Source organism: Pavona decussata, unplaced genomic scaffold (genome assembly GCF_977016875.1).
Source record: "Pavona decussata unplaced genomic scaffold, jaPavDecu1.1 SCAFFOLD_128, whole genome shotgun sequence".
Lineage (NCBI taxonomy): Eukaryota > Metazoa > Cnidaria > Anthozoa > Scleractinia > Agariciidae > Pavona > Pavona decussata.
In genome coordinates this window covers 2,453,026-2,519,864 of record NW_028145542.1, presented here as the reverse complement: position 1 = coordinate 2,519,864, position 66,839 = coordinate 2,453,026, and the positions used below count along the sequence as shown (strand labels likewise).

At 38.9% G+C, this 66,839-nt stretch overlaps 8 protein-coding genes across 8 annotated transcripts; 5 read left to right on the top strand and 3 right to left on the bottom strand.

The window, feature by feature from the left end:
* Nucleotides 1–501: 501 nt before the first annotated feature.
* On the top strand, nt 502–19,059 carry LOC146468954 (telomerase-binding protein EST1A-like). The gene is made up of 18 exons (XM_085124006.1): nt 502–1,920; nt 2,737–3,033; nt 3,825–3,988; nt 4,858–5,026; nt 5,337–5,398; nt 6,920–7,068; nt 7,716–7,953; nt 8,600–8,685; nt 10,883–10,986; nt 11,604–11,810; nt 13,155–13,216; nt 13,506–13,539; nt 13,624–13,686; nt 14,341–14,494; nt 15,445–15,535; nt 16,345–16,468; nt 16,721–16,802; nt 17,837–19,059. Exons 1-18 carry the CDS (start codon nt 514–516, stop codon nt 17,965–17,967), a joined length of 3,624 nt encoding a protein of 1,207 aa, XP_084980132.1. The 5' UTR covers nt 502–513; the 3' UTR covers nt 17,968–19,059.
* Nucleotides 19,060–20,361: 1,302 nt separating this feature from the next.
* On the top strand, nt 20,362–27,946 carry LOC146468953 (uncharacterized). Its single transcript, XM_085124080.1, has 7 exons — nt 20,362–21,547; nt 23,104–23,164; nt 23,660–25,788; nt 26,278–26,467; nt 26,641–26,737; nt 27,148–27,247; nt 27,792–27,946. Exons 1-7 carry the CDS (start codon nt 21,453–21,455, stop codon nt 27,793–27,795), a joined length of 2,676 nt encoding a protein of 891 aa, XP_084980206.1. The 5' UTR covers nt 20,362–21,452; the 3' UTR covers nt 27,796–27,946.
* Nucleotides 27,947–29,653: 1,707 nt separating this feature from the next.
* Nucleotides 29,654–32,127, top strand: LOC146468952 (zinc finger HIT domain-containing protein 2-like). Its single transcript, XM_085124021.1, has 2 exons — nt 29,654–30,178; nt 31,282–32,127. Exons 1-2 carry the CDS (start codon nt 29,691–29,693, stop codon nt 32,051–32,053), a joined length of 1,260 nt encoding a protein of 419 aa, XP_084980147.1. The 5' UTR covers nt 29,654–29,690; the 3' UTR covers nt 32,054–32,127.
* Nucleotides 32,128–32,278: 151 nt separating this feature from the next.
* LOC146468951 (alpha-ketoglutarate-dependent dioxygenase alkB homolog 4-like) lies at nt 32,279–34,373 on the bottom strand. The gene is made up of 2 exons (XM_085124031.1): nt 34,022–34,373; nt 32,279–32,904 (listed from the first exon to the last, which is right to left on the bottom strand). The coding sequence occupies exons 1-2, from the start codon at nt 34,340–34,342 to the stop codon at nt 32,377–32,379; spliced, it is 849 nt and encodes a 282-aa protein (XP_084980157.1). The 5' UTR covers nt 34,343–34,373; the 3' UTR covers nt 32,279–32,376.
* An 87-nt stretch (nt 34,374–34,460) lies between these two features.
* On the top strand, nt 34,461–50,345 carry LOC146468950 (leucine-rich repeat and WD repeat-containing protein 1-like). Its single transcript, XM_085124013.1, has 16 exons — nt 34,461–34,669; nt 35,844–36,072; nt 36,724–36,783; nt 37,872–37,928; nt 40,202–40,306; nt 40,810–40,860; nt 41,460–41,559; nt 42,796–42,920; nt 43,072–43,207; nt 43,834–44,218; nt 44,591–44,743; nt 45,700–45,782; nt 47,427–47,488; nt 47,918–47,993; nt 48,513–48,625; nt 49,007–50,345. Exons 1-16 carry the CDS (start codon nt 34,509–34,511, stop codon nt 49,151–49,153), a joined length of 2,043 nt encoding a protein of 680 aa, XP_084980139.1. The 5' UTR covers nt 34,461–34,508; the 3' UTR covers nt 49,154–50,345.
* A 2,429-nt stretch (nt 50,346–52,774) lies between these two features.
* LOC146468949 (uncharacterized) lies at nt 52,775–56,369 on the bottom strand. The gene is made up of 5 exons (XM_085124063.1): nt 56,145–56,369; nt 55,431–55,641; nt 54,627–54,723; nt 53,490–53,586; nt 52,775–52,930 (listed from the first exon to the last, which is right to left on the bottom strand). The coding sequence occupies exons 1-5, from the start codon at nt 56,225–56,227 to the stop codon at nt 52,927–52,929; spliced, it is 492 nt and encodes a 163-aa protein (XP_084980189.1). The 5' UTR covers nt 56,228–56,369; the 3' UTR covers nt 52,775–52,926.
* LOC146468948 (uncharacterized) lies at nt 56,367–61,870 on the bottom strand. Its single transcript, XM_085124079.1, has 3 exons — nt 61,738–61,870; nt 59,427–59,487; nt 56,367–58,922 (listed from the first exon to the last, which is right to left on the bottom strand). Exons 1-3 carry the CDS (start codon nt 61,830–61,832, stop codon nt 56,367–56,369), a joined length of 2,712 nt encoding a protein of 903 aa, XP_084980205.1. The 5' UTR covers nt 61,833–61,870.
* A 2,850-nt stretch (nt 61,871–64,720) lies between these two features.
* LOC146468947 (DNA oxidative demethylase ALKBH2-like) lies at nt 64,721–65,894 on the top strand. The gene has a single exon (XM_085124032.1). It carries the CDS (start codon nt 64,800–64,802, stop codon nt 65,601–65,603), a length of 804 nt encoding a protein of 267 aa, XP_084980158.1. The 5' UTR covers nt 64,721–64,799; the 3' UTR covers nt 65,604–65,894.
* The last annotated feature ends 945 nt before the right edge of the window (nt 65,895–66,839 follow it).

Sequence of the window (66,839 nt, the reverse complement as noted above, 5' to 3'; positions counted from 1 at the left end):
AAAGAGTGGTAGTAACGATCCGTCAAAGTATAAGTGATATCCAGAACGGTGTTGGAAACCGGTGCTAGCCGCCTTTCGAGCCAACCAGAACGTGTGAAAATGCTATCCACTGGTAAGGTTTGGTATAAACTAAAATAGCCAATGGAACGTTGGTTGCGATAGAGTAATGGGAACATGGCTTCTTACCAATAGTCATACCATGTTCACAATTACCTCGTGTTCACAACGACGCACTGTTCACAGAAAATTGTCTTGTCTTGTCTTCCTCTTCACCCCATCTTTATCAAGGGTTTCAGTCCACGATTTCGCATATCGCAAAATGAGTTAGCGAGGTGAACTGGGGAATTGAGGGGAAATTTTTAGCTATCTATACCAGCCCTTACCAGCCCCATTCTTGGTTCCCGCGCGACACCCACGCACAAATTTTCAACCTCGTTCCCAGGGTCTCTCCTGAAGAAGTTGACAAATTTTGGGCATCAGAACGAGGAAGCCTGGCTACTAGTATGTTTCAATATGGCGGCCTGTTCAAGCGGTAAAAGTTCACCATTGGTGTTACGAATTACACACGACGAACTGGTCGCTTATGCCGATGAGCTAGACAAAAAGAAAGAAAAGAAACATTCAAAGAAGAAAATTCAAGAAAAAGCGAAAGAAAAGGACACTAAATCTGCGAAGCAAGTTGACAAGAAAGAGTCATCTGACGTCAGCGTTTCAAACAGTTTGCAAAATCATAATGAACAGAAAGAAGATAGTGAGTTCAAAGGAAGCAAGCCGGCTGAACATCAGAAAAGAAAAGGTACAGCGGAAAAAGATCATGCAAAGAAACGGAATTTGTCAGGGTCGAAACCGAAGCGAAAATCATCAACCAGTAAGGAGGACAATAAGGTTAATATAAACGACAACGAGGTAGTTGCTGTTGACAACAAAGGAAGTAAGGTTAAAGCTAAACAAAGGAATGGAAGCAGTTCTGTGCAGCAGAGTGAGCACAATAATGATGAAGCAGTTTGTGAGGATTATGAATTGGAACTGAGAGCTCGAACTGGGGGAGTTTTGAAACTTTCTAAGGTTGCAGAAGGACACAGTGAGAGCTGTAGTCAACCAAGAGGCATAATTAAATTACCTCAGGGCTATGATTTTAATGATAAACTTGAAGAAAAAGACTTTTTTCATCATAGTGAATCTGCAAAAAAGAGAACACTGAGTGAAGGTTCCAGAGGGAGGCTATTCGATGCTGATGATTATCACAGTCCTATTGTGCAGAGACAGGATGTTCAAAGTAGCAGCAGAAATAAACAGTCTGCTTTGTACACAAGTGAAACAACCACTGTTAATGAAAACTTGACTGGAGAAGAGAAACTTAAGACACCTGATTCCCATAGTGAAAACTATTCTGAATATCAAAATGCTGAGAACACCTCCAAAGAAAGTGAGACAAGTTCTGTCAGCCACACTAAAGTTGAGAAGAAGATCAAGTCTTTGCATCTTCAAAAAGCTCAAAGACTTCTGAAAATGGTGTCCCAGAAAGAATCATCACTTAACAATTTGCTATCTCGAGACATACTCGACAAGGCAGCTTTTGAGAAAGTTAATTCTCTCAGCAGAGAAATTCAGGATGCATACAAGGGAATTATGATGCTTGATCTGTCTTTTGCTGTTCAACAAGAGGTTGATCAAAACCTCTGGAGAAATGGATTTTATAAAATTATTGAAACATTGAGGAAGTATGGAAAGCTATTTTTGGGTTACGCAGAGAAAACAGAGGTTCTCTCCTCTGAAGAAATAAACAATTGTCTGAAGGAGTTCCTTGCAAATGCTGAAACATTTTACAAAAATCTTCTAGATTTGTTGCAGAAGAATCATGAATTCTCAGTTCAAGATGTGGTCAGTCAACCAAGAAAAGCTGAAAAGCTTGGGAAAAAAGTAAGTGTTTTCCTAGCAGGTTTTTTTTTTTTTTAAGTGAATGGATGCATTACATCCCTCTCTCATTGAGAGAAATATTGTTGTGGAGGACAAGTTTTGACTTTCAACAGGAATCAATATGTGATAAAAGTTTGACTGGACAAGTTTGTCTCATGAGCAAGTGGTCTCTAACGACAAGTGTAATAGTGTAAATGATGAAATGTTTTGTCACTCACCACTGGTACAGTAAACACCCACATTTAAGAACCTCCTTTTTTTCAAGGTCAGCCTGAATAAGTCTCCATATTTATTGTACTAAAGGTTCTTATATAACAGTTGTCTAAAATGACAAATTTCAGCTTGGAGGTTCTTAATCCACTTGTTCTTAATATGCGGGTGTTTACTGTATTTCAACTGAGAAATCAGAGAATTAACTCTGCAATGAAAATTTAAGTGCTTTTAAAACGAATCCACTTTTTCTCCTCCTAAGGACTACCCTTATAAGGAACTGTAGTCCACATAAGGTAAAATAAAAAATCTTTGACCTCAGTGAAATTTGAACCTTAACAGAAATGGTTCTTTAAACCTTTTTTCTTTAACTTGTAAAGCACAGGCTAAGGTAAGGAGTAAGCTCTGGCGTAGAAGATGGTTTCTGTATGATAAAAAAAAAACGTAAATACCAGTAAAATGTGATAAATTATCCTTGTCCTATCTGCCTTTTAAATAAAAATATAGATAACTTGGATTCAAGAATGCTACATGTAGTTTGGCAATATAATGAGCATCTTAATTTAGTTTTTAATTGAATTAATGTAAAAAATTTAATGTCTCCTCTAGGCTAAACTTGCACTGTTAAGCTGTCACCATATCTTAATCTGTCTTGGAGATATTGAGAGGTATCAAGGGCAGTTTCACACAAACCAGAACTGGGCGTCGATGAGATCATGGTATCTCAAGGCTAACAAACTGGCTCCTAAAAATGCAAGACCTTACAACCAGCTAGGACTGGTTGCTGTGCAAGCCAACCGTAAGCTGGACTCTGTGTACTACTACGTAAGAAGTCTGACAGCAAGCAATCCAATCTTGACTGCAAGAGAGACACTCATTACTATCTTCCATGAGATACAGGAGAAGGTGATTTTAAGAAGTTAATTAATGACAGAGAAGGCAGGGTAGTAGAGCAGTTAGTTAGGGCACTGGACTGGATATCTGGAGCCCTGGCTCCAGTTATTCAAAGGCCGGATAACTTTATCCTGCGGATAAGTCACTGTCCGACAGTTTCAATCTGTGCAAAGATTTCAGTATTTCCTTTTCTACAAGCAAATATGCACACTCTAACCACATTTGAGTTTGAGAGTGTACAAAAACCTTGGACAACGTTTAACATGAAGTATATTTTAGTCCCTGAATAGTGCCTTATCCAGCGGACAAAGTTATCCGGCCTTTGAACAACTGGGGCCTGGATTCTAGTCCTGCTCTAGCCACTTGCTGGAGTTGTTTCTTGGTAGACCGGAGTTCAACTCCTTGGTCACACTTGTAAATAGCTAGCTGGTCCTACTCCTGCCATTTGGGATTTTAATCTTGTTATGTTCTATTTTACTTATTTATTTGTGAAGTTAAAATGCTTGGCCTTGTGTAGTAGTTAGTAGAATCTTGATGATTTGAAACATGGACTTGTTGTTAACTTGAACTGAAAGCAACTTTCCCAGCTTTGTTACCATGATAGCTTGAAGTACCATTTACTTGAGCAGTGTTTGGTTTCCCCCAAGGTACCATAACAAATGTGTAAAGTGAATCCCTGGTAAAATGAAACTACCCAAAAATTTCTTTTTTTTTTAAGGACAATTAATGACCTTTGAAGGAGATGAGCATTTGCAATAGGTATTTACAAGATTTATTTTTGATTTTTCTCATTACTTGAACAGGCTGATAACGTTCAGAGAGCTAAGGATAAAAAGGCTTTGTCTGAGCAGAAAAGCCATCAGGTGAAAGACAGGAATCATGCTGGACGGGGAAAGGGTCGGTCTTTGTTTAGTGAGGCGGCTAAAGGCATTGGACTCATATCTGAACACAAAGATAACCACGGCAGGTTAGTAGGCTGCAAACTTAAAGAATTATACAGAAAGCATCTCCTTAAGTTTACCATCAGTGAACTTGGTCTAGTTTTCCTTTGGTTTATTTGCTTTTGTCTCTCTAATTCATGGCAGATTTAATAGTCATGAGCGAAAGAACTAGAAGTAAGTCATTTTCTGCCCCCTTGAATTTTGTAGCGGGAAAGTGAGGCTTCCACTTCTGCTTCTGCCATGTCAATTTACACAAGAGAAGAAGTTGCTGAGTCCACTTCTGGTTCCGATTTTTATCCGTATCATTGCTAGTGTGAATGAGCCCTTTAGAAGTAAATTGTGAGGAGCATTGTGAAGAGCATAGGATCTGATGACCTGAGTCCCCTATAGAAGTGAAAACCAGAACCTTAGAATGGACAAGTTGGATGCACTCGATAACCACTAAACTGCAGTTAGACGAAAGCTAAATAAATGTAAATATATGAAACATATATTTTGAACTGCGGATGAAAGATCAAACAAGAAGAAAGATCCTTGCAGTTGGTACGCAACTTAAGCAGTTGCAAAAAGTAAAGCCTCAAAAAATTCAGGCTTGAACGGGATTTGAACCAATGACCTCTACGATGCCAGTGCAGTGCTCTACCAACTGTGGTATCAAGCCAACTGGGAGCTGGTCATATTGTGTGTTCTTAATATTCCCCGTGAAGGGTGAATAAATAAATTTAAATATATGAAACATATATTTTGAACTGTGGATGAAAGATCAAATTGAAGAAAGATCCTTGCAGACTCAAACTAGTTGATCATTTTAATACTGGTATCTCACAGATATCATGCATGTCTGTCAGTGGCCACTTTTTGATAAATCACTGACTAGTGTGTACGCTTTTTGTAGGCATGAGGTATGGATCTTTGTCCAACATGGAGCCTATCGAAGGGTTATGTTGACAGACCTTGGCAAAGTACAAGAAGTTAATGCTGCAGGTGATCCTGTCTCTGAGTCTAAGGATAAAGAGCATCCCTCAGATCCTGTGAAGGAGACACCAAAGATATCCCTACAAGAGGTATGCCTGTCTCTACAGATCTGCCTGTGTTGTAAGAACTAATTTGAAAGCTTCTGCTATAATATTGCAAGGCCTTTATGGAGGAGTTTCAAGATTTGTCGTGTTTTCAGGTTTTTATTAGAAACTGCATTGTTTTCTGGTGTGATTTAATTTTGCAATGTAACAGCTGAGTGTTTGTGAAATTTAAAACTGTTTTTGTGTTACAAAAGCAAAAAATATTATCATGTGCAATTACAGCGTAGTTTTTAAGTGGATAACTTGTACAAAAAGAGAGCTAAATTTTGTATATTTCTTTGTTAACCTATCTAAGGTCAACAAGAAGTTTGTGCTTCATTTTCTTTGTGCCCATGGCCTGCTGTATTCAAGAACTGGGTAAGACATGTTCTTTAATTGTTATTTTTATTAATGGTACAACCACAAGCACATACTACAAGCTATTTAGTTTTGTTGGTCTACTTCTCATATATTTTCTTTTCAGTTCATTTATTATCGTCATGTGGTAATCAGTTATATTTTTACTTTTCTTGTAACATTGTAATTATTAGTCATGTGCCCTATATTTGTTGTCACGTTGTAATTAGCAATATTGTATACTCCTTTGTTTATTTCACACCCACTGGCGGGTGCTGTACTGAAGATGGACGAAGTTTCATCAGAAACATGTTTACCATAAAAAAGTTGCAACCTTCATAAAAATTATACAAACAAATGTTGCAAAAAATGTGAGAAGACTGGGGGTAAGTGCCAAATGTTATGTTTTGTTTGTTTAAGGACGGTGCCTATTTTTGTTACTGCGCATACGTTCTGTGTATCTCGAGATGCTTGGGTTTCCTATGGGTGGTGCCTACTAATACAGGGATATTTTTGCGTGGTGTAAAGCTATGCAGAGAAAGCAGAACTTAGCAAGTGCTCTTGGTATCCAAAAAGAAAATTAGGGGTAACCGTGCATTTTTCAGAGATAATAAAGCTTTAATTTGGAAAACAAAAAAAACGCCATACTGCCACACATTGCTTCTTATTTTACTGTTATTTAGAATAATTGTTGTCTCTGAAAAATGTGTGGTTACTGCCAATTTTTGTTTTGGATTTCAATAGCCCTTGCTAAGATCTGCTTTCCCCACATAGTCACAAACCACACAAAAATACTTCCTTATTAGTAGGCATCGTCCTTAAAAGATGCATTCAAATGGAACATTCCCTGTTACATGTAGTAGCATTGCCAAGTTTCAAAGCAAATGAGAGTATAATGACCAAATGACAGCATTTGAAATATCAACAAGTATAATGGTAAAAGGGTTTGTGTGGATTAGAATGTTAAAAAAAAACAATAGTATTATAATAACTAAAGGTTTTGTATAAAATATTGTTACTGATCCCTTCTAGCTTAAGGCTCAAAAACTTGGTTGGGTTGCTAATAGTAAGTTTAGCCTTCTGACCTCAGTTGTTCAAAGGCTGGATAACTTTATCCGCTGGATAAGGCACTATTCAGGGTCTAAAATATACTTCACGTAAAACGTTGTCCAAGGTTTTCGTACACTCCCAAACTCAACTGTGGTTAGAGTGTGCATATTTGCTTGTACAAGAGGAAATACTGAAATCTTTGCACAGATTGAGACTGACGGATAGCGACTTATCCACTGGATAGAGTTATCCGGCCTTTGAACAACTGGACCCTGGAGTTAAGTCAAGTGCTCTCACATTTTTGCAAATTATAAACAAAATAGATACTTTTTGTAAGTACTCCTGGTACCCATATTACAAACCAGTTGGAAAGCGAAACAGTCTGATATAGCATAAACTTTCTATTTGATTTATTGAAATATTATCTATTTACCACTAGTAATTATTATAGTAGACAAGACAAATGAAGGATATTGTTCTATATTTTTTTAGGTTGGAAAGATTGCCTACATTGCAGTACCAACTGCTTGGCGAGTTCCACACCCTGTTAGACTACCCAGGGAGTTCAGCAATTGGCAGATCCAACTTGCTGCAAATGATGGCCATCAACATCTTTGCTATTGGCAACACGGCAGCACAAGGTAGTGTCAAACTCTCTTAAATTTCATTGTGTAAAAAGAATAGCAAATTTTGAACAATTACTGCCTTGTGTAATGTAATGAAGGGTGGGTAACTGGGAAAACCCACAAATTGGCCATTCTATTGGGGGTGATTGTTGGCAAATTCTTGCAAGCCAGCCGTGCATCTGCATGCCAAATGGGACGTAGCCAGACAACTACTTTCGAATGGTGGCTGCCACAGTAGTTTGCTTGTAAATTGATCAATCTGACTGATTAATTATTAATCAGTCAGCCAGTCAGTCAGTCAGTCAGTCAGTCAGTCAGTCAGTCAGTCAGTCAGTAAATTAATAAAAAAACAAATAAATAAATCAGTAAATGGAGTGCTAGAGTATACCTTGCATGTGTAGCACACAGAAATTGCGTTTGTTTTATGAGAGTATAAAGTGCGGAAACTGACACCACTTTTGAGCACATGTAATTTTTAAAAATAATATGGACTTAAATCCTGAATTCTTCTGGAACCTGTGATGTTCATTTGAAAACTTACAACTGCAAAAGGATTGAGTAGACTGATGTCTGAATCTGATGCATTAAGTTAAACCCTGGTCAAACATTGTTTTAATAATTTATTAATAGATATTTATATTCCATCCTTTTCTTGTTCATAGACTCCAATGAGGATTATGTGAGAGTGGGCACCCCTCAGGACCAAGCCCTGAACCTGGCCATTGAAATGTTCATCTTATTACTGAAGAGCTGCTGCAGTCTGCTGCAGAGTATAGACTTTGAGGCAAGAAACACCCAAGATGGCCTGAGTGCACCATTGAGACAGTTCCTACCAGCTGTTAAGGTGTTTGCAGACTGGATAATTTGCCATGTAGATCTTTGGCAAGCTTCATCAATTAGGTATTCCTAAGTGCTCATCATCTGTTCTAGAACATATCTTGGAATGCGTGTCATTCTACAAGTATTTCTTAAAAGACGTTAATGTAGTATGATTGCATAGTCCAAGAGTACATTTATTTAAGAAAAAGAAAACATTTTTCATTTGTCTACAAACATATTATTATGACAACAACAACTTTTGTTGGATAGATAATAAAATTATATACAAAGACTTGAGAACCCACAGCTGTTTGAGGCGGGCTCAAGGAAAGGGAGAAAAAAAGAAGAAGTACAAAAATATTGATCCTAAGACTCCTACATGCACAGTAGTGTTTAGCATAGTCACATGGTATCTACATGTATAAGAGACTTATTAACATACAAATGTGGAACTCATGATGTAGGCAAATGTTTCTATTGCTTTTTCAAGTTGACATAGCTCAAATTCGTTTTCACCCCAAAGAGAAACTAAATTAGTTGACTTAAAAATAGTTGTTTTAATCATTTTAGATTTTAGCATCCTAAGCAGTACCAATCCACAGATTTTTCCCCATTAAAAGGTACAATGATAACGTCTGTCTCCTGGGCTAAAAAGCTGAGTTTCTATTCATTTGTTTACAGCACTTGCAAGAAAAATGCTTATGCTATTGTAATTATTTCTTTTTAGCACCCACAGAATTCTTTGGGAATCAGTCAGCCAGTTTACAAATGCTATATCTTATGTGGATATTGACAATCTTCATAAAGAGGATGGTAAGAAACAACTAGTCTAGATCCTTTTCAATATCGAACTTTATTCTGCCTTACTGGCATGACATGCCAAAAAAAGGTTTAGTTAATACAAGGTCTACCTAGTTTTGTTAATTACTAATTTTTGCATGTTCTTTAATCTTAATTTTGCAAAAATTCAGGAGCTGAATTTCACGAGTATTAACTATCATGATTGCAAGCAAAATTAGAGCAAAAGTGTACTAAATTTCGCAATTTTGTCAGTGTTTTATTTTCTTAAACCCTGACCTGAGGGCAGTTGTCACAAAGAATGAGAAAATACTGGAAAGATACAAAGGTCTGGTTCAATCTAAATGCAAGGAGCCTACAAATGGAAACTTTGATGACTGTATACTAAAAAGGTTTTGGCTAAATTACAAGTTGAAGAAAATAGTGTATAGGAGGAAGAGTGCTAGGCAAAAACAAGACCGGAAAGATTTTTTCAAGGACGGATAGTTGCAGTTTTAATTCAGAACTATTCACCACAAGGTCCAGTTAACTTAGCACATTTAAAATTCTTATTGTTTTGTTATACAGTCGGACCTCTATTAAGCGGCCACCCTGGGGACTTTGAAAACTGGCTGCTTAATAGAGGTTGGCCATTGAATAGAGGTATCGAATACAGCACTTTACTGACAAAATAATAATTCGGGACTTTGGAAAGTGGCCGCTTAATGGAGGGTGGCTGCTTAATAGGTGGCCGCTTAATAGAGGTCCGACTGTATAACATGGTATTAAGTTCCGTACAATCTTATTTTTGCTAGTATCAAAATTTTGCGGTTTTTGAAAATCATGAATATTAGTAAGAATAAGGTAGACCAGAGTGAGTATTTTTTGTGGACCATCTTAAGGACGTTCGCGCTAATTGTTTATGCGCATCTTTAGTGCGCAGGTAACGCACACGCCACTTGAGCAATGTCACGCGCAATTCATGGTTGACGATACACGGAGGAAGACGGAGGTAAACACACATGTCGGCCGACGTGACAGCATTAAAAAGGGGGAAATTCATCTCCGTTGCACAGTTTTGAAACGAAAAATCGACGTGAAACGATTAGACGGGTTAAGGTTGCAACAAAAAGTCCAAGAAAAGGCGTCGATACCTGCGGGTATTTCGCGCCAAGAGATAAATATATTTACTTGACTCTCGATATAATAAAATAATTGAAATGCGATACTTTATTTAGTCTATTCGTCAAACGAAGTCACCTTCAAGCTTTTTTAAGTTTTGACAGTAAACGAGAAAGTCTTACCCTTTATTGATCACCAATCCCGTGTACAATCAATCTTCACATACCTATTCTAGGTAAATAAATAAGCTTACTTCTCACATTTTCGCCTCGCTCACGGCAATAGATGCATTTTCCTGGCATTGGCTAAACAGCTGTATAAGTTTTGAAGGTAGAATAACCATAAACAACTTTAAACGATCAGAGGTTTTACAGCATACTCGAACGAAAACAATTGACTCGATCGATCGAGCAACCATTGTGAGCTGTGAATTATGGGATAGGTAGCCCTGTTTAGGTTCCAGTGCTTCTCCGACCTGTCACGCAAAAACGTGACTTCCGTAAGTTTCTCACATCTTCGACAACTTCAACTGGATTTTGCGGTTTTAAAAGGTCGGTGACCCCCAATTATTTTTAGACGGTTAACCTTCTTTGACAGATATCTGCTTACTGTCATCAAACGAAAGAAAAATCAACGTGGGAAGTTATTTTTTTTTTAATTTATCTACCCACGTGCGATCGAACTCCGTACATTTTGTGCCACTTCTGGGGTGGAAATACAATTATTGAAGATTAGTTGTAGCTTTAGGGATAATAAAAGTGGGATTTATTTGTTTAATAGATCCTCTGAAATAAACTTCGGCAATGGAAGTTTGTCTCCAGCGATTGGTTTATAAAAATTTTGCATCAACAACCGGCGAGGTCATATCGAGTGACGAGGACCGATTTCTCAAAATAAGCGCAAACTTGCAGATGTCATATCTCCGAAACGAAGTAGGTGACCCCCATTTTTTTTTGCATATCAGATGTAATTAATTGATAGACTGACTGCAGCAGAAGTTTGAAAAAAAAAAATCAATGTTAAAACATTTTCGCGCGAACGTCCTTAAATGAAATGAACGGTATATACATGTAGTCCAATTACCATTATAGCTTTTCTCTTCATTTCCTAGGTGCTGAGGTGGTCACCTTGCATGAAGATGAATTCCTTGCTGGCTTCAAGCCACTGAGCATGGCTAACAAACCGCTGAGTAAAATCTCTGATGTAGAATTTAAGGTATGGTGTTCAAAGATTGTAAAGATTGTGTTCAGGAAGGACATCACCTCTTACAGTTAACTTTATTTAACTTGTTTTGCCTATTTACAACAGGATAATGTAATATTACTTACAGTACAGGCTACTTACACCACTAACAATACAATTAATATTCTACTTACAAGTATAATTTACTTACATTACTTTCAATACAGGTTACTTACACTACTAACAATACAATACTCTTCTTACAATTCAATACATATCGCTTCAAACATACAATTATTTGGATTACTTACAATATGGGTTACCTAGTACACTACTAACTTTATTTACATTACCATTTGCAACGTAACCAAAATACTATAAAACTTATGACTTACAGTAAAAGTCACAAAACATTTGATTACAAATTAGACGGTAAGTTTTACTGAAGGGTAAATGTAAATTAAAGAAAATCTGAACTTAAGAATTTGGCAAGAAGTTTGGACAATCCATATAGCTGTAAGGTTAACCAAGTGGATGGGCCATTACTATTAACAAGGTCCAGAAAACAATATTGAAAAGATATAATTCATTTAATCGTGATAAAAGTAAGACTTTCTACAGATTACAGTAGGGTTGTGTGTTTCTTGTAGGCCTTGGTCGAGGATTACCTCCGCTGTCAATGTCTGAAGGAGTTTGCTGCATTTCTTGTTTCTCTGGAGTGTCCCCCATTAGAGTTTGACACTGAAACAGGAGAATTCTCTGCCATGATTAAAAGCACTCAAGTGTCGCCAGTTAAGGAGTCTTCAAGCCAGACGGCAGTGGTACAGTTGGACACATCAGAACAACAAGAACTGGAGGTCTGTGAACAATTTACAGAATAATAATTTTATAAAAAATCTCCCATCCCAATATTGTGTAGTTCCAGAAGAAATCCATACCCACCCTATGGAAGGTCATGGAAATTCCTAAGGGGAGGGGGGTTTTAAAAGCCAAATTTTAGAAGCAAAGTATAAAGCTAAACTGGAATTCCCTAGGAGGAGGGGGGTGCAAAACAAAAAACCTTCTGTCGTGGGAGTAATGGATATTTTCTGGAACTGCACATTATTGTTAGTGTACCACCTTCTCATGGCCTTTTTTCTGACAAAGGTGTGTGATATAGCCCTTGAAATGACACTAAGGAGAAGGGAATTAATATAAAACTGGTGACATTGTTTTGAGTCTCAATGAGCACTGCAATTGCACTGGATCAATTCACGTACTATGTACAAGTCAAAATGCCCTTCCATGCCAGTTACAAAAGGTGTCATTCTTTTGGTGACAAATACTTACTGAAGTATATAGTTTTTGTAAGGGAGTACCTCTGCCTGACTAGATTGGAGGAGGGGTTAAAAAGTTTACTTTTATTTGTAATTTTAGCTTTTTTTGTTTTTTTAAATCATTGTAAGTTTACTGTTGATTGTAATTTTAGCTTTTTAGCCTTTTTATTCCGTTTTTAATATTGTCATGCGCATTTGAACCTTTCATGAAATTTGCGCTTTAGAAATGTTATTATTATTATTATTATTATTATCATTTTTATTATTATTATTATTATTATTATTATTATTATTATTATTATTATTATTATTATTATTATTATTATTATTATTAACTTTTGCATACCGAATGCCATCCAAAGCATGAGTGGAACACCCCTAAATATTTTGGTGAAAGGAAAGCATATTTATCTGGCATCAACAATCAAATACTTCGGTTCTGAGCAGAGGTATCTTAAGGGGGCAATTCACCTAAACGCCATTTTTCTGCCACTTGACATGGCTTTAATGGCAATTTCTCATTCACGTTTCAAGCAATCCAAAAACCCTATCATTATCCCGTGAATCTGTGTGGTGGGGTATTTCGTGAATTTTTGGGTGATTTTTGGATATATTTGGGAGGAGTAGTTTTTTTAGAAGGATTGGTTAAATTAAGAGAAATAAGAAATATTGAAGATTTAGTGAAGTTTTAAAATTAGAATTTGTATTTAATAATTAATAGACGGATACCAAGTTAGTCCACTAACAACCCGGGGTGCTCTTGCGTGGGTATCAACTGTCTGTTGGTGTTCCAAAAATCATTTTCTTTCTTCTATCCCTTCTTAAAACCTCTTTAAATTTGATTCAAATTTAGGTAAATTGCCCCCTTAATCTGTTTCAATTTAGGAATCTGATGATGATGGTGATGATGTAATTATTGAGAGTGAAGAGGAACAGCTGGACTCAGGGTATGATGTGGTACTTAGATTTGATTAGTTACTTACTAAATGCTTTCTAAAATTATAAAAGGCACTTTGTATCATGTGCTCATCATTTCAAATGTTAAACCCATTTTCCGTTGAGGGCTGTCACTAAGGGCTGTAACTCATAACACTCGAATGACTTAATATGCTTGATTGCCCCGTTATGTTGCAGATCCGAACTGTAGTAGTACTGGCTTCTTTGCACAGTTGAGAACCTGTGTTTCCTTTTACTGTCTGCATACATTGATCTTCTGTTTGTAATTCTTAAATACAGGGATGAGATGGAAAAAGACTTGAAGCAACTGAAGGTAAGGCCTTACGCCAGGCTTTGCTTACTTGATAGCAAAGAAGAAGAGCAGTAGTAATGTTTAATGTCATATTTCTTTTCGTAGGCCAAAAAGGATGCACTCAAGAAACAAGTGGAAGTTCACAGGAAGAGAGAAGATAAAGTGAAGGTGATACTCTCTTCTCCATCACTTCAGTGTGTGTTATCGCTCTCTCTGCTTAAAGGAGCTTTGTTTTCTGGGCTCTTATTGCTGCAAGAAGTGTTCACAAGTTTCAGAGAAGGTTACTTTTACTATGTCCGTGTCTATACTTTCTTGTCATAAAATGGGCTTAGCATACTCCGGGGGCATGGAGGCTCCCATATAAAAGTGACGGGGGTGATCGTTGGAAATTTTGAAAAAAGCCCCTAAAAGAATTCTGTTTTGTGGACGTGGTCGGAACAATATTTTTACCTCAAAGAGGTACCAAATTAGTTCACTGACATCTACTTCCTCTCATATGTTTTGGCTGAATACCCTACAAGGTACCACCATACCTCTGACAGAAGTCATTTTAGATTTTAGGTACCAAACTACGAATTTTAACCCCTAAAAGGTACGACGATCACCCCTGTCACTTATATGTGGGAGTCCCCCCCCCCCCCAGGGGTTGTTATGGTGGGACACTTTACTCGATATTTTTTGGTGTTGGTTCAAACTTATTGCCAATTCATGAATGGATCGCCGCGGCACTCTTTCATGAATTTCCCTGCCACAAAACGTATCTACGTTGATGTGAAATGTCCTCTGTCGCTATGTTGTACTTAATATTTGGATTAAATACAGGCTGTGATCGAGGAGCACATCTCCAAGCCACGTTTGATGTTTGAGAACTACCCAACATACCTTGTGGCTGATACCAACTGTTTTGTGGATCATTTGGATGGACTCAAGGCCATTGTAGGCTGCCAGGCATTCATTCTTGTAGTACCACTCATTGGTAAGAATTTTGTTACGACCAAGAACGTGCTGCTCTCATAAAATAGGCGGCTTTAGCAACGATGACGGTGACGGCAGCGAAAACGTCACTATTAAAATAATTTCGCGAGTTTTCAAATGTCGTCGCGATTTTAATATTCCAACTCGCTTAAATAAGGTTACGTTCGATTGACCGTATTCCTGAATAAGAATAAGCGGAATAGCTGTTAGATTTCTCTTTTAAGTAAATTTGGGAAGACATTTCTGCAAAATTTCGCTGATACACGATAATTTAAGAGCCCTTCTGTACTCCAGTAACTCCAAAAACCTCTTATGAGGGATTTTTTGTCATCATTGTATGTATTTCTATTCCGGAATAGAGTCAATGGAAAGCACCCTAAATGTAGATGAAATTTCCTGGAGTTGAATTCTTAAAGTCTGCACCCGGCTAACTTTCGAAAGAGAAAGAAAAATTCGTCGTCGTGTGTTTACGTCTTCCATAAAACGTGCCATCAGGAAATTTCACGTCCTAGTCGTGCAATGACGGCAAATAAATGTACCGAAAAGTGTAATGCACGTGCAGAGTTGTTGTTTTGGTTATTAAGCCTTTTTGTTTTTTAAGTTCTCGTTGCTGTCTCCATCGTCTTTGCTTAAGCTCCTTAAATTCTCGTCTTGGAATCCCTGTTGGTTCCGCTTCAAGGAGCAAAGGCTGTGTACTGCTATCCCCTTCCTTGCCCTTTCTATCGAGAAAAATCATGGTGGAGGCTCTTTTCCAGAGGAACGTTGAAGAGAGGCACTAATTGCTTCTTTACAGAGACTGAATTTAAGAAAAGAGCCTCAAAGCATAGTTTAATCATTGACTTAAAGAAAAACAGGAAAATTTAGTTCAAATAGAGGATTTTACGTGCGCGTTTTTCAGTTACTTGATGGTGAAATCAGTCAAATGAAAAGTTTGTTTTCTCTTTTTTACAGTGATCAATGAACTCGATGGTTTAAAGAAGGATTTTCAGCTTGATAAGTACAATAATCTACAGCATGCGCAGTACGTCCTGGAGAATGCCAGGTATGTATACTCAGGATATCTCACTATGCTTGTCTCTCGACACAAGTTGCCGTAAAATTCCGAAAGTAACGTCAAAAATTGTGGCCGCTAATAAATCTCGAAAGTAGCGAGCTCAACCCCCCCCCCCCCCACCCCCCGGAAACCGGAAACAGCGAAACCAAGGTTCAATGTTTATTCATTTTTCCAATCAGTAGTCAGGTGAAAGTGACGTATGATAACTTGATCACGCTAATCAAGGCACTTTGCAATACTATTATAAAGTGATTTTTTAACAAGGTACTAGTGAGCAGCAGACAGTAACGAAATCTTGTTGACTCAAGGTTTATCCTCCGACCGGTTTCGTCTGATAACGACAGACTTCATTAGGGAGTATGGAACAAGATTACATGAGGAACTTATTTATACATAACTTTTACAATACAAATCACATTCCCGTAACAACAAAACACCCTCAAGAAATACGTGCAGGATATGACTAAAATCCTGCGTAAAATGTGTGATGTTTAATTTTGGGGCTCACGGATTTTAGCAATTTCATCCAATTTGTTAACAACTGTTTTTGCGAATTTCCGTTTTTTATTTCGGAAGAAGAGCTCGGTTGCGCCAACTTCACATAACGTTTTGTGCTCCCCGAAAGTAGCGACCCTCAAAGGCTGCTAATTCCTCATTACTTTCGGAATTTTACGTTAGTTAAACCATTCCTTTGGTAATGCTGTTTAAGTAGGACAGAGTATCTTGGCTTGACTTAGCGGTTATTCGTGTATTTAGTTAGATGCTTGCCTTGACCCCGTTGCTGTTCGCGTTTGTAGGTGCGCCATTGACTTTCTTGAGTACGAGTTTAGCCAGAGGAACCCTCAAGTCAAGGCAGTCACTAGTAAAGGCTCAGAACTGGACACTATTGCATTCAGAAGCGAAGATCCCTCTGGAAGAAAGGTTTGTGCCAGTGTGCATGGCTTTGACACGAATCCCTGACTTATTCAGTCCTAAAGTATAAACGTGAGCCATATTTCGTTGTTATTTCAACAACATCATCAGGCAATGCCTGATGCGAATATGATGCGAGTCTGGGAATCGAACACAGACCACATTGGTTGAAGGCGAGTGCTCTCACCATTTAATTCGCCATTGTTTTGTTTTAAACTACCAATTAGTAACGGGCTATTGTTTGTTGTTATTGTCACACAGGGTAAAGGGACCAACGATGACGTCATTCTTTCGTGCTGCCTTCATTACTGTGAAGAGAACTTTGTCAACAGATTAGCTACAGGTATGGGTGCTAAACGTTCTTTGGAAATATTTGGCTGGAAAACTTTTGTGGGAATAAGCCGACGGACGATTTTTGGATGGTTATCAAGTTGGAACTAATTTACCTCATCAACTTTAAGTTGATGGAATACAAAATTGTCATAGGAAGATTACTGTTTATATTTGCTTTTGATCTGTGTTAGAAAAGATGGGCATGCAATTTGTTTACGAAGTCATTGTGAAAATTGTAAAGTTTTTTTCCTTTCAAAGTATTTTAAAGACTTTCTCAAATGGAACCTTGAGAATATGTTATCGTTTTCCAAAGTTTCTAAGTTTTTGTTAAATTGAAGTGACGGAGTTAAATCTTCCTACATTTTTCACTGTAATTCTATTTACTCGATGGATAAGACCACGTGACTGCGCTTTCAAGTTTTGCCTAGTTCCTTTTTTCAAACATGGACACTTGCAGGCTTGTACGGTATAATCGACTAGGTCTGATCTGATTTCTGTGATAAAGCGGTGTTCAATAAGCCATTTCCGAGTTACTTTGAACCTCGTTACGAAAACGAGGCAAAGCTTTTCTTGTGAAAAATGAAAATTAGTTTTGTTTGCGTTTGCATATGAGTGAAAACTAATTTTCATAATAAAAGCTTTTCACTTATCCTCGCTTTCATGATGAGGTTCAAAGCAACTCGGGGCCTTTTGAGTGTCGTAAAACCAAAACCAAAGTAATCTGTCTGACCAATCACAACAGACGCAAACGTCAGAATGAACCAATCAGAACTCGAGGCAATCACGTGTAAATGGCATCAAGCGTGGAATAGCCTGTTCGGGGCTCTCAGAAAGTGGGCCGAAGAACGTCTGAAAACGTTCGCTTTGAGTTTTTTCTGAAAGTGGTGAGAGCTTATTCTTAAACCAATCTTAGAACGAAGAAGAGCCGGAAAGCCCAAAGCAAACGTGTCAGTCATACCTGCCATCGACCGTCTGTAGCACTGACTGGGTTCTTTGTGTTTTGGGTAAAACTTTGTTATATGACTGGATATTATTTTTTCACAGCCAACCAACCAATAACGATACAGAGGAAAGTCGTGCTCATGACAGATGACAGGAACTTGCGCGTAAAGGCGTACACCAGGAATGTTCCTGTATTGACGGTGCCGCAGTTCAGGAAAATGGCGAGGCTGTGACGTGAGCATTGAGCTTGCTCACCTGCCAAGAGTTTAATCGCGTCGCCCCAGTTCTGAAGTAGCCACGACATCGTTCAATATTAAACCACTGCTGAAGAAACGAAGGTCCAACAACACACTTGTAAACGGGCAACAAAGGAATCTGTCGCAACCTCTATTGGAGGACTTGTTTGGCCTGAAGTGTAAAGCTTTGTTATACTTGTTAGCAAAACTTGGTGATGTTATTGTTATGATGCAATCATCACATGCATGGCGAGGAGAACTTTAAGGGGAAGCGCACTTGCGGTGTGTATTGTCGCGAACCATCGGATGAGTCTCGGCTTAACACCCGCCCAGTGTCAGGCCGACCGGCATTACAACGGAGTTCCCGGGTGAATATCCTCTTATACATGCGCTCAATGTCAAGTCACCCGACTCTTGAAGACTTGCTGTATTTATAGTCGCGAACCATCGGAGTCTCTAATGGATGCTTACTCTCAGTCTGTGCGTGGTCAGCACTAACTTGCGTGCTTAAAAGACTGGTACAGTAAATATCAAACCGCCCTGACTCTAGCAAAGAATTCTCGTCGGGTGGCTTGGCACTGACCGTCGCGTCGTGTTCTCGGGTCAATGCCATCAGAACGCCCGCCCAGCGTCAAACCGCCCGGCACTACAACGGATTTCGCGGGTGAATTCCCTCCATACACACCCGCTCGATGTCGTCACCCGACTCGTTGAGTACCGATGGAATGGATCCAAGATTGTGGACAACAACTTTTTGCTAAGTTAACATTTTCCCGCCACAAGAGCGAGTTCGATTCGTATCTTCGAGCGAATCCTGTCACCTCTTTTCGCCCCTCTCCTAGCTTCTCCTAATCGCTCCAGGCGTGCGCGCACAGGTCACCCAATAAATTCCACGAACAGTTGTTTCCCTGCGTATACTGCAATGTTAGTCACGGGTGTGTGTTGCAGTCTTAGTAAGATGCGTGCTACTGAACGTTTCCCGTCAAAATGGGAGCTTATTAGAGTTGGGATGTTTTTCAACCAACCTCTACCGTGACAAAATTCTCATCAAAGGGCGATTAAAAAAAATATAAAAATGGAAAAAAAAAATTGGAAAAAAAAAAAAAAAAAGGTGTCATGGGTGCTGTGCAGCGCATTCAACCAAGGACTAAAAGCGATAACTAACACTGAAAGCTGTAATTTTCTTTTAGCCTTGTGGAATAGTTATATATACACGCCTCAATTCCACAAATACTAACTCGGCTTTGAAATAAAATATCTTTTCACTTTTCAGACTGTTAAAACAGGTTTAATGATTGGCAACATTGGAATATCAAAGGTTATAATCCATCAAATATTTTCGCTCGCGCGCGATTGGTCTAAACGCCTCACGTGACCGAATATACCCCAGATATTCCCCAATTTCAAAAACTTCAAGGCGCGTCTTGTTTACAAATAAAATTAATGGCAAGATGAGGGAACGGTTTGTTTTTGTGACAGAAGGAGAGGTAAACCTGCTGGTCGATAAAGCAGTATCAGAAAACAACATACGCTCTAAACGTTTTTGACGGTAAACTGTTCTTAAACGAAATGTTCAAATATTCAAGCTCGTTGCTACATGTTGCGAAAAATATTTGAAGGATAATAACCACAATAGCCTCCATTTGGCATTAAAAATATGCTCAGATATTTGTCCTTGGACATTATCTGCTCCTCGAAGCTCACAGTTTTCCTCGAGCTTCGCTCTCGGAAAAGTCCGCGGACAAATATCTGAGCATGTTTTTTTCGCAAAACGGCGGCTATTGTTTATGTGTTTGTAAGGAAATATCGTCCTTGTAATACCTGCTCTATCCCAGTTGTTACACTAGGTAGACTGATAGCACACCCTTCTTTCTAAATAGTCGAGCGGAAGGAAATGAAGCAAACGAATGTCTCTTCCTGTTCTTAATCTCACTCCTGCTCTGTCCAGTTCACGCCACCCTTTGTGCCCTCCCGCCTAACTATCCAGAAGGGGGATGCTATGCAGTCCATACCCTTGCCGCCAGTTTTTGTTGCACTAAGGTACCGTACGCACTAGGTTGACAAACTTTGAATTTGGTAATCGCGTACGCATTTGAAAACACCAAAATATTTGATGACTACAAAGTGTCAATCACGTTGAAATCGAACACCTTCCTTTAGCTTCCGTGCAAGGCAAAGCGTATGTTTATATGTAGCCTTTAATTCTTAAGTGAAAATGTTGCTTAAGCGTATTATTGCTTGTATTTTTTTCTCGTGGGGGGGGGGGGGGGGGGAAGGGGGCACTTGTAGAACGGAACTGATGACAAACATTTTTGCAAAATGTTTACAAAAATTCGCGTACTGAGTTCGGGCTCGAAGCCATTTCCGAGTTGTGTGGACCTCATTATGAAAGCGAGTCTAAGTCCAAAGCTTTTCAAAGAAGCAACTCGGAAATGGCCGGCTTATTTTACGAAAATTGCCTGCTGTGACATGCCCCGAACTGAACATGTTCCGCAATTTTTAACTCGTGAATGTGCGCAAGCGCAATGAGCTAGCTATTGTAACGGACACAGCGGCAAAATGAGTGCGCATGCTCCGCAGATTTGTGATTTGGGCGATGTGTAATGTGAAAAATACGATTAACAAACCCCTGAGGGTGTTCCCTGTTCACGTTTTCTTCTTTGGCGGTCCAAAGTCATTTGACCGGTAAAATAGACACCCTAAACAACGATAAATACAAAAATAAGTATCTTTGGAAATCGTGCTTATATGGCGTAGTACGTGCATTTTGAGGCGAAGGATCCCGGGTACAAACCTCCCGAGGTGATGGAGAAAATTTTGTTCTGTTTTCTTTTTCCTTTTCGCCTTTAAAAGCCAACCACACCAAAGGCTCCAAACAACTTTCAAAATTAAAACTTTCTTAACAAATACAAAACTATTCCGAGGAGCTCAATCTTGCTGAGGGGGACGGCTAAAAACCTAAGCTGCGTAGAATAGGGAATAAATGACGCTCGTTATTAAGCATTTATGGCTTTCTTGTTAAATACGATTTATATTTCGAGTCAGAATCATCAGAAAGTAAAACTTGTAATTTGGGCGATCAGTGTTAAACATATTTCAATTATGACTGTTTTGAATCTGATCTAAAACGAGTAAAAGTTAGATCTTATAAAAACTCAAAAAACTACAGCAACTAGGCAAGCAAACTTACACGTGAAGGAAGTTTCAAATGATAAAAAAATTAACGCTCCAAATTTGCTTTATTTATACATGCAGTTTGTTTAGTGCCTCACCCACTGCTCCTCGATTTACCGGACAAAAAGAGTAATTTACTTAGATGAGTTAACAAAAACTGCGAACTCCGCAGAGATGATTGACAAAAACTGCGGGCTCAGTATTCTAATTACAGGCAATTGACGTGTAATGTGTGATTATTAATGATTATTAAATAAAGTTTATGACGTAACTAATGGTAGTTGAACATTTTCCTGTACTCGAGAGAGATGTTTTTCGCTCCTTTCTGGAGTGTTTTCATATTAAGTAAAGAGTTTGTAAGAGAAATTACGGAGAAGAGGAAAAGAGAAGGCACGAGCACAAGGTAATTATATTCTTCGGTTTCCGGTTTGAAAAAATGCAAAGATCGCTCATACTTGTAAATTAATCAAGCTTTTCTCCGTGACTCACGAGTAAACTGAGTGCGTGTCGATGTGACTTCCATTGGTTTTACCAAAGCAAAATTGCATAAGCTGTATCGACATTGTTGCGTTAACGAAAAAAATTGCCAAGGTTTTGAGGATAACTTTTCGTCGATGTCAGCAGATCTTAAGTCCGTTAAATTTGATTCTGGCGGTAATTTTTTTTATCCGTAACCAAACAAAGTAAAACTGAATACATCATTGCCAGGCTTATGATTAAGGGAGCAAAAATGGCCCAAGCGATAAAAACACTGGCAACATAGGGTACACGATGTGCGAAAAACAACAACAACAAAGCAAAACAAAAACAGAAACCAAACTGACAACACATTGAAACTGGTGATGTTTAAATACCTACTTAGTATGCGCAACTTGCTTTAGTTTTTTGGTTTCTTCACAAGAATTTAAGAGCAAAAAGAAAAAATATACCATCATATTTATTCCATTGCGAACTGTTCAAACAAAAGTGTTAACAAACTCGTCCTTGCGCGCGCATGTTTAAGACATTTTAAATTAGCCTAAACGCTGAAGAAAACACTGAAATGTCTTACTTCGCCTTATTCACACGTGGAGCAACCTATTGCTAGACCCTCTCTTCTCCGATTTTGGCAAAACGTTATTGATTTTCCAAGGAGTTACTTGTTATCAATAATTGAAACTCCGCAGAGCTAGGCCCCTTTTCTTTTCATGGACGAAATCCGTCCTTACACTATACATCTTTACTTATGGCCGGAAATTTCTAGCCATACACAGGCTCAAGATCTTAATGTCACCAAGTTTGCGCACAAACAGGATTAAAATTAAAGGCGTGAAAAGGGGGAGTTAGGCAATTGAAGGCGGGCAGGGCACATGATGCGAAGAACTAATATTAATGCATAATGATTAAATGTTCATGTCAGATGCGCAGCTTCTGTTTATTTCGTGAGAAAAAATCACAGCTTAGTTATGTCCGCAACTTACCATATGAAAGCAACTGACATTTAGATCATGGGTTAGCCAAAGCTAGGTTTTGTGTTAACAATACATTTTTGTGAACTTTTTGCCTTGACAAAGCCGAGGATCAAGTTTAATTTCCCTTCTATAGTCTGTATAATCGATCCTTTTGTGAACCGTTAAAACACTACTGCGGTTAAGAGAACGTGTAGAGACGCGCGCTCGCGCAAACAGAAAACAAATTTCAAATGAAACGCCCAATAAACAAATTAAATTTCCAACTACACCTTACAACCTACACCTTATTCGTACCTACAGCTTTAATTCTATTGCCACAACTGTCTCCTCTTCTATTTATTCAACAAAAATTAATGTCCGAGGAGTTAGTCGTTGCCAGTAACTGTGAGCTCCACAAAGATCGTGGACAAAAACGCGGGCGCAGCAGGTTCATTCGGGTAAGTGACGGATAAAACAATTATGACTGGATGATAAGCATTAACTTCAGGACATTATGTCTAACTTTCAGCTCGGGTAATAATGTAAACCAAACCGACGACGCCAGGATAGGCATTGTCCAAGACGTAACGGTGGGTGATTTTCACGTTTCAGTTTCACCATTATAGCAAAGGAAACAAAGAGGAAAAATGCTTCAACGATTTAGAACAAAACATACTTCAGATGAGCCGACGAAAAGTTTAGCTGAGAAATGTATTAGCATATATATCATGTAAAACACAGATAGCTGTCTGACACTCGGATTCAGATTTCGTCCCGAGTTACGAATAGACAAATGCTTCATTCTAAGAAAGTAAATTATATATCCAGTAAAGTTGATAGAAATTAATATCTCGATACACTCAGGTCAATGACAGATACAGCCCGGCTATTCAATCTGTATCCACTGCATAAATCGTGATCGGCAAAAAAACTTAGCGAAATATTCTAGATCAACATAACTCTTCTTCACTGGATGTTATCACCAAATCTAAGTTAATTCATAAGCAATGCGATGGTGAATTAAAGTAATTAACACCAACCCTCCCGCAGAGTTAGAGGTCAGCAACACTCCCCCTAACATGCAGGTTGTGGACCCACAGGTCAGCAAAGACTGTATTCACCAAAGTATGGAGAACCAAGTCAAAGACTGCCTCACAGATCCTGAAATGCAAACAAAGCTAGACCCCAGCTGCAACCGGGATCCTATACGAGCACAAGTAAACACCACCTGCATCAAACAGATTAAACAGAATGAGCTGCCCACCAGCTACACTGACTATGTCGAAAACCATGAGGTCACCACTGGCAGGACCGACTATGTCGAACAGGAAGAGCTCACCACTGGCAGCACCAACTATGTCGAACAGGAAGAGCTCACCAATGGCAGCACCAACTATGTCGAACAGGAAGAGCTTACCAATGGCAGCACCGACTATGTCGAACAGGAAGAGCTTACCAATGGCAGCACCGACTATGTCGAACAGGAAGAGCTTACCAATGGCAGCACCAACTATGTCGAACAGGAAGAGCTTACCAATGGCAGCACCGACTATGTCGAGCAGGAAGAGCTCACCAATGGCAGCACCAACTATGTCGAACAGGAAGAGCTTACCAATGGCAGCACCGACTATGTCGAACAGGAAGAGCTTACCAATGGCAGCACCGACTATGTCGAACAGGAAGAGCTCACCAATGGCAGCACCAACTATGTCGAACAGGAAGAGCTTACCAATGGCAGCACCGACTATGTCGAACAGGAAGAGCTTACCAATGGCAGCACCGACTATGTCGAACAGGAAGAGCTTACCAATGGCAGCACCGACTATGTCGAACAGGAAGAGCTTACCAATGGCAGCACCAACTATGTCGAACAGGAAGAGCTTACCAATGGCAGCACCGACTATGTCGAGCAGGAAGAGCTCACCAATGGCAGCACCAACTATGTCGAACAGGAAGAGCTTACCAATGGCAGCACCGACTATGTCGAACAGGAAGAGCTTACCAATGGCAGCACCGACTATGTCGAACAGGAAGAGCTCACCAATGGCAGCACCAACTATGTCGAACAGGAAGAGCTTACCAATGGCAGCACCGACTATGTCGAACAGGAAGAGCTTACCAATGGCAGCACCGACTATGTCGAACAGGAAGAGCTTACCAATGGCAGCACCGACTATGTCGAACAGGAAGAGCTTACCAATGGCAGCACTGACTATGTCGAACAGGAAGAGCTTACCAATGGCAGCACCGACTATGTCGAACAGGAAGAGCTTACCAATGGCAGCACCAACTATGTCGAACAGGAAGAGCTTACCACTGGCAGTACCAACTATGTCGACCAGGAAGAGCTTACCACTGGCAGCACCAACTATGTCGAACAGGAAGAGCTTACCAATGGCAGCACCGACTATGTCGAACAGGAAGAGCTTACCAATGGCAGCACCGACTATGTCGAACAGGAAGAGATCACCATTGGCAGCACCGACTATGTCGCACAGAAAGAGCTCACGACTGGCAGCACCGCCTATGTCGAGCAGGAAGAGCTCAACACTGGCAGCACCGACTACGTTGAACTGGAAGAGCTCACTCCTGGCAGCACCGACTATGTCGAACAGAAAGAGCTCACCACTGGCAGCACCGACAATGTTGAACAGAACGATCTCACCACTGGCAGCACCGACTATGTGAAGCACGAAGAGCTTAATACTGGCAGCACCGAGTACATCGAACAGGAAGAGCTTACCACTGGTAGCACCGACTTCATCGAGCAGGAAGAGCTCACCACTGGCACCACCGACTATGTCAAACAGGAAGAGCACACCACTGGCAGTACCGACTACGTCGAACAGCATGAGTTCAGCATGAGCTGCAGAAACGACGTTGAACAGGATGAGGTAACCACCAGCTTCACAAATGGGATCAGTCAACCGGAGGTTAATTCCGGCTGCTCCAATGAGGCCATAAATCCTGAGGTCATGAAACGGTGCCCTGATCATGGGGTGGAGCCAGAGCTCATAAAATGGTGTACTGATCATGCAGTAGGGAAACAGGTCAATAGTCACGCGAGCTACTTAAATCCAGATGCTGCAGAGTTTACTCCAGCTATGTGGGCCCTGGCAAAAGAGTCAGTAACGGTTACTGGGGATTTGTCTTCCAAGGAAAAAGAAGACAACACAAACACTTCTTTTACTAATCAAGCCACCGTTCTTCGCAGGTATACATGTACACTTTTATCATTAATTTTTAAACATTTTAACTGTTGCACCTAATGGTATCAAATTTGTGTTCTGTGATGTCTTAGGGTGAAAAGATCACCATTTTAATGTTAGGTTTTACCGACAGTAAATTATGTGTAACATGCTCCTGAAGGATACAGATTTTGTTTTGATTCCTCTTTCACTAAATTGTCTAGGTGCTTAAATTTAGCTGCAAGACAGTTTTTTTCAAGCACCAAGGGCCATGGGCAAAACCCCAAGTTTTAATTAGTGGGAATGATCTCATTTGGAGAGACTAAAGAGAACACACACATTTTAAGTCCTTGCACCTTATAGTATCAAACATCTGTTCTTGCATTTTCAAAATCACTTGTAGTGTCAGATGTTAATGATTATTCCTGACATTCAGTTTTATGTAACTCAACTTGACACATACACATACCAAATGCGTCACGTTGTTATTGTCATGTTACTGATATTAATCCTAGCAGTTGCTTCAATCCGGATGCCAAGGAGTTCACACCCAATCAGGGAGCTGTGGCAGCAGATCCAGTTTTACACAGAGATGAATTCACCAGGAGAAAAAGCACTCCTGCAAACAACCTTAATGCTGATGCCACTGAATTTCACCCGAGGGGCTTAAATCCTGAGGCCAGGGAATTTCTTCCAGCATCAAAGGTGGGTAGTGGTACAAAGCCAGCCTTGTTTATCCTGTGTGCTGATTAATACAATCAATATGATAAATTAACTATGAGTACATGGAAATTTGGTAAAATCAGTATTCAGCCTATGAACATCTTCATGCCATGCTTAGCTACCAGTAAGAAAAACTGATTTTATACTTATTACAGAGACTGGAGTATGAGCAGCGAGTACAACAGCCTGCTGCCTACTTTCTAAGGCCCAGATATCAGCCTAGTCCCCAGGCTCCACCTCAAAACTTAACAGGTTTGTTGCCTTAAAGTCATATCATTAAAATTATTATTGAATAATACCACTATTTGTTATTGTTATTATTATTATTATTATTATTATTATGATTATTGTTATTATTATTATTATTTAATAGTTTTATAATTCTTATTTTAATTTTTATTATACAATCACTCACTATAAAACAAGAGGGAAAGCACTAGTACACCTGCGTGAAGTCATTTCTGAAGTAATTATATTTACAGTTCTTATTAGGATGGAATTAAGTTTAATTTTTGTTCTAATGATATTATCAGAATATATTCTTGAATATAGGTTTTGCACTAAGAATTCAGGGTTTAAAATTAAAAGACCATAAATTTGGAAGTAGGCCAGTTAATTTTCCATATTTTAACACCAATTGAAATATTTTGCAACCACAACAGGACCAAGAATTCCTGTTAACAGGGCGCCTCACCCTCCACAATATCAGTGGCCGGAGCCAATTTCGTATTTTCAAGTTGTTCCACGGTGGAGCACAAGGAGGTAAATCATACAATAGTGTTTTTGATAGTATTAACTTGGATAAATAGATAATCATTCAATGAATATTCACCTGTTGATGTACATTTCGCAATCTATTTCATTCTTTTGAAGTATTCTAAATATACTAGTAAGATGAACTTTTGGAATTAAAAATAAAGCATTATACAAAAAACTTAAAATTAAGTCTCTTAACCACCACATAACTCTTTCAACATTGTTGATCCTTAAGCAGTATACGGGATGAGTGTTATATGGCCTAGTTCACTATAAGTTTCTAGTAGCTCCATAATTAGAGCATCTGACCGGTGTTTGGAATGAGAAGGGTTCAATTCCATCGTGGGTTTAGCTATTTTCTTCCGCCCTATAGTTTTTACAAGATGAATATTTCACCTTTTCTATAACAACTAATCGATTGTTGAAATGAAAAACTTATTGGTTAGAACCGCAGAAAAGGGAATTTGGAATGGAATAAAATGTCTACCAGTTGTCAGAGCTTCTTCAGCGTCTGTTGATAAATATGTTATTCTTGTTTTCTTTTTAACAGATAGCTGATCCCAGAGTGATGATACAGAAGGCGACTTTATGAAAACGTCGTTTTTTAATAAAATATTTTTCACTTTTTTTAAAAGGTTTATTAAAACTTTACTGTTACCGATAATATTTTAATGGTAACAATAAATTTGCCCAAGTTTCACATTGCCATTTGTGTTTTCGTCTCTTTCTCCCTACCTTATTTTTATTATATATCGGTTTTTGTTACTGTCGTCTCCCACTGTCCGACTGCCTAGAATATTCACAGGATGGTTTGTGGTGGATAGGAATATAGCAGAAACGAACAAAACAGAAATAGAAAGGGGATGGCAACTGTAAGAAGCTGAACGGTGTCCCTTTTAGATTCATTCCAGGAGCCATATCAGTGCGAGAAATTTTGGTTTGGTTATGACGTCACTTCCGTCCGATCGACCGACAGTCCCACCGTACGTACGTACGTAAGCTCCTTTATGTAATCCAATGCGAAATGAGACACTCAAACGCTGTGCTGCAACCAGGGTTTTTTCGTCGAGGAGTGGGATGGCTAACTACTTTCAGAAAAACTCGAGAATTTTGAAGAAAACTAATTGTTGTATTCGTTGATTATTTCGACAAACGACATATGTCGAGAAATCAGGCGACTAATATAAGGAAATTTGAAACCTGAGAGTAGTTGAAAACACTGGTGAGTAAGCAACCCATAAGTCGGTTAAAAATTAAACGCAATTTTGCAGACAATTGTCGGTAATTTTCCATATTTAATATATTTCAAACTACACACAAATACTTAAGTCGTTGCCATACGTCAAATATTCGTGGATGTTATTTTTCCTGTATTCTTCTTTTCTAAACATTTACTTAGAGACTAGAATTATTTCTGTAGGAGAAATATTCACGGAGTTTTGAACTATTTTGGACATTTTGTGTTGGACTTGTGCAATCAGGTGTAATTCATTCGTTATTCGTAGCGCATATTTGTAAACACGCTCTAATTTTAAGCGCTGACTGAAATATTTCGAGCCACAACCAAACATTAATTTTTTTTGTATTCTTCTTTTGTTAACGTTTACTTAGAGAATACAATTATTTCTGAAGGAGAAATATTCCCAGATCGAGTTATGAATTGTTTTGAACATTTTGCGTTGTACTTGTGTAATTCGTTCGCCTATCGTAGCGCATATTTGTAAACACGCCACATGTCATTTTAAGCGCCCACTGAAATATTTCGGATCACAACCAACAATTATTTTCATAGACAGTCGAACCTCCCGTAAGCGACCACCCAGAATGTCAAAGATATGTGGTCGCTTACGGGAGGTGGTCGCTTACCAGAGGTCAGACCACAGGGGGTCTGAATTTCGGGTAATTTACACATGGTAATTGCGGAGACCTAACCCTTTTGCCAGTGCTTAAATCGAAACCCACAATAATAACTTTTCTTAGCTACAAGTAAGACTGGTCCATAATTATTCAAGGAAAAAATGTTAGGGTCTATGGTGATTGTTGTTTGTATCTCACAAATTACTTAATACAGCAATTGAGGCAATTCTTGTGAAGAAACTTGACTCTTTTATTACTCCAGGTGGCACTGTCTAAATTTTTCAGGGAACAGAACCTAGGCAAAAAGTTAACAACTCTTTTATAAAACCTGTGATGTACGTGGTTACAGGATATACGAATGTATGTAAATTGGAGATAAAGATCTCCAACCTCCTGGCCTGGGACTAACATTCTCCAGGTGAGGTTTTATACTGAAGTGTAACAACTTGCGCGTGTCAGTGTAACGTGGGTACACCCCAGTAAAATATACCCTAAGGGTCCCCAAGGTCATTCTTTGGGAAGCAGTAAAGGATTGGGAACGAGTCCCAGTCGGCCGTCCCGGTCTCTCCCGGTCCAAGTTGAGAACACCGACATGGCGGACAAAGAAAACGGAGTACGTTTTGCGGACGTTCTTTCATCTCCTCAGGCGAAATCCTCTTGCGCATTTTGTGCAAAAGAAACGGCCAAGTACACTTGTCCTCGTTGTAATGTCTGTTACTGCTCCAGTGCGTGTTACAAGAGCAAGAAACACATGCAATGTTCGGAGCTTTTTTACAAAGAGTGTGTCATGGAAGCGATGAACGAGCAGAAAGCAAGCGAGGAAAGCAAGCGAAAAATGCTTGAGATATTGACGAACCTAGAAGAACATGACGGAGAGGCTCAAAACGATTTGGAAACTGAAGATCTAGAAGAACGCCTGGGTGAGATCGACGTCAACAGCGCGGATCCTGAAGCTGTTTGGTCAGCCCTGACAGACAGAGAGCGGAGAGATTTCGAATTAGTTGTGGAAAGTGGAGAGATTTCCAGCGTCATTGACATTTGGGTTCCGTGGTGGAGTTCAAGAGATGATAGTAAAAGCAGGTAAATTTGCGTTAAACGTATTTAAATACTAGGTTTTCTGCTTTTTGTAACTGTTTGTAAATGAACATTGAAAACCCCCTTTGGGATATGTAATTAAAACTTATTGTATTGTATTGTAAATATGGTATGGCATGTATTGTAAAAACAGGGTGTACAATTCTTGCCATGAAAATTGGGAGGGGTGGTCATTTGTGTCATTGAGGTGCCCAAGGCCTTTGCTATGCTGATGAGGCCTAATAAGGCAGAAACAGCTGTCCATGGCTGTCACTGCCCAGGTGATGTGGCTGTGCTCATGCATGGGGCACAAAAGAGCAGAGAAGGGGAAAAAGGAACACAGAACAGCCCCCTCCGGAAGTTGATCCAGGGCCTACAGATTACAAGCCCAAGGAATGGCCACAAAACCAACCCAGCAACACTGTCCCAGGCCATGGCAGATTGTTAACGGGTTTTATTAAGATGTTTTCACTAACATGTTTCGTTATTATTATTATTATTATTACTAGAAATACGTGACTCGCAAAACCTCGCGAAGTTGGGGCTGGGTGGAAATCCCTCTTTGCTCGTATTGTAGCATCAAATGAGGAGATGAAAAGGGGCATAGGATTTTTTTTGATGAGCATGGTCTTTTCGTAGATCCACAGGCTAGTTTGCGGTTGAAAATCTATTTCTGACGCGACGTAATGTACAACGGGTGTGCAGCGCTGTCGTGTTTGATGAACTTATTTCCCACGGAAAATTATTTTACCGCGGCCACAGAACGTGTAATTTCTTCAATGCAATCTTTCACAAAAAAGATTTCTAAAAGAAAGGAAAAAGATTCTAAAGAGATAGTTCTGTATCCAGTGAATATTGATGAACATTGCAGTTGAAATTTGATCATGCACGCATATTCTTTCCAATGTATGCAAATTTTGCTCCAGACAATGCCAGACAGTCTGGCGTCATTCATACTGTTTTTCACTGTTGCTAGGCAACAGTGCGGACACCTTCAAAGATATAAACATCTAACATATAAACCGGCTCGACCCGAAAAATTTATTAACCTCGCTTCGCGAGGAATTATTATTATTATTATTATTATCATTATTATTTTTAATTTTTAGGAAGAAAATAGAGGACATTAGTGAAGACAGCACTTCTACAAAGGAAACTCACAAAGAACCTGAAGCTGTGAAAGAAATTAATAGATGTTATAACATTCCACCCGTCAAAAGGAAGATTCCATCATTGAGTTCAGTCATGAGAAATTCAAGTCCAAATCCAAATGTCCAGTTCAGTTGTATCGATGTTCTCTTTTCCTATGTTTATATCATGAGGCTGTACAATGGATGCCCAGAGGACTCTTTAGAGCAAGCGGCAGAAAACTTATTGCAGCTTTCTCCTGTTCTGTCTCAGAATGCAGTGTTTGAGAGCGTGGAGTCAGTAGTTTACAATTCACTCAGCGTTGTGCGGCATTTCAAGGATTTGTATTGTTCAGAGGGATTGTCTCATTCTGCCCTTCTTGACATTGTATCATTGATGAAAGGACATGATTGTAGTGAAGGACAGAGTGTAAGCTTTGTAGAATGTGCTCTCTCTCATCTGTGTAGACTTCTCGGCAGAGGAAAAGAAAAGCTCAACACAAACTCTATGATGAAGCAAAAAGATGCAGATTTATTCAAATCTATGTGGCTTGCCAAAAAGAAAGCAGAATTTTTGTTAGCCTGGGTTCACTCCAACACCAACATTTTGCATTCTCTTGTCCATAGCATACAACTTGTACGTAGTGAGGTGACTGTGAGCCATAAACAACATCAAAAACAAAGAGAAGAACTGGAGAAGGCTTGGGGAGGATCAAAACCACCCAAGAAAATATCACTTATCACTGAAATCTAGAAAATATTTATTTAAACAAGTAGTCTGTACACTAGAACTCAATATTTACAATAAAAGTCACTCCATTATTTTAAGTGTCAGTGTGTTTAGCACAATAGTGCTTATTGAGGACACTATAAATACAAACAGAATTAAGTCTGTTGGGCACATGTGAGAGCATACAGTAAACCTTGGATGGATTTGATATAAAAAGTACATGACTTAATAACCAGTCATGAAATTCTGCCTTTTTGATCAATACAAACTAGAACTTTATTTTCTTAAACAAAATTTTTCTTGCTTACAATGCAGCATTTGCATGTCATTGAAATACTAAACTGGCACTAGCATTCATGATCTTTAACATTTACTTGAACTGATTTCCCCTGAAATGTCAATGCCCTCTTAAGTAATTCAGCTCCAACACTGAAACTTTTTCCACCCTCACAAAACTCTTCAGCAAGTTCTCTTAACGTTATGGCTATTCTCCTAGAGACAATATCCTGTCTTTTGATGGCATGTTTCCACCTATAGCGAGCTGCTCCTTGTACTATGATTAGAGACCTCCTTGGAATTGAAACAGCAACTTCGTTATCCTCTCCATCACTGGAGAAAGTAAGAACACTTCCAGACAAAAGGTTCAAAGTCACTAGCCGTTCACCCCATACCCAGAAGTCATCAAAGTGTGGATCAATAGAGGAGCCCCTCTCAGGCATGTACTCTAAATTACACAGTTCTGCTGGTTGAAAGTCATGCAATTCTGGAACCATTGTCCACATCCGTTCCACTAAAGTCTTGCTGAACTGTGGTAGCCCAGTAAAGTTATCCTGTTTCAATTTCTTTTTCTTGAAATTCACCTGAGGTCCAAAGTCCTGTGAGAAACCATAAAAAAATCAAAACGGTATAATTTCTGCTATAATTTCTTAATTATATTGAAATTCTAAAACTGTTACTTTCAGCAGGATAAGAGCTCAAACCACAGGAAAGTGACAGATGAGACCAACTAGACTTCTTTTGGAAATAATGTGTTTCTGCCCCCAGGGGGGCGGGGGTATACTCATCTATATAAGCTGTATAGGTATATTAAGGGGTATGGTTTTTGACCCATTTTGATCTGACAATGGGTATAGATTTTAACCACTACCTTTGGTCTCGTAGTATGAAAATGTTAGTATGGATGTTATAGAACCGGTCTGAAAACTGGTATGGAAAACATGTTTGGTCTGTAATAAGGTCAGGATTTGGAGAAAAGGGCAGAACACTACTAGCTTAAGAGCTTAGGAGCTGTGGTCATAACTGTAGCTGACAACCACTTACAGAGAAAGAAAGATTGATTGGTTGGTCATTTTCTACACAAAGTGCTAGTATTTGTCTCGCAATGAATTCTTCAACCTGGTTTTGAGGGAAAGTCTTAACCTCACACTGAATTGCAAACATCCTTATTATCCCCTTGGTAGGTGCAACAAAAAGAACCGATCAAACTGATTCACATGGTCTTTAAGATATCCTCCAATCAGAGGCGATGGTTCAGATCTTGAACCTGGTGTCTGCATGAAAGTGAGATTTGGTGCAATAGTCACCGGAGGTTTTCTTCTTACTGTGTTGCAGCTTGTTGTCATTGATTCCCAGCTCAATTTTGTTTGGCAAGAAAGAAGAAAGAAAACCTCTGGGACCAGGGTACGTAGGAGGGTGGGATGTGGGGCCCTCTGTGGGGGAAGTGTGGATGCTTTCTGGCAAAACACATTTAACTTTGCACATTCTCTCAAATAAGAGAAGAAAAAAGTAAATATTTTGATAGATGAATTTTACAAGGTACTTTAAACTAGCAATTCATTATTTCTAAGACTTCAGATTTAAGAATTTTTTTTTTTTGCTTTATAAGGTATCGATTTTTTCCCATACAAAAGTCATGTTTGTATTGCACTCGGCCAGTTTACCCAGGTATCTAATACCAGCGTCTGATCATGAAAAAATTCAAACGGATGTCACCTGCTTCCGTCTTCCAGATTGCGATGGTTTCCAAATCGTTCTGTCGATTTCTTGCACAATCGTTTGCTCCTCAAGTTCACTTACAAAGTCCTGGATGACGGTGACCCCCTCCAGTGCTAAGGATTCCTTCTTACCCGGCTCTTTACAGTGTGTGCATTGTTCATCGACTGGCAATGTGTCTCCACATATAATACAAAGCTTATATTGTCGAATGTTCTTACTGCAATCTTCTTCCAACGTGTTTATCGGAATTTCCTTATCTTCGCACAGTAAGCACTTACGAATCCCAGTGCAACCACATTCAACTTCGGCGGCCGCCATGTTGAAAATTCACCACAGTTTGTATTTCTAACAGCAATGCTGATTGGTGAAATTCCAAGAGATCCAATCAAAAGTGTTGTTAAGTAACAGCTGTTCCAACACTGCGCATGACAAGTATGAAGATCAATCGCACACGTGTTGATGTTTGGCAGAGTGTTTACTTCGAATGTTTGTGACGGATGTGAGTTTTTGTGAATATACTGGACCTGGTCTGCGAGATTTGGTGGCTTCAGGAGTATACAAGATGTCTACCAGTCAAACGCTCACAGTAGAAGACATAAAAAAGCTGGCTGGCCAAGAAGACTTGTCTGAAATCCGGCAGCTAAAGTAAGTACACTTACCCTCTGCATGCATTCAAGAATTAACTCGCTTGGATTACTTCTCAAGTAAATGTCCGTTTAGCAGCTAATTTAGAGTTTCAGCTGCAAAACTAAGCGCGGTTTCCTCCATGGTAATTTTCTTTACTAAAGCTGATCTTGTTCCAAAACTCTCGAAGTCGATATGAGCTTCAATATATACTTTGCATGATATCCTGATCATGTATGTCAGGGTTAAATTGAGTAACAGCGTTTTAACAGTTTAGGTCAAATCAGTGAAATCTGAACATGGGGTAATTGTTGCTACTGAATTAATCCGCTTGTTTCTCTGTTTACTTTTTATTGTTGTGCTCCTATCAATGTTAAGCAGCAGGGGTGAGGTTGGGCAAAGGCCAGGCATTTGATAAAAATGAGATTTTTTGTTCAGATGCCCCACTAGAGCATTTCTGGGTGGTCAAAAGAATCATTTTAAAAACGTCTTTGGAAATTTGTTGAAATTCCACCAAAACAATGCAAAGCCTCCGTTATGGGTGGATAGATTCTATTGAATCACCCAGGTACATGTACGCCTGCCCCCCTCCCCCCTTCGCAGCAGCTTAACTTTGAAAGATGCATTGTGTCATTCTCACCCCAGAAGTGGGTTGATCTTTCACCATATTTGTATATGAAATATGGCAGCAAATGAATTGAAATGAGCATCTTTGTTTATATTGGTAGATTACGAATTTTTTAAATATTTATGTAACATAATGAGTTAAAGGTTGGAAAGATTTCTGCATTATTCTTGCACTACTTTATTTCATACTCTCCCTCAACCACAAACAGCAAGCACTTACTGTATAGAGTGTGTGGTGGAAAATGTATTCATAGTTATTGTATGGGGTAGTGCAGAAGTCTTGCCTTAATGGTTTATTTTGCATTGAACATAAGTTAAGCATTGTAATTAACGTTATAAAGTCAACCGTTTAACTACATGTATAGCTGTAGGAAATTTAGAAAGAGGTTTGACAATATCCTGCCAACTCATTTATGTTTTTCTAAATGAGTGTAGACACATTTACCAAGTGGGCCCAGTTTTTTTGTTCTGTAGAGTTAAAGGGCATTAACTCTGAAAGTACATGATATATAGTGTATGTTGCAGAAATACACATATTTAACGTGAACTTGCACTGCTCTCTCTGTAGCCTGTCAGATCTTGGATTAACTTGCATACCAGCTGATTTACTACAGTGTTTGCCAAATCTAGAGGATCTTGATCTCTCCAAAAACAAACTAACAGCCATTGAACTTGATGGAACCATACCTCAAGTGAAAACAGTTAGTTTTTCCAGGAACCAGCTTAATAATGTGGATGGATTGACAGCATTTCCCAACCTTGAAAACTTGGATGTCAGTAACAATCCTACTCTTGAGGTAAAATAGATATCAGCATGTGTAGTTGTTCACACCTCACTGTTGTGAACAACTACAATAATTATTATTGTTGTGAATTAATTTCATAATAATTTCGTTTTTCCCTCTTTGCCCCTGGGAAATTCGCTTTCTGCTGAAAGAACAGCTTACGAGTTCTATTTTTATCTATCTGTTACACTAATAAGATTTAACTATAGCTTCTATTTATGCTGTTGATGCTGCCTTACTCTAAAGACATATTTATGGACACTAGTTTAAAACCTAATAAATAATTGCGTTTGGCCGTGTTACAGTCGCTGATTTATTTTGCGTGATTTCTGGGAGATAGCAACAGCATCCAGTATATTTGTGTTTACTCGATATCTCAAGGAAGAACTCATCGACAATCAGTGTGCACATGTTTTTGTGTCAAATGTGTTGACCTAGTAGAGCCCATACATGTGCAGTTGTTTTTTAACAGTATTCATGTTGTATATAGTAATCATGTTGAACCTAGTTTAATGGCCTTTGCTCCCACGAGTCTCCTGTAGCTCAGTGGTAGAGCATCTGAAAGGTTCGACTCCTGGTAGGAGCACTCGGAATTTCTTTTTCCTAGTTTGCCTGTGTCATTACTGAATAATGCATCATTCTCGTTGCATGTATCATGTACAGGTTTCAGACAAGTACAAACTGGTGTCTCTGTGTCCCCTCTTAAAAATAATGGATGGAAAGGTTAGTATTATGTTTCCAAACAAGTGCTGTTACTTAATGCTAGAGTTCACTATTGAAGAACTTATTATTAACAAAATATCCTGCAATATTCTTTTAAGTTAATTAGCTTGTGGTCCAAATGTTTTTCAGACCTGCAGCCAGTTTTTCAAAACTTCTTGAAGAGTTTTCAGGTCTGAGAAGCACTTAACTTTCAATTTTCGTTTTCTATGGATTGGTGGTAGTTTTTCATGCAAACAAGCCCAAAGTGTTTCTCAACGTGTGTCCTGAGATGCTAAAATTCAATCCATATAAAAATTTACCTTTTTAATCATGACACTATAACTAATTTGCCAAGTTGGTGTCCATATTAAAGAGGTTTGACTGTATCATGAAACCTGTCTCATAGACCTAATTAGGTAAACTGCTTTCAGTTTCTTAACGTTGCTGGTAATTGTTTGGCTCAGCTGTATAGTGTTGGAAAGTTTGAAATGTTTTTGTGAGTAGGCAAAACAATCGTGTATTGGCATTTAGGTTATCCCCTGGTTACGTATTTATTGTTCCCACTTAAACTGCCAGAAGCTACTGTAATTACTCAAAAACTAGTCAGGCCACCTGTGGTCTGTCCTCTGTTAAGCTACCACCTTCTGTGGTCGCATACAGGAGGTTCAACTGTACTTAAACCTGCAATGGTGCATAAAACTCATTAAGAAAACTGTAAATTTTGCGTATATATTTCAATCTACCTTAAAGAAAACACCGCCTGGAGAGTACCAAACCTTCACTACCCCCTCCCCCTAACTCAATGCTGCTTTGAAGGCCAGACGATGACAAAGCCTTTTTTCAGCCGCAGAGCAACGTTGAAGAGGGGGAGGGGGGGCGGGGGTTGCATTGTTGACCTGTCACTGTAGTAGTCAAAATTTGGAGATCGAGTGAAAGTTTTCTAACAGTTTCGTCCACAATTGTGGTACTTTAATAATTCCAAATAGTTGAAGCCATCTTTGATAAGTGTTGAAAGAGGCATCAAAAATTCCTTCCAGTTTTGTTGTCAATAATATTAATAAAAATAATTATTATTATTATAAATAATAATATTGACTTTTATCTTGTAGGACATTGGTCTTATGAGAGATGCTGTTAATAGGCTGGATTCTACATTGTCCCAAAAGGTTCAAACCACTTAAATAAATTATTCTTTACAAAAAAAAAATACCATAACAATAACAGTTTAATATTTCAACCTGATTCTGCTGTTCTGCTACTTGTCATATGGTGTGCACAGTCTAGAAAGAGTTTGTTTTTAAATATTCTTGAAATTGCCACCAGCTTTTATGAAAGTTCAGTATTATCTTCCATGTACACTACATGTATTACAAATTAGACACAATTATATATGATCATAAAGTGGTCAGTGTGTGATAATTATGATAGTATTGATATATATTATTTAGTAGTAGTTTTTATTGATATTTCTTATAATTCTTGATGGTTATTTTATTTTTATATAAGGTTTTTACGTTTATGTTAAGTGTTTTTGATCATTTTAATGTTAAAAGGCACTATATTATTATTATTATGTGACATAATGTGCAGTTCCAGAAAATATCCATACTTCCCCCATGGATGGTTTTTTTATTTTAACCCCCCCCCCCCCCACCCCCTCGGAATTTCCGTTCCAGAGGGTTTATGATGACCCCCCACTGGAATTTCCTGGTTTTTAAAACCCTTCTCCCTGAACCCCTCAGAAGTTCAAAATCCATTTAGACTAAGAAAATTGATGACGCACACTATTATGATCAATTTTTTTATTATTGAAGCAACGTCGACTACGCTAGTTCAGCTATTTACAACACTTCGCTATTTTACTTGTTTATCCTTTTGCTAAAATTATATCCAGAAAAATTGGAAAAAACTCTAAAATGGTTGAATTTTTACGTCAATAAAACACGGCTTAATTCTTTGTTGTTGCGTAGTTAACATTTATAAGTTATTCTCTATCATGCTACAACTTTTCTTTTTCACCTAAAAACGCCCGGCCTTTACAAATTCCATTTTCGTTATGACCTCCGCAGAGAAACGTTTGCTATTTTAATACTGCGAAGAAACCACTATGAATGTAAGTTGCACATTGAATATACGATGCTGGATTTTAATTTATCAAGTAGAATTTTGAAGAACTTTGAAAACCCAGTCGAAAACTGGCTGCATGCACAAGAATTGAAAGCCGCCGGCTTTGTGAACAGTTTCAAAGGGTTCTCGGTTCTCCTGTCAAAACTTCAAAATTAATTAGTGCGTGGATTCACGTCTCGGCACTGAGATCGTGAATGAAATGAATACGAGAAAGAAAAGAAGTTTGTGTTTTCAATGTTTTATGTCAGGTATTTATAAGATAAACGTGGCTGTCTCACGTCCAACAGAATTCAATCTTGAGCAAAATTTGTATACATTGGGAAAGTTTCGCATTTGGTGCCACGGGATCAAATTTCAACTCCAGTGTTCATCTCTGCAGAATCTTTTCCCTTTCTTCCAGAAATCTTTTTTGTGAAAGATTGCATTGGAGAAATTACACAGTTTGTGGCCGCGGTTAAATAATTTTTCGGAAATAAATTCATGGAACATGACAGTGCTAACAGCACGCTGTTGTACATTTCGTCGTGTCAGAAATGTCAGAAATAGATTTCAACCGCAAACTAGCCTGTGGAACTACGAGAAGGCCATGCTCATCAAAATAGTTGCTTTGTTCAGAAACCTTTTAATCTCCTCATTTGATGCTACAATACGAGTAAAGAGGGCTTTTATTCAATTCAAAACTCGAACTTCAAACGATTGTGAAGTCACAGCCATGCACGGCATGATATGAGGCTGATTGATCGCGCCGGGAAGTCGAACTTCACAGAAAAATACCTGTCACGTGTTACTTTCGCTTATCAAAAGGATTAACCAGACAACACTTCGACCAAAATGTATTTTTCCAGACTGATTCATCGTTTGCGCTGCTTTTGTGCTGGATTATAATTATTTTTCCGTAGTGGCGACTGAAAATTCTTGTCAGCCGACTTTGTGCATTGCTTACGATTTTTTTGTGAATTTCCTTACCCTCTGGAGAAATTCTTCATAGGAACACCCCCCAACCCTTTGGAAATTTCCGTCCATTAACCCCCCCATCCCCCTCGGAATTTCCATCGACCATCCGTGTGGGGGGTGGGAGGGGTGGATATTTTCTGGAACTGCACAATAAGCCTTTTCCCTAAATAATGTTGAGAATAACACAGGTTGATTTTTTAGTTCTAAGTCTTGATGCAGAACTATTAGAAGGAAACTGTAATCATATTGCATTTGACCCCGCAAAATGTACCAATAAATGAATGTGATGGATTCATGACGATCAAAGAACATATACAGTATAGGAGGGCTTGACCATCTGTTTGTCTTCTTGTTGTAGACATCTGATATATGGAGGGTACATTTTAGCAAAAAGTACACAGTTGGTCAGTTAGAAGATGGCAAAAGAGCAGAGCTGGAAAAAGAGTTTATTGAAAAGCTGAAGGTAAGCTTTATGCTAAAGCAAAGAGGCTCTAAAATTTGTTGTCTGTAATATATATTAGTTGGCATGTCACCCTTTGACCTTTGAAGATAACTGTTTCCTGAATAATAATGATAGCAAATGGTTTGGATATCCATGCTGGCTTGATTAATAATTAACTTGTTATGCTGAAGCTTTAATGGATGGACAAGTACATTTTACTTACCTGTACCTGTATCTGTACCTGTAAACATGTGCAAAAGAAGTTGAGAAATGAGCAGCAAAGTTAGTGAAAAAGTAAATGACTGATAATTAAAAAAAATATGCAGCCTCGGTGTAGGCAGAAGGTTAACAATAATTTATTGTCAACTGATTTGTTAGGTAAGAATTTCATTGAAGTCTGAATGAAAAGTGTTCTACTTTACTTTCTGAACCTTCAACATCAGCTGCTAATAAACTTTTCAGATGTGCTCCCATAATCACTGATAACATTAATTTTATTCACATTCTTTGCATATTTGTTTCAGACAGAAGTTACTTGTGGGCCTGCCATGCTGAAGAACTACAGAGAATACCAGGTACAGTGTATTAGCTGTTGTTGTTATTGAGATCTGCAAAGAAAGGCAATAAGTTCCTTTGTTGTAATAATATTATTAGTCCATGATCAGTCACAGCTAGCCCCTTCAATATCGATGTTACAAACAATAATTGTTTGTAACATCTTGCCTAATAAATGCTAGAAAATACAAAATGAATTCACACTGCTCCTTTAGATGAATTACATGAATAGAATCTTTTTTTATCTTGGCTACTTTTGGCCTTAGTTGGAAACTTGATCCAGGGTTGTGTATTTGTTTTCTCATGGCCACACACACAGTTTTTGACTTAATTATCAATGGTTAGTATTTCTAAATTGTAAATAAGCCATCCAGTAAGCGTAAGAGCACATTGAGTTACTCTCACCACCCTGAGTTGTATGAATGGGATACTAATGAACTGTCAGAACTGAGAAGGTAACATTTTGATGGACTAGTATCTCATTCAGGAGGTACACTGTAAGGGTTAGAGGATACAATGTACAAGGTAGTTTTCCCAGTTGCTTCATGTTATGGAAACTGGTGTGGGTCACTAACTGTGGCGTCTAACTTCAATGGTTAATGTAAACCATTTTGGTCAGCTTTCGGTTTTAGGAAAACTTCATCTCAAAAGTCTGGAGATGAGTGATCAGGGACAGGTGAATGAAGAGCCACCAAATAAGAGACTAAAGACCACTGAAGGTACTCTTACATCAATATAATTGTTTACTTTGGCCTTCTGATTTTTTTTAAGTGAAATAATTAACTAGGTGCTTTGTTCTTATGATTTGCCTAATTTATTTTGGATTTTCTTTGCTATGAAGTAGGTGTGACCTTCTAACTTCATTCCTTACAAGAATGCTTCCAAAAATGTTGAAAACAAGGAAATGTTTTCAATATGGTCTTGTCTTATACCAATCTGAAAAGCTATGTTGTAGGTTAAAATGAATCCCGGGTTAAAATGATTTCAACCCTGTAGGTTGATTTGTATTTTCCTTTGTTTCAGATGTAATTTACCCAACCTTAACAAAGGAAAATACAAAATCACGTAGGTTGAAATAATTTTAACCTGGAATCATTTTAACCTACAACAAGCTACACTATGAATGCTTTTAAATGAAAGATTAAAATTTAGTGACTTTGCTAGGTGCTCAACCCTAGGAAAAACATGATTAGAAATGAGGTCATTACAAAATGTACCCTTTTCTCTACCCTCCACGATATCGCACATCATAAACTGTGGTCCTGAAATTTGAAATTTGATTTCAAAGGAAAGTGCTGAGTATCTAGTAGCTCTGATAAGGGGAATTTGTTTTTTTTGTCTTGTAAACTCATGAACAAGTCCATTAAATCAACATTCAATAAATCAATTATTGATTTCACACATGCACTATCAGGAGTGACTTGCATCAAGCTTAATGTCAGGGATAACTTCTAACGACAGTAATTAAAATAGTGCTTTTGACATTCAGTCTGGACATTTTTATGCATTACTCGCTTCATGTTGCTGGGTGTAATTCAAGATGGTGGCCTCTGTAGTAATAGTATTTTGAACAACTTCACACAAACATTATCAGGATCAGAATCTCCGTGTCAGCTGAAATTTCTGTTATCTTTACATTTGGCTATTAATCTAATGAAAGAAAAACAGGTGCAGTTTAGGCCCATCCAAACCAATCCAGATTAATTTGAAAATACATCATTTTACATCCAGATTACTGTAGTTGAAGCCTTATCCACGACAGAGAGCATTTTAAAAAAAGATATGTATTTGGTGGTTGAAAACACTGTTTTAGTGTGGACAGGGGGGAAAAGCAGAGAAATAAGGTGCATTTTCAAATTTATCCTGTGGAGGGGCCTTAGAATAACTTTCTCCTTTTATTGATTGTAAAACAACTATAGCCTCTGACGGTATTTTTTCGGGGTCTTGTGTTACAGTGAATGGACAAACTGAGGAAATTGATAAGAAAGTGAAAAGTGAGCCAGACAAGATCAAGGAAATAAAAACGCCAGAAAGTAAACCAAGCAAAAAGAAACAAAAAACACCAAGAAAGGAAACCAAGGTAGAGTTTGATTATTGTAACCTTATTTGATTTGTTGGTCATAAATGTGATTTTGCCGAAACTGTTGTCCAATTCAATTTGAAGCCTTGTATGGAGACCCAAATGTGATAGCATGATTAAATGACATGATTGTTACTTCTTTGATTGGCAGGCAGAGAGTAGTAGCCCTGTTTACTGTGAGTTTGCAGTGTCTCATCTGCTACAGACACATTCATTAAACAATGACCCATCTGACAGGAAAACACAAGTTTGGGGTTGTGAGTTTGAACCGGACTCTGAAAGGAAAGGTAACCTGTGTTTTGTTCATAGTAAAGCCCATTTCATAGTGTTTAGGGAGGTATTTGATTATTTTGATACAAGTTGCACAAATCTGCAAGCAGCTGAAGGTTTTTAAAATGATTTGGTGTTGTCTACAGTCAGTGAATACTATTCCAGCCAATACGACTGTCAGGAAAACTGAAGCATTTGGTAGTGTGTATTAGTGTTTACAATAATTTTATGTTAACTATTTTAAACTAGTAATAATCATGGATAAGTAAAGTGCATTCGATCTCTAGAGTGAAATAATATTTTTTATGGTACTGATTGCCCTGAAATATTCAGGGAAAATGGACTTATGGAGTGCTTTCAGGCAGTCAACCTGCGGGACTTCACTTAGCCAGCGGGATTCAAAGCTCTTGCTTGAAATCAAGGCAAGTGATCAGCCAGTCCAAGATGTCACCCAAAGGCTGAAATCACACAGCATCCAGAAAGAAGTGACACAAATAGTATGCGTTCTCCTAACGTTGAACGCAAATATGCTTAATCAGTAAATTTACACAATAAATTATTTCTTTGTAACGCTGTCCATATCCCTTTTTTGTCGATGTAATTATTATATTTTTATGTTTGCTTTCTTCTGTGCTGTTATTAGGTCACACAACAACAACATGTGCAACTTGTGGGGGAGATTCAGTGTGCTTTGTGGACTGCAGCACTGGGCGTGTCATGAAAAAATACAAGCAACCAGGAGAAACGTTTTACTGTTTAGCATGGACTACAGTTTGTCTGGACTGTGACTCGGATAAAAAACACAAAGCCAATCTTATAGCAGCTGGTGGATCTCAGTGTGACATTAAAATTATAGAACCTAATCAACTAGTTTGCTTTGAAGAAATTCAAGGTCACAAAGGAGTATTAGAATGTTTACTTTTTCATCCACATCACCCTACCTGGCTGCTAAGCGCAGCTGATGATAACACTATTATGATTTGGGAAATTGGTTTGCCTAAAGGAGCTGAATATCAAGGAAAATCAAAGTAAGTACACAAATATTAACCTTAACACTAAATTAAACACAGGAACTATGGAGCATTTTATGAAGTACATGTATCTTCAATTAAATGGTTTAAAACAAAGCAGTATTTTGTCCATAATTGTGCTGCATCAACCTGAAAAAAGTAATCAAGAATTACAGGGTGTGAAGGTGTGTTGGGAAGAGAATTTGACTTAAAGCCTTTATTCATTCTGGTTGAAGCAAACTGTATAAATTGTATTGTGTTGTGCTTTGTAACTGATGTCCAAAATAATGTTTAATGCTTGTACCAGGACCTATAATTGTAGAATGCAGCATTTGCAGAATCACATTTGCATATTCTTCAGTAGTCTTATTACTATCTTTCCTCCTTCAGACTGCTGTTGACCTTAAAGTCCCGTTCAATTGTGCGATTATTTTCCATCCCTCCTCATGGCAAGGTGGTTGTTGGAGGCTGTGATGATGGGTGTTACATTTGGAAACTTTATGATAACTCATCTGACAAAGGAGAGAAAAAGGACAAAACAAGGTCAGGTTATTCAACATCAAATGATTTGTCCTTTCGTTCTTTGAAGCCACAGCTAGCTTTCAGTTCAGCTAGCTTTCAGTCTCTCAAAATACAGCACTGCCCCTGTGCTGTATTTTGAGACAGAACTCTTTGTGTTACCTTGTCCGTCTCCATCTGGTCCCAGTTGTTCAAACAGAGGATAACTTCATCCAGCAGATAAGTCGCTATCCAGCAGGTAATTATAAAATGTATTGGTTTATACATTTTATCTGCTGGATAGCGATTTATCCACTGGATAGAGTTATCTACTCTTTGAACAACCTGGACCTTGTATGTAAATGGTTAATGGCAGATTTGTTAGAGAAACCTAGCACAATGTAGGGGGCAACTTTCCAAGGATTAGCATCCCAACTAACTGGTGTAGTAACAGGATGAAACCCCAGAGTCTTCAGGGTCTGTCTGATGTGATTGTCCAGGTGAGAGTAGTTCACAAGGGAAACTGATGTTCGCGACATTGACTGACATTTTGACAACCTGGATATTATTCTGACCATGAATACCTTCCACTGATGCACACTCAATGTACTTGACCATGACAATGACTTCCACACGGTTTGTTAGAGCATTCATGGTTGATATGAACAACTTTCCTTGGGACTCCTCTTACAGTACCTGGGTGATCAAACAAGACAGACAAATCCTGCCTTGTAGGTTGCCACAACTGAGAAATATCTTAAATAAATAAATAAAAAAATGCTTGACATTGTATTTTCATTGTCGTCAGTAGCAGGGATTCTCCTATTTTTCCAAATGAGTGTGTAAGGTACAAAAATCTGACTGAGACTTAAGTTTGTAAAATCCCGCAAACCATTTCCTTGGCATTGTGGTTAACAAAAGGTTTCAGGGGATTTTGATTTTGCGAAAATAGTTTGCAATCAACTGATACAGTAACAACAAATTTTATTTCTCTCTTGCAGATCCTATTTTGGAAAGTTGGATTTTCCTGGGAAAAAGACCATTCCTTTAGACAGTATTGCCTGCCTTTCTAATAATCTCATTGGTATGGTGGAGTTTCTATGTACAAAGTGCCATTATAACTCCTATGTGCTGATCAACCCTTGGCAAGCTTTTGTTTTGTTGCTATTAGAAGCTGAAAATAATCCAATAGTGACTTCAAAGAATTTAAGGGTCCAGTAGGCTGTTTTCATATTCTTGGTATTGAACTTGATCTACATGTAACTTGCAATGGAGGCTCTTGTGGAGGAATACATTAAAAAACATTTGCATGTAAAAAGATTCCCACTAAAGCCTTGTGTGCAGGCTAGTTCCAATTCAATACCAAGAATAGGAATATGGTCGATTGAGGGGGAGAGAAATCATTGACAAAAAATCTTGCATGGGACCTTTAGTCAAAATTCTGTCAAAGTAAAGCGAAAAAAACAATATTAGGGTAAACATTCTTGAAGAAGACAAACAGCTTTACTGCCTTCAAACATTGCGGTCACCAACCACATAATGCAGTCCAATCCTTACCATAACAGTGCTCAACACTAACGCTAGTCCACTAGCCCAGGACTAGTAAAACTTCATGGTGGGCTAGTGAAAATGTGCTCCTACTAGCCCCTTGACTAGTTAGTTTTGTGAAAAAATAACTGAGGGAGTTTTTGTGGAACGCTTTATCATGAGCTTGTTTCCAGTATTTTTTAGTAATATAAACCACAAAACTTGCAATGAGTCCATATGAAAGGGGTTTGGTACGATCGCCTCGCAAAACAGACGCCATTTTGGAAAAGGCCTAAGGATCTCGCTTCCATGACACTCCTGAGGGACCTGGGTGAGAGCCGCCAGTCCGCCATCTTGGAGATTTTTCACGCGTCAAGTTACTCCAAGAATGAAAAAGATTTCAAGCTTTTTTGTTACCTTCAAGGAAAGGCACTGCTACGGCCGAGGATCCTAAGGCAAAATTTGCAGTGTTCGCAAGAGGACCACGTCATGCAGCATGAAGAAAAAAGACGTGCGATCAACGCTCAAGAAATTTTCAACCAAGCTTGAAGTAAACAGATCCATGGCTGCGATTTATTGAAGTAAAAATGTACTATGCAACTTGTGTGGACTCAAACAAAAGCGCTGAGAGATTAGCAAATCCGAACTCGACTTTTGTCACAGGGAGATTGATTGCTTAAGTCATTGAATTGATAAAATTGTTCTGGCAGGCTAGTATCTTGAACGTTCATACGAGAGAATAAAATAATGACATTAGAGTGAGTGTTATTCCTTTTTATTTCATGTAATATATATTATAGTTTCTTAAAGTGTAACTGGACAAATAACAGGGTGTCTGGGGAGAGGCAGGACACCAGAACTGAAGGTTAATGGTTCCTAATTCTCTAGCCTTTTGTAGGTGTATTTTTTCTGGCCTTGTTTTGGACTAGTGGCTTGCCCTTGTGGGCACGTGATTTACTGTGCTTACTAGCCCACTGCTTAGTATCCAAAAAAGTTAGTGTCGAGCACTGCCATAACCATCTACACTTTGCCCTTGTGTTCCAAGTATGCTAAAGGCTCCTCTGTCTGTCTTTTTTTGCAAAGTAATATGTCAAGTTTTCATCTTGGTGTATGCACTTTTATAGCTTGTGGTTAATGTTGGGGTATGATAAGCCATACTTTAACTGTCTTCACAATATTCACCCAAGCTTTTTCTTTTTAGCTACCAAGAGAGTTGAAGAAGGTTGCATCCATATCTGGCACTCAGTGTCTGAGATGCTTGTGGTGAGTGAAGAAATCTGATGCAAGTACTTCTAAACATTCTGTGGTTGTCTTTTCTTTTTGTCAGAAAGATTTCCACACCAATAATTAACGCTGGCTGTACACAGAAACTTTAAACCCAAACCTTCTACTCCTTCAGTCTTAGCTAACTTGAACATTTCATTGATGTGAACAGCATCAAAAAAGGTACAACCCAACTACACTCTACAATACAGCGAAAAACAGTAGTAACAGCAAGCTTGCTGTATCTTCCATGGTTTAGACTTTTCAAGAAATTGCTGTCATGTGACAAATGTGGAAAAAATGGACAATTTTAATCCCCAAAATAATGCAACTGTTAATTTTTCAACGTTCACTCAGTATTTATTGTTTGCTGTCTTTACAATATATATAAAGTGTTAATTAAGCTCTTTCTCTGTGGTTTTATTTTAGAATGACTTTCAAGTGGCACACAAATTACCATGGAGGCTTACTGAAGTACCATTTTTGAAATTCAACTTTGTTCAAGGTGTGAGAGCTTTTTTCAACTAAAAAATAAATAATTAAATAGTAACCACTTTATTTAAGTGTCAATGGGGTTAGCACAGAGCACTAATTGGGCACTCTCCAGATCGAATTGGAAATGCTGGTTTTTGAGGAGAGGTGAAAACTGGAGTCCTTAGAGAAAAAAACGTCTCAGAGCAAGAATGATCTTGCTTCCTGGGAAAGATGCAATGATCTGCTTTCCACAGTGGTATTTTCATACCATTCCCTCACCCCCTACCCCCTTGAATTTCATAGTATCCCACATTCTTCCTTGACTTCAAGCTCCCAGACATCAGACCCACGTGAAGTAGCTGTGAAAACGTTGTCCTAATCACTTGTTTTCAGCTGCAAACATTGCTTGAGGGAAGAATTCAAAAGCCGTTACAGCGGGAAACATTTCAAATTCAATTTGACAACATGATATGCTATCCACAGTCATTTCTATTGGTACAGTTGCGACAAACTATTAATAACATTTTAATTAACTTATAAATTCTTTCAGCTTGCTCAGTTTTGTTGGCTGGGGACGATACAGGATCTGTTTGGCTTTATGATGTGGATTCCCAGTTATTAGCAGCAAAACCAAAAGACAAACAACAGCACAAACAGGTGCAGGTAATGAAACTAACAGTTCGTTCATTTTGCGCATTGTGGCCGAGCTATCCAGTAACAAAAGAAGTGGGAATGGCGTTCACGATGAAACAGAGAGTGAAAAGTTTACCGTCATGTGCGCACTTTTCCCACAAAACCTTGAATTTGGTCATTTCACGTTGTTGTTTGGTCGAGTACTGTGAAGAAATGTACCGAAATTTAAATTGCACGTGTAGGGCCTTTGCTTTTCTTAGTAGATCCTATTGTTTTTGTAACATTGTCGTTACCGTGGCCGTAGTAGCTTCTTTTAAAAACTCCCTATTGACATGACATTGCCATGGGTATTATTATCTGTTTTAGCAGATCTGCGAAGATTTAAATGTATCATGGATTGTATGCTTTCAGGTTCTTTCATGTCCAAACGAGACGACCAAGGTGTTTAACCAAGTCAGTGCAAGCAGTAATCTGGATTACATTGTAGCTGTGGCTGACACAAATGTTGTTTGCATATGGAAGCGACTCAGAATTGAAGATGGTACTTCACAGTCATGACGCACTGTCTTCAGGCTCCCACGGTCGTGTATAGAGAAATAATTTTTATTTAAACGGGTTATATAGATTAATTAACAATACAATACCATAAAATCCAAGTCCAGTTGTGTTTCATAATGAGCTTGTTCGGTTACTGTGTGGACATGTTCGTCGCTTGTCTGGGACGAACAAAGGGGAGATTTCTGGCACTGTGGCTCTTGGTACCACTTGGGTGATGATGTAAATGATGAACAACATTCCAGCAATCTCTTTCATACGTGTAATTTTTGTGTAACTTTTGTCGCACTCAAGTTGCACTTTCAAATCGTCTGTGTAAAGTAGAGGCGATTTCAGCTCGATTTGTCGCGGCAGCGATATCTCAGGGGGTTTAAGCGTATTTAAAACTTGATGTAGACTTGCAGAGTTTGGTTTTGATGTAAACTTGCAGAGTTTTTTTAGAAAAGCTACAGTGACATCGCACTGAAATCGCAGCAGTTTCCAAGTGCGATTTGACGTCGCAGCCTTGCGCGAGAAAAACTGCAGTGAATTATGACAAACGTTTTATAAAGAAACCCTCGAGTAAATGGACCCCGAAGTTCTCGGACATTCCCGAGATGCGCAGAACGTATGCGCAGTTACAAAAGGCACCGTCGTTAATGTTCTTGCTTTTAATTGACGTTAGTTTGTTGCTTTTATACATGACCATACATACATCAACAGACAATTTATTAGATTCCTTAGCACAGAGGGCAAATTCTGACCCTGGCTGTTTCAAAGCCGATACATCAGAATTCCAGTATCAGAAATGAAACAAATTTCAAGATGCCACAGAATGGGCCCTGTTGTGTTGAGATTATTGGAAATGAAGCATCCGTTATTTTTCATTAAGTAGAGTACATGTAAATTGTATTCAATATTGTCGCTTGTATTGTTAGCAGGAAGCTATGAGATCAAATCTGTGTCCTGGAACATCAAAGATGATTATGTAAAATGACTACTATGGCTAAGAACTCCGTGTATCGTCGTTCAACATTATGTTGGAAAGAAAAGCTGTTTATATTCAATCTCCACTTTTCTATATTCAGAATATGTATCTGTTCCTGTTATGAGTTAGACAACTTGCATTGTAAGATACAGTTAGCTGGTATCACAGCCCTTTTTAAGAAACCTCAGAAATCAGACCTTTAGTAGAATAAAGTTTTATCAAAAATCATCTTGCTGCAATCGTCTGCCTTTGTTGCTCTGGGCCCAGTTGTTCAAAGCCCGATTAAGCTAATCCTGGATTAACAACAATTAAGAGTTTTCAAAAAGATTTTTGTCCTGCAGTTTTGACGTTGACGTTTCTTTACCACTAGCTTACCATAACAATGTTAACGAGCGAGCAGAAAACCTCGGTTAACTCTAATCGTGGGTTAACGTTAATCGGCTTTCGAACACAGGGGCCCTGCATTTTAATAGTAAGCGTTCAATTTGGCAGTTTACCGTTGCATTTGGTGTACAGCATATCAGCGTGTGGCGTTGCTTTGGAGACGTTTCCTGGGCTCCAAGACTTGGGTTCGTCAGGATTAGCGTCTTCGGATGTATGTCAGGCTCACAAAGAGTCAGTTTCGTCCACTGATAATAAAGACCTTTAGAGGTACGAGACTGAGTATGGGTACGAATTTCGAATCCGTTACGTCCCCAATACTCACAGTCTTCCTTGTTGCTCACAAGGAGACACTAGAAACGAGAATGGTGTTACAAGTGATTAACTGACGAACGCGAGCCTTCGGGACAGTTTTTCGTTATAAGTGTTGGGGTCTCCGGTCTCCAGTTGCGATGTATACGTAATTTTCAATGCATTCTCCTTTGAGAGCCAAAATTCACACTCTGTACTTTGGACAGGCTCTCGGTCTGTCTGCCTGGTGCCCGTGGTGGGGGAGGGAAGGGGGGATAGTCTTCGGAATTTTTGGTGAGGGGTGTACGGCATGGTTCTTCATACCCTAACCCTATTTCAGAGCAAAACATGCTTTTAGACCAGGGCCTGGTTGCTCAAGGAGCCGATAACGTCATCCAGTGGATAAATCGCTATTCAGCGCATACTAATACAGTTTATCCAATGGATTGCGACTTATCCACTGGGCCTGACCTCGAAAATTCGTTTATAAATTATTTATAAATTGTGTACAGTTGAGAGGAATCACATTAATTTTACAACTATATACAAACTTTTTAATAAAAAGGATGAGAAGTTCTAGACGGCGTCTGAGGTTTTCATTTATACTAGGGCTAAGATTATAGTTCTGCATTAAAAGTTGCCCAGGGGAGAGATTTATAAGGGTATTGTAGGACCCGATGAACCATGACAAAATTTCCTGATAAAATTTAATATTTACAGGGCAAGAAAACGTTGAAATTTTAGAAAGAAACGTGAACAACAAGCAAGAACTCCTTTCTCCGGAGTCATGAGATTCCATCCAAGACCACAACTCTGTTGACGAACATTGCAACAGAGGAAACAATTATTTCCAAGACTATTCTTACGAGTAACATCCATACATAAAGTCATGATTTTGGAACAAATTGGGAACTGAACAAATTGGGAACTCGTGACAAAATTAATCACCTCGGAGCCTTTCAAACGCAGGTTATGATTGGCTTTTTTACACACAATAACTTAACGCCGATTGGCTCTCTAGTAATTTTCACGTGAACTCCGGCTTATCTTTGCTTGCAATAGGAAAGATTGCGTGACGAGCGAAAAGAGCGTCTGCAAGGAAGGGTAACTGTCATACTGACCTGATACACAAACAGCGAACATTTAATAATAGAGTTTGAGTCGGAAATGTGTTCATAATTAATATTTTGGGCTGTGCGGAAATCTTAGATGATGACCATTCTCCCTCCCCCACACCCCCTGGGAGGTATGCAGGTATATAAAACGATGGAGAGTTGAAAAGACCGTTTACAGGTTTAAAAATAAGTGTTTGAAGACGAGGAGAAGAGGGACAGGGGGTGGGAGGAGAGAAGACAGCACAGGCGACAGAGGACAACATCACCACCACAACAGCTCATGATCAGCTGACATCCACCTTCACCTGCAGAAATTGTGACAAATTCTGCCGTTCCAAGATTGGGCTGTACTGTACAGTAGATACTGCCCAGCCCTTCATAGACCAACCCATTGTGCACTGACCTTTCTCTCAAAACACAGACAGTCACCAATAATGAGGAGAAGAAATATTTTAACTAGTGAAGATTGTGATGTGATCAGGACTGGACAAACAAATTTTGCTTGGTCCATCACCGTGGTATGATCACTGAATCAATTGGCAATTTTAGGGAAGCCAAATTCAAATTCCTGACGCCCTGATAACTGATGAATGTCAAATCCCCCAGAAGAGTAATTGTTTCTCAGTTAATTATAACAAATTTCCAACCCTGGGGGCATAGGTTACCTGGGTATGAATCTAAAAGGGACACCGTCCAGCTTCTTACAGTTGCCATCCCCTTTCTATTTCTGTTTTGTTCGTTTGTTCTCTTTTCCTATCCACCCCAAGCCATCCTGAGAATATTCTAGGCAGTCAGACAGTGGGAAGACAACAGTAACAAAAACCGATATATAATAAAAATAAGATAGGGAGAAAGAGACGGAAACAAAAATGGCAATGTGAAACTTGGGTAAATTTATTGTTACCATTAAAATATTATCGGTAACAGTAATGTTTTAATAAACTTTATGAAAAAGAGAAACAAATTTTAGGAAAACAGGACGTCTTATAAACTCGGCTTCTGTATCATCACTCTGGAATCAGCTATCTGTTAAAAAGAAAACAAGAATAACATGTTTATCAACCGACACCGAAGAAGCTCTGATAACTGATAACTGTCTTCTTCCATTCCAAATTCAAAATCCCCCCATTTTTCTGCAATTCTAAGCAATATCTTTTTCATTTCAACAATCGATCAGTTGTTGTTAAAAAGGTGAAATATTCATCTTGTCAAAACTATAGGGCCAAAGAAAATAGCTAATCCCACGATGGAATTGAACCCTTCTCATTCCAAACACTGGTCAGATGCTCTAATTATGGAGCTACTAGAAACTCATAGTGAAGAAAACCATATAATACTCATCCCGCATACTGCTTAAGGATCGGCAATGTTGAAGGAGTTATTTGGTGGTAAAGAGAGTAAATTTAAAGTTTTTTTTTTATATAATGCTTTATTTTTTAATTCCAAAAGTTAATCTTACTTGTATATTCAGAATACCTCAAAAGAATGAAATAGATTGGGAAACATACATCAACAGATGAATATTCATTGAATGATTATCTATTCATCTAAGTTAGTATTATTAAAAATAGCTTGTATGATTTACCTCCTTGTACTCCACCGTGGAACAACTTGAAAATGAGAAATTGGCTGCCACTGAAATTGTGGATGGTGAGGCGCCCTGTTAAGAGGAATTCTTGGTCCTGTGGTGGTTGCAAAATATTTTAATTAGTTTTAGAATATGAACTATTAACTGACCCACCTCCGAATTTATGACCTTCCATTTTCAAGCGCTGAATTCTTCGTGAAAAACCTATATTCAAGAATATTTTCTGATAATCTTGCAAGAACAAAAATTAGATTTAATTCCATCCTAAAAAGAACTGTAAACATAATAACTTCAGAAATGATTTCACACAGGTGTTTAATGTGTAACTGGTTTCGCTCTTGTTTTGCATGTAGTGAGTGAGGGTATAATAAAAATAAGAATTATAATGATGACAATTAAATAATAATAATAATAATAATAATAATAATAATAATAATAATAATAATAATAATATTAAATAGTAGAATAAATAAGAACTATAAGTATAATTAACACAAATTTCTGCAAGGCTGATCGGACTGCGTAGAAAACTTAACACGACAGCGGCATGATAGAAACCAAACTGAGAATCAACAGAATGCGGCAACCGTGGACAGCTGTTTCGAGCTGGTTGGCTCTCGTCAGCACAGTGTAGCACAGCCAAAAGTAGGACAACTAACGCGAGTCGAGTGGTCTACCAAATGCACGTGGTAGTGATTTCGGACGAGCCCAAATTCAGACATCCGTCCACGTTTTAGCGAGTGACTACGAACAATGAACAAAAGAACTGAAATATCATGTCGCCATGAGCGCAATAAGTTAAATGAGAAAACTAAAACTTTCCTTCATAGGTACATGGCCAAACCATGTTAAAAAGAAGAACAGCATATCGGATCTGAAAAGATCTACGGTCCAAACCATAAAAACAAACAATAAGCAAGGAACCGCACAACGAAAATGCTGCACGTATATGCATGATGTGTGAAAGATCTAATCAGAAATGATTTGGCAAATGTGTAACTCTCTTCGCTCTTATTTTGTAGCGAGTGAATCTATAATAAAAATAAAAATTATAATAATAACAATATAATAATCACAATAAATAGTGGTATAATTCAATAATAATTTTAATGATATGATTTTTAGTCAACAAACCTGCAAAGTTTTGAGGTGGAGCCTGGGGCCTAGGCTGATATCTGGGCCTTAGAAAGTAGGCAGCAGGCTGTTGTACTCGCTGCTGATACTCCAGTCTCTGCAATAAGTATAAAATAAATTTTTCTTACTGTTAGCTAGGCAAGGCATGCAGATGTTCATAGAATGAATGCTGATTTTACCATATTTCAAATTAAATAACAACAGAGAGGGAAATAACGTATAATTATTGTTAATTCATCATATTCATTGTATTAAGGACGGTGCCTACTATTGTTACTACGCATACGTTCTGCGCATCTCGAGCAATCTCGTTTCCAGAGCCCTCGTTACCCTTGTCCAGCGAAGCTGGAAACGTTTCCCACTCCGCTGGACAAGGGTAACAAGGGCTCTGGAAACGAGATTGCATCTCGCGACACTCGGGTTTCCTATGGGTGGTGCCTACTAACACAGGAATATTTTTGCGCAGTTTAAAACTATGCGAAGAAAACAGAACTTAGCAAATGCTTTTGGTATCTCAAAAGAAAATTGGGGGTAACCATGCATTTTTCAGAGATAATTAAGCTTCAATTTAGGAAAAATCCCATACATTGCTTTATATTTTGGCGCTTTTTAGAGATATTATTGCTTAGTTATCTCTGAAAAATGCGTGGTTACCCCCAATTTTCTTTTTGAATTCCAATGGCCCTTGCTTAGGTCTACTTACCCCACATAGTCATAAACTGCACAAAAATACTTCAGTATTAGTAGGCACCGTCCTTAATTAGCACACAAGATCGACAAGGCTGCCTTTGTACCAATACCTACCTTTGCTGCTGGAAGAAATGCCCAGGCCTCAGGATTCAAGCCCCTGGGGCGAAATTCAGTGGCATCAGCATTGAGGTAAGTTTTCTTTGATGTTTGGCTTGTTGCAGGAGTGCTTGTTCTCCTGGTGAATTCATCTCTGTGTAAAACTGGATCTGCTGCCACAGCTCCCTGATTGGGTGTGAACTCCTTGGCATCCGGATTGAAGCAACTGCTAGGATTAAAATCAGTGACATGACAATAACAACGTGATGCATTTGGTATGTGTATGTGCCAAGTTGAGTTACATAAAACTGAATGTCAGGAATAATCATTAACATGACACTACAAGTGATTTTGAAAATGCAAAGAACAGATGTTTGATACTATTAGGTGCAAGGACTTTAAATGTTTGTGTTCTCTTTAGTCTCTTCAAATGAAATCATTCCCACTAATTAAAACTTGGGATTTTGCCTACGGCCCTTAGTGCTTGAAAAACCTCTCTAGCAGCGAGATTTAAAAGCCTAGAGGGAAAGATTAAGTGAAATAGGGATCGAAACAGAATCTGTACCCTTCAGAAGCATGTTACATATAATTTACTGTCAATTAATTTTTACCTAACATTAACCTGGTGATCTATTCACCCTGGAACATCACCAGAACACACATTATTTGATACCTTTAGGTGCGACTGTTAAAATGTTTGAAAAAAAAAATGATAAAATTTTACATGTATACCTGCCGAGAAGGGTAAGTTGATCCGTGAAAGAAGTGTTTGTGTTGTCTTCATTTCCCTTAGGGGACAAATCCCCAGTGAGCATTACTGACTCCTTTGCCGGGACCTGTATAGCTGGAGTAAACTCTGCAGCATCTGGATTTAAGTAGCTCGTGTGGCTATTGACCTGTTGCCCCACTGCATGATCAGTACACCATTTTTTTAGCTCTGGCTCTACTCCATGATCAGACCACATGGTCGATACAGCTGGCACTCAGCTCATGCAGTTCAATGTCGTTGCTGCAGCTGCTGCTGACCTCATGTTCCTCAACATGGTCGATACAGCTGGTACTCAGCTCATGCAGTTCAACATCGTTGCTGCAGTTGCTGCTGATCTCATGCTCCTCCACATGGTCGATGCAGCTGGCACTCAGCTCATGCAGTTCAACGTCGTTGCTGCAGTTGCTGCTGATCTCATGCTCCTCAACATGGTCGATGCAGCTGGCACTCAGCTCATGCAGTTCAATGTCGTTGCTGCAGCTGCTGCTGATCTCATGCTCCACCACATGATCGATACAGCTGGCACTCAGCTCATGCAGTTCAATGTCGTTGCTGCAGTTGCTGCTGATCTCATGCTCCTCCACATGGTCGATGCAGCTGGCACTCAGCTCATGCAGTTTAATGTCGTTGCTGTAGCTGCTGCTGATCTCATGCTCCTCAACATGGTCGATGCAGCTGGCACTCAGCTCATGCAGTTCAATGTCGTTGCTGCAGCTGCTGCTGATCTCATGCTCCACCACATGGTCGATACAGCTGGCACTCAGCTCATGCAGTTCAATGTCGTTGCTGCAGTTGCTGCTGATCTCATGCTCCTCCACATGGTCGATGCAGCTGACACTCAGCTCATGCAGTTTAATGTCGTTGCTGCAGCTGCTGCTGATCTCATGCTCCTCAACATGGTCGATACAGCTGGCACTCAGCTCATGCAGTTCAATGTCGTTGCTGCAGCTGCTGCTGATCTCATGCTCCACCACATGGTCGATACAGCTGGCACTCAGCTCATGCAGTTCAATGTCGTTGCTGCAGCTGCTGCTGACCTCATGTTCCTCAACATGGTCGATACAGCTGGTACTCAGCTCATGCAGTTCAACATCGTTGCTGCAGTTGCTGCTGATCTCATGCTCCTCAACATGGTTGATGCAGCTGGTACTCAGCTCATGCAGTTCAATGTCGTTGCTGCAGCTGCTGCTGATCTCATGCTCCTCCACATGGTCGATACAGCTGGTACTCAGCTCATGCAGTTCAACATCGTTGCTGCAGTTGCTGCTGATCTCATGCTCCTCAACATGATCGATGCAGCTGGTACTCAGCTCATGCAGTTCAATGTCGTTGCTGCAGCTGCTGCTGAACTCATGCTGCTCCATATGGTCGATACAGCTGGTATTCAGCTCATGCAGTTCAACGTCGTTGCTGCAGTTGCTGCTGATCTCATGCTCCTCAACATGGTCGATACAGCTGGCACTCAGCTCATGCAGTTCAATGTCGTTTCTGCAGCTGCTGCTGATCTCATGCTCCACCAGATGGTCGATACAGCTGGCACTCAGCTCATGCAGTTCAATGTCGTTGCTGCAGCTGCTGCTGATCTCATGCTCCTCAACATGGTCGATGCAGCTGGCACTCAGCTCATGCAGTTCAATGTCGTTGCTGCAGCTGCTGCTGATCTCATGCTCCACCACATGGTCGATACAGCTGGTACTCAGCTCATGCAGTTCAATGTCGTTGCTGCAGTTGCTGCTGATCTCATGCTCCTCCACATGGTCGATGCAGCTGGCACTCAGCTCATGCAGTTCAATGTCGTTGCTGCAGCTGCTGCTGATCTCATGCTCCTCCACATGGTCGATGCAGCTGGCACTCAGCTCATGCAGTTCAATGTCGTTGCTGCAGCTGCTGCTGATCTCATGCTCCACCACATGGTCGATACAGCTGGCACTCAGCTCATGCAGTTCAATGTCGTTGCTGCAGTTGCTGCTGATCTCATGCTCCTCCACATGGTCGATGCAGCTGACACTCAGCTCATGCAGTTTAATGTCGTTGCTGCAGCTGCTGCTGATCTCATGCTCCTCAACATGGTCGATACAGCTGGCACTCAGCTCATGCAGTTCAATGTCGTTGCTGCAGCTGCTGCTGATCTCATGCTCCACCACATGGTCGATACAGCTGGCACTCAGCTCATGCAGTTCAATGTCGTTGCTGCAGCTGCTGCTGATCTCATGCTCCTCAACATGGTCGATGCAGCTGGCACTCAGCTCATGCAGTTCAACGTCGTTGCTGCAGCTGCTGCTGATCTCATGCTCCTCCACATGGTCGATGCAGCTGGCACTCAGCTCATGCAGTTCAACGTCGTTGCTGCAGTTGCTGCTGATCTCATGCTCCACCACATGGTCGATGCAGCTGGCACTCAGCTCATGCAGTTTAATGTGGTTGCTGCAGCTGCTGCTGATCTCATGCTCCTCCACATGGTCGATGCAGCTGGTACTCAGCTCATGCAGTTCAATGTCGTTGCTGCAGCTGCTGCTGATCTCATGCTCCTCAACATGGTCGATGCAGCTGGCACTCAGCTCATGCAGTTCAACGTCGTTGCTGCAGCTGCTGAACTCAGGCTGTTCGGCGTAGTCGGTGCAGCTAGGGGAAAGCTGATGCGTTTCGACTTCAGTGCAGCTAGTGGAGAGGTCATGCTGTTCACTGGAGCAGTCCCCTATAGTTCGACCAACACAGCCTTTTCTGACCTGTGAGTCCACAACCTGCATGTTAGGAGGAGTGTTGTTTTTCACTAACTCTGCGGCAGGGTTGGTGTTTATACTTTAATTCACCGTCGCCTTGCTTATGAATATAATTTGGATTTGGTGATTACATGCGGTGAAGAAGAGTTATGTTGATCTACAATATATTGCTTAGCTTTTTTGCATATCATGATTTTTTGCAATGAATACAGATTGAATGGCCGAGCTGTATCTGATTGGCCTAAGTGTATCGAGATATTTATTTCTATCCACTTTACTGCAAATTCAATTTACGTTCTTAGAATGAATAAAAAAAAGGATAGCGTATGTCTATTTGCAAGTCGGGACAAAATCTCCTTCCGAGTGACAGACAGCTATTTGTCGTTTATAAGAGATGCTAATACATTTCTGAGCTAAAACTTTTCGCCGGCTCATTTGAAAAATGTATTGTTCTAAATCGTTAAAGCATTTTTGCTCTTTGTTTCCTTGTTATAATGGTGAAACTGAAATACGAAAATCACTTACCGTTAGGTCTTGGACAATGCCTATCCTGGCGTCGTCGGTTTGGTTAAGATTATTACCCGAGCTGAAAGTTAGACATAATGTCATGAAGTTAATGCTTGTCATCCAGTTTCGTCGTTGAAATATTAGATTTTTAAAAAGTCACAAACTAAGATACTTTTGTTTGTTTCTTTACGTCTCTTTATTCTTTTATTTCATTCTGTAATTTAGTTTCTCTTTTAAAAATTCTTGGATTCTTCTGGATCTAGTGAAGTGACCCGAAAACGTTAGCTTAAAATTTAAGAAAGTGAGCATGACTGGTTTGTTGTCTTCGGTCCATATATTCCTTAACAGCTCCCCTGATACGGCCAAAAACGGTAGACGCATAATTTTACTATTAATTTTTCAGCCTTGACGGAATGAAATCAAAGATGACTGATATCTTTACGGCTTAGGTTTACAAAACTGTTTTGCCTGAAAATTTTCTGTTACAGACGCCAGAAACGCCTGGGAGCTTGTCTATTTTTACTTTTGCTGTTAAAACCGATGAAAATCGCACAGGAGCTATTTACTTGAGCGAAAGAAAAAACGTCACTAAGAAGACTTAGCGAGCGGGATCCGTTTCTTAAATTTCCTTACTGAAACCGTACAATGATAAAAAAATATTACCTTGTGACTGAATGATTCCTTTTCCCATTCTCAGTAATGTTTTGAAACGTGTTACTTAGAAACTGTGTAGTTAAAATAAACACGCTCCAGAAAGGTCCGAAAAACATCTCGCTGGACGGTAGAAAACTTTTCAATTTCCATTAGTTACATGGCAGACGTCATAATTGTTTTATTCGTCACTGACGCGAATGACCCTGATGAGCCCGCGGTTTTGTCCACGATCTTTGTGGAGCTCACAGTTACTGTCAACGAACAACTCCTCGGTAAATTGAATATTTGTTGAATAAATAGAAGAGGAAGCAGTTGTCGCAATAGAAAACTGAAGGCATGAATAAGGTGTAGGTTGTAAGGTGTAGTTGGAAATTTAATTGTTTATTGGTCATTTAATTTTAAATTTGTTTTCCGTTTGCGCGAGCGCGCATCTCTACACGTTTTCTCAACCGCAGTAGTGATTCAACGGTTCACAATGAGTCGATTATACAGCCTATAGAAGGGAAATTAAACTTGATCCTCGGCTTTGTTGAGGCATAAAGTTCACAAAAATGTATTTTTAACACAAAATCTAGCTTTGGCTAAGCCACGACCTAATGTCAGTTTTCGACGCATTCATAATGTAAGTTTTCGAGATAGCTAAGCTGCGCCGGACTGATTTTTTTTCTCATGAATTAGCGCATCTGACATGAACATTTAATCATTAGTGCATTAATATTAGTTTGGTTGTATTATGTGCCCTGCCTGCTTATAGCATTTCCCCTTAATTTTAAGCCTCCTTGTGCGCAAACTCCGTGAAATTAAGATCTTGAGCGCAGTGTTGAACATTAATTTCCGGCCATAAGCAAAGATGAATGGTGTAAGAACGGGTTGCATCTATGAAAAGAAAAAGGTTCCAGCTCTTTGGAGTTTCAATTATTGATAACAAGTAACTCCTTGGAAAATCAATAACGTTTTGCCAAAATCGGGGAAGAGAGGGTCTTAGTAATGGGTTGCTGCACGTGTGAATAAGGCGAAGTAAGACATTTCTGTGTTTTCTTCAGCGTTTAGGCTGATTTAAAATATCTTTAACATGCGTGCGCAAGGACGAGTTTGTTAACACTTTTGTTTGAACAGTTCGCAAAGGAATAAATGTGATGGTACATTTTTTCTTTTTGCTCTAAATTTATTGTGAAAAAAGAGAAAAACTAAAGCAGGTTGCGCATACTAAGTAGGTATTTAAACATCACCAGTTTCAATGTGTTGTCGGTTTTGTGCCTGTTTTTGTTTTGCTTTGTTGTTGTTGTTTTTTGTCGCTCATCGTGTACCCTATGGTGTCAGTGTTTTTATTGCTTACGCCATTTTTGCTCCCTTACTCATAAGCCTGGCAATGATGTATGCAGAGTTTTACGTTGCTAGGTTACGGATAAAAAAATTTCTCGCCAGAATCAAAGTTAATGGACTCTAGAACTGCTGACATCTACCAAAAGTTGTCTTCAAATCGTTTGCCAATTTTTCTGCATACGCAACAATGTCGATACAGCTAATCCAATTTGCTTTCTTTGGTAAAACCAATGGAAGTCACGCCGACACGCACAAAGTTTACTCGTGAGTCACGGGGAAAAGCTTGATCAATTTACAAGTGTGAGCCATCTTTGTATTTTTTTTAAAATCGGAAACCGAAAAATATAATTACCTTGTGCTCGTGTCTTCTCTTTTCCACTTCTCCGTAATTTCTGTTACTAACTTTTTACTTAATATGAATACACTCCAGAAAGGAGCGAAAAACATCTCTATCGAGTACAGGAAAATGTTCAACTACCATTAGTTACGTCACAAACTTTATTTAATAATCATTAATAATCATATTACACATCATTGACTGTAATTAGAACACTGAGCCCGCAGTTTTTGTCAATCTTCTCTGCGGAGTTCTCAGTTTTTTGTTATCTTCTCTCAGTAAATAACTCTTTTTATCCGGTAAATCGAGGAGCAGAGGGTGAGGTACTAAACGAACTGCGCGTATAAATAAAGCAAATTTGGAGCGTTAATTATTTTTGACAGTTGAGATTTCCTTCACGTGTACGTTTGCTTGCCTAGCTCTGTAGTTTTTTTAAAAAGTTTTTATAACTTCTATATTTTTACTGGTTTAAGATCAGGTTCAAAATAGTTTTAATTGAACTGATGTTTAACACTGATCGCCCAAATGACAAGTTTTACTTTCTGATGATTCTGACTCGAAATAAAAAAAGTATTTAAGTCATGTACATGTACTTTTTATACCAAATCCATCCAAGGTTTACTGTATGCTCTCGCGTGTGTCCAACATACTGAATTCTGTTTGTATTTATATTGTCCTCAATAAGCACTATGGTGCTAAACACACTGACACTTTAAATAATAGAGTGACTTTCATTGTAAATATTGAGTTCTTGTTTGAATAAATTTTCCTAGATTTCAGTGATAAGTGATTCTTTCTTGGGTGGTTGTGATCCTCCCCAAGCCTTCTTCAGTTCTTCTCTTTGTTTTTGATGTTGTTTATGGCTCACAGTCAGCTCACTATGTACAAGTTGTATGCTAAGAACAAGAGAATGCAAAATGTTGGTGTTTGTGTGAACCTAGGCTAACAAAAATTCTGCTTTCTTTTTGGCAAGCCACACAGATTTAAATAAATCTGCATCTTTTTGCTTCATCAAAAGTACCTTTCAATATTTTCTTAATATGTATTTAGCTTTCTAAGTTGTTGTTTTAGTTTCCTTTTTGTTAATCAGTGTCAATTTGTGCAACTTTAATCATTTACCGGCTGACAAAACTAAAAGAGAAAAATCTGTATCCTGTAACCTAGCTAGCTATTATATGGCAAGGTAGTCTTGAGGTAGATGCGCGCGTTCTGATTGGCCCTTTCTTGGTCGGGATTTTACCATACGGACCGTTTCCATGGAAGTGGTCATAAGCCGTGTATTTTTGTTTACGACAAGCGGCAAATTTGAAAATTTGCAGCTAAAACTGCGCAAAGAAAACCTGAAAATACTTTCATTCTTCGCAAAGAAACTACCCAAAAGACTGATTCCGACATGGACGAAGAAGAATATCATTTACAAAGCAAATTTTACTATCCCGAAAATCTAGAAACCTCATGAAGCGGGCATCTGCGAAAGCCGAGGAAGCCATTGAGGATTTTATAAACAAACAGAAAAGTGAAAACACAAAAGGAAGAAGTCTACTGATAAGAACACTCTACTCCGCTTTATTGAAGCTAATGGCTCGAATAGTCAAACAATTGAAAGCCTACCTTCGTCCGAGCTTGATCACCTTTTGTCAATTTTTTTTTATGAACGTACGCAGGAAAAATGGTGAATACGAGCCAGCAACATTTTCCAGTTTTCAGCGCAATATTCCCCGGTACGGCCCTCGCGCTCGGTTAGTGAGAGGTTAGCATCAATGTTTGTAAATTATGGTTGATAGTATAATTATAAAATACTGTAAATGTTTGTACCTTAATTGCATGTAAAATTATTTACAAATTAAAAAAATAAATATCTGTCCTTTCCTCTTAGAGGGTATTGGTCAGAATCTGAATAAAATCTAACGTATGAAAATACATAAATGTTAGTAAGTCCATTTAGAACTTTATACAAAAATACCACATCAAATAAAAATCGTGCTCGTGACTCGTGAATTAACACAGGCAACCCAAGGAAAATCCAAGAACAAATGTAACCGTTTCATTTCAATTGGAAAGCCACGCAATCTCAGCATTACGATACATGCTAAGAGGCAGTTTCTTCTCCTCAGAGCCATGGTAAAAACACGGCAACAATCCCAGTACATTTTCACCACGACACATGATCATTGAAAACTGACCTTATGTGCAAATTGCGCCTTACCGAGTACCAGAAGGTCAGTGGTCGCTGATGATACTCCTGTCTCAAGCCAAATCTACGTCAACAAAAATTAATGGGTTATAATCTTCAAACCTGTTTCACATGGGAAAACAGTATGTTCTTCCCTGCTGGTAAATAAATTGGTGTGACGTACATATGGCCCCTTTCCCCCCTCCCCCCCAAAAAATAAAAAATAATAAAAAAAAAAAACATTGATTGAATTTTTCTTGGATATGGGCCGCGGGAATGATGTTAAGGCTGGAATTTCTGATTTTAATGACGTGTTGTCCATCTGGCAATATGAAGCCTCATCCTTATCTTCGCGGTGGAAGGACACGGGAACTTGCTAAAACGCATTAAATCAACAAAAAGATCGCATAAACAGCAACTACTACACTATGGAAGTACGGTAAAACATATTTATTGCAAGATGTATTTTATTTCTGTGTCCTTCGACTAATTTATGAAAATCCCAATGTTTTTCGCAAAAACCGCTATTAAATCACCGCCGATGTATTGGGGTAACGTTCTCTTATATCGAGCTTGGCTGTCCTGTGGCATTGAGGCTTTTTCTGGCAAATGAGTGGAAAGCTTCATCGGGGTAGTAGAAAGGTTTAAAACTGCTATTCACGTAAGTTTAAATTCGTTGCACAGAATTGGAGTCAGTGATATATGCAATTGTTGACGTTTTGACACAGCACTGTTGTGAGAGGTCGTTTCGCTGTCCAAACCCATCGGCAGAAGTAGGTACGTCATGTAAGAGTCATCTAGCAGACCACAAGTACTCCCGTCAGAAGGTACTCTTTAGGAGCCTCGTACTTTGGTTTCTTGTGGAGCTCTAAGCGAGACCAAAGACCAGGAAATTTGTGAGAAAATGATTGAGTCCTACTTTTTTAAAACAGAATCAAAATGTAGAAAACACAAGCTGAACGAGGAAGAAACGACGAATGAATGTGATCATTTGAAAAGGCCGTATATCGTGAGTGATAGTTCGGCCAGTCAATCTACCTCAAAGTCAAAACTGTCATTTCTTGAAAATATTGTTGGAAAACAAGACCTCCAGTGGAAGAGGATCACTGCAGAAAACTTGAATCTTGATTATGGTAAACTTTTCACCAAAACTGAGGCTGATGCTTTGTTCCAAGAAGCAGAGAAAGTGATAAAGTACAATTCCAACAGCAAAGTATTTGTTCATGGCAAATGGCACAAGGTCCCAAGAAAGCAAACCGCCTATGGAGATACAGGCCTAACATATACTTTTTCTGGTGCAACAGTTACTGCACAACCATGGGACAATGCTCCTTTCCTGAAAAATATCAGTGATATGGTGTCCTCGTTGACAGGCCATCAGTTCAACTTTGTTCTTGTAAACAGATACAATGATGGTAATGACCACATGGGAGAACACAGAGATGATGAGGCTGATTTGGTCCCCAATAGTGCTATAGCATCTGTTTCATTGGGTCAGGCTAGAGACTTTGTATTCCGTCATGCAGATGCTAGGGGTAGTGGCGCTAAAAGGAAAATTGATCCAGTTAAGATTGAACTGTCTCATGGGAGTCTGCTGATGATGAACTATCCCACAAATGTTTATTGGTTTCATTCCCTTCCAGTGCGCAAGAAGGCAATACTTCCTCGAATTAATTTGACGTTTAGAGAAATGGTTGTAAAAAAGTGAAACCTCCCTTTAATATTGATCAAACCTGAAGTTTTTTGCAGTGACAAATTTAAGTTGATCATTGGTGTGCATAATTTGTGTGCACACTTGAGCTTGTCAGGGTTTTTATTGGTTGATAAACTGGCCAAGTTAGTGACCAGTCTATTTTTGTCGTTTTTTCATAACTCAGTGACTGATCTATTAATCTTTTAACCCCTAATGTCAGAGAACAAATTCTCCTATGTTGTCCCAAGACTTTTGTTATAAAACTACCGGGGAGAAGTTATTAAAAAATTATATCAAGAAAATTGACCTTGGATGATCATATCCTTTGATTAATTCTTCTGACCTTGGAATAAGCATGAATAAGCATTGATATTTCAAGGAGAATTTTTATGTTGATCACTGTCAGGGCTTAAAGGGTTAATTCAACAATGAATGTTGGTAGAAGTTGTTTAGTTTCTGTTTTGGTTTGTGTTATTGATGATTTTCCACATTAACAAACAAGCCACACTCCAAGTTTAGAAGGTGAAATTTTGGAAACATTTTTTTTCCAATCGTTCACAGTTGTGGGATGATTGAGTTAATACTCATTAAGTTGATGAGCATTCAGATCAGAGATGCTGCAAAAATCTATGTAAAGCGGTGGAGAATCCTTTTCTGTTGACCTCCAGCTGTTCCAGAAATATGGCTAAAAGATCTGTCGACAAAGGCAATAATATATAGAACAGATAACTAAAATGGCTCGATTTGATATGAGCTACTAAACTTGCAGAAGCTGGCAATAACTAAGATGTTGTTCCTTTATAGTTTCATGCAGTACTTGTCATTGTGTAGCTAAATTGGCTTCATGTCGGTCTCAAAAGGGGTAATTCATGGAAATAATAGCACTTGTTCTAAACGTTCGTGCAGGTTTAAGCCATACCCCTGATTTTGAACAATTTTATTTTTTTGGGGGCAAAACGGTGCAGCTTATCTGCCAGTTTTGACGGTTTGAAAATCATAACTTCCTTGCGGCAGTAGCCAATCAAATTATGTGCTTACCTATAAAATCTGTCAAAATTTGTCAATCACTGGGATTTGTTTGCTATAACCTTGCACAATCTTGACCAATGTGTTGAATTGAAAGGTCATACATGTGACTGTCTTGATATTAGCTCTTACTGATCACAGCATTACTATATAAGTCTACATTTACCATTTTTGACAACCAGCTGTGGTCATGAATAAAGATGTTTTTGTTTTTGCTATATGTCT

Coding starts and splice junctions, on each gene's coding strand:
- LOC146468954 (XM_085124006.1), top strand. CDS start 514: ATGGCGGCCTGTTCAAGCGGTAAAAGTTCACCATTGGTGTTACGAATT. Junction 8,686..10,882: donor CAATCTTCATAAAGAGGATG/GTAAGAAACAAC, acceptor TTCATTTCCTAG/GTGCTGAGGTGGTCACCTTG. Junction 13,540..13,623: donor AAGACTTGAAGCAACTGAAG/GTAAGGCCTTAC, acceptor TTCTTTTCGTAG/GCCAAAAAGGATGCACTCAA.
- LOC146468953 (XM_085124080.1), top strand. CDS start 21,453: ATGTTTTTCGCTCCTTTCTGGAGTGTTTTCATATTAAGTAAAGAGTTT. Junction 23,165..23,659: donor GCATTGTCCAAGACGTAACG/GTGGGTGATTTT, acceptor CCTAACATGCAG/GTTGTGGACCCACAGGTCAG. Junction 26,738..27,147: donor TCCACCTCAAAACTTAACAG/GTTTGTTGCCTT, acceptor CAACCACAACAG/GACCAAGAATTCCTGTTAAC.
- LOC146468952 (XM_085124021.1), top strand. CDS start 29,691: ATGGCGGACAAAGAAAACGGAGTACGTTTTGCGGACGTTCTTTCATCT. Junction 30,179..31,281: donor AGAGATGATAGTAAAAGCAG/GTAAATTTGCGT, acceptor TTTAATTTTTAG/GAAGAAAATAGAGGACATTA.
- LOC146468951 (XM_085124031.1), bottom strand. CDS start 34,342: ATGGCGGCCGCCGAAGTTGAATGTGGTTGCACTGGGATTCGTAAGTGC. Junction 32,905..34,021: donor AATCTGGAAGACGGAAGCAG/GTGACATCCGTT, acceptor GGTTTCTCACAG/GACTTTGGACCTCAGGTGAA.
- LOC146468950 (XM_085124013.1), top strand. CDS start 34,509: ATGTTTGTGACGGATGTGAGTTTTTGTGAATATACTGGACCTGGTCTG. Junction 40,861..41,459: donor AGAACTACAGAGAATACCAG/GTACAGTGTATT, acceptor CATTTTGGTCAG/CTTTCGGTTTTAGGAAAACT. Junction 45,783..47,426: donor CCTTTCTAATAATCTCATTG/GTATGGTGGAGT, acceptor TTTTCTTTTTAG/CTACCAAGAGAGTTGAAGAA.
- LOC146468949 (XM_085124063.1), bottom strand. CDS start 56,227: ATGCTCACTGGGGATTTGTCCCCTAAGGGAAATGAAGACAACACAAAC. Junction 55,642..56,144: donor CAACTTACCCTTCTCGGCAG/GTATACATGTAA, acceptor TTTTAATCCTAG/CAGTTGCTTCAATCCGGATG. Junction 54,724..55,430: donor CATTTCTTCCAGCAGCAAAG/GTAGGTATTGGT, acceptor TACTTATTGCAG/AGACTGGAGTATCAGCAGCG.
- LOC146468948 (XM_085124079.1), bottom strand. CDS start 61,832: ATGTTTTTCGCTCCTTTCTGGAGTGTATTCATATTAAGTAAAAAGTTA. Junction 59,488..61,737: donor AGAGAAGACACGAGCACAAG/GTAATTATATTT, acceptor TCTAACTTTCAG/CTCGGGTAATAATCTTAACC. Junction 58,923..59,426: donor GCATTGTCCAAGACCTAACG/GTAAGTGATTTT, acceptor CCTAACATGCAG/GTTGTGGACTCACAGGTCAG.
- LOC146468947 (XM_085124032.1), top strand. CDS start 64,800: ATGATTGAGTCCTACTTTTTTAAAACAGAATCAAAATGTAGAAAACAC.